Here is a 72089-nt window from a genome sequence, read left to right on the forward strand (position 1 = left end):
CATTAGTGGCACAATATTCAAATTTGCTTTTTCCACTTCAATAGTATTCTGTCACTTTCTTCCAAAAAGTAAGTGGAGCCTCAACAATATGTACAGTGACTATACACTTGTTGCTGTCATGCTTCATTGTAATGGCCAAATGGCATTTCAATACACATGTTTGTACAATGCTAATGCCAGTGTCCACAATCTTGGGTGCATAGTCAAGCATAATACGGCCATGCACCAAAGTATCTGGCCTGTGCCCACAACCATCACACATAAACCAGCCACCAAAGGGCCTTTCCACATCTGTACACATACTATTACACTACTGGCAGCCAGTGTGCAGATTCTTGAGTCCATGTCCACTTTTGTACAAATACTATTACACTACTTGCACCCAGTGCGCCAACTCTTCGTTCCATGGCCTCCAGCCATGCACCCAGGAATCTAGCCAGTAAACACAACCTACACACATATAACACCCACCCAAAGCCCTGTGCAATTCTGCAAACATACTATGCATACTTGCAGCCAGTGCACGGCCTCTTGGGTCCATAGCCTCCATCCATGCACCCAAATGTCTAGGAGCAGGCCACAATTATCACAGCACAATACAGCTATGCACCCAAAAATCTAGCCACACAACAATGTGTCGTTAACTTCCCAATTCAAACACCATCTAGAAATATCAAAGTACATTGCCAACCGTATTCTTTACTAATGGCAATATCACCATATCATCCAGACTCCATTCCCCTACTCTAAGAAGCCCTCTTGCAGTCACCAATTAAGCCCAAACATATTTCTCCAACTGCCCACCAAACACTGCCTACTCTATGGCAATATGGCACTGCAGTAGTTCTGCCAGTGCCTAGATTCTTGGGTGCATAGCCTATCTGTAACCTATGCAAACATCCTCATATCATTTACATTCTACTCCCCTACCCTAATGAAGGCTGCCTACAGACACCAGACAAGGTGCTTGTCTGAGAAGTGTGGACACCGCAGACACAAACAGTCTTCTTCCACCAAAACAAATGCATCATATCAACCATCATTCACTCCACCACCCTTCCCATCCCCTCTTCCCATCACCAAATACCCCAAAACATGTTTTTCTGCACTGTTCCCCGCTGCGCTGTCCGCGGATATTCACAGATAAAATATGGGGGGCGTTTTTGAAAAATATGACGCACATTACATTTCCCTCCACCCAATCAGTGGGCGTGTTGTGTGTCTGTGGACTTCACATTAACCCCTGGACCAATCAGAGTCCTTTCCGTGGAGTGAACAGGGAAATGGGCCCACAGAGCGGACCCCGATATCACTAATTTGTTGAGACCTACATTTTGACTGTTTTAAAAAGAATCTACTGGATGGATTTCCATCAAATTTACAAAAGCACACTTTCGGGACCAAGCTGCCGTTCCTGCTGCAAATTTGGTGAAAATCCATCCAGTGGTTTGGGCTGTAGGCGTGAGCAAAGTCTTTTTCCATTATGTCTATGGCAGAAAACATTGTTTTGGATTCAGAGCGGGCCATATCCTTTTTTTGCAAAGTTTGGTGAGGATTCATCCAGGGGGAGTGAAGTTATAAGCCGCCCAAAAAGTGCTCTTCCTATGGGTTTAGCAATTGAATCATAACTACACGCCAGATACCGCAGGCTGTGTAATTACAGGGCGGCGTAGCCGCCGTATAGTTAAGGTGAGTCAGAGACTCAGAAGGAACCCTGCAACATTCTATTGTTAATAACATGTGATTCGAGTAACGGATTTGGCTGAAAATCCAAACGTGATTAAAAGTCTGCGCCCCCCCGACTGCAAAGTTCCATTAAGATTTGTTAAAAAATAAAAAAGTTATTAAGCGTCAAAACATCTTTTTTCTCCAAAAGTGCAGCCTACTTCACTTTTCATTTTCCCATAGAAAATAAATGTCAATTTTTGCCACAGCGAACAGCCTAAAAAGTTGGATGGATTTGGACCAGGTCTGCAACAACTTGGGCCCGGAAAGTGTTATTCCGTCCTGTAGTTATTTTAAAATTTGATGGAGAAGGGGGTGCCTGTTCACCAAAAATTATAGTTATATCTTCCATGGTGCATTGCAGGATCATAGTTTTCAGAAATGAAATGAGCTCCATCTTGTTTTTCTCACGATGCAAGAGATATTCACGGCTATCGCTGAGGTTATGGGAAAATTAATCACAGTAAAAAGCTACTTGCAGGTCAGAAAACATACAAATGCCATCAGGGTAGAGGTGGGGGGATGGCTAGAAAGCACTGAGTGAAATTTTGGAGTTTGAGGGGGTCCAGCGACCAAGTTTCCAACACAAAGCTTTCTGTAGCCTTGGCTATAGCCGCAAGTAGCCAACATCTGAAAGCAAACTGTGTCACAGAAGCAGCGTGTGCTCTTGGGTGAAAGGGAGAGGGCAGGGGAGGTGAGGAGGCCATCTGGGGAGTGGGGGTAGCTGGCACAGAGGAGGGGGGAACTTGGTGATGGCCTCGGGGTGGCAGGGAAGCACTATTTTTTCCTGTTGTTTTGCTGATATTCACAGATATATCCAAGGTTACAAAAGACTACAGATAATCGCAGGTATGTGTAGTTCTGTACCTGTGGTTACATTTAAAAATATATATTTTTATAACTCTAGTGACATTGGGGGTGACAAATCACTAGTCATGACAGAAGGCCATGGCCAGTGACTCAATTGCCATCCATGTCTCCCATTCATTCAGTAACCAGGACAAACTCTGCTCAGCTTCAAACTTATTACAGGGCCAGTCCCCTCAGGTCATGTTGCCAGGTAAATAAGCCCAATTTATAAGACACCTTAGAGAAATGGGCCGGCTCTGAATGGACCAGCCCTTTTATTCTTGCTTTGAAGCTAAGCAGGGACAGTCCCGGTTACTGCATGGATGGGCATCTGAATTATTAACTTTTTTAAACAGTGCTATTGTCAGTCCTTCATGGTTTTGCACTCAGAGAACATTTTTTGCCTATTTGTGAATTGCATTCTGGTATTTGTAGTCTCCCAGTATAAAAGAAAATAGGTATGTTTATAGCAACAGTGGGTTTCCCACCTCTGCAGTAATTTGGGAAAACCTTGCTTAGCTTCAAAGTGAGGAAGAGGTCAGCTCACTAAGGCCATTTTTCCTAATATATGTAGCCTACCTTAGAAGAACACTTAGAGAAACGTGGCCTAAGGGGGCTGGATCCTTCCTTGCATTGAAACTAAGCGGGTTGTTCCCGGTTACTGCATGGATGGCAGACAGTCCACAGTCCTGAATGGGATCCTGAATGCTGTGTCTTTTCTTAGTTTTAAATATCTCATAACACACGGCATCTGCATTTCTATAAAACAGAAAAAAAGAAATTAAAAAAACACATTTATGCTGAACACTGCTATCAGAGAACCCTGGCCTTATAGACTTCCAAAAACAAAAATGGCACCTGTCTAAACCGTGATATGCCCAGTTGGGTACATCATAATATTTTACAAATAATCAGGGTGAGAGATCACACATGTAGTCCTTTGATGTATTATTGCACACACATAAATCAAATAACAGATTGCTAGACCTGTTGGGGCAGCCAAATCTTGGACCTTTAATTATTTACTACGTAACACAATTTCTTCATACTTTACACATTTTACAAGACAGACCCAAAAACTGACATTCCTTTCAATTTAACAATGTGGTAGTACCACTGTGTCCATCCAATTAAATCGAAAGGATTAAGCTCAAAACAATGCACATGTTCTGTCATTCGTGATACAGTATTTACAGATAAACATGTGCCCTCCACAGCATGATGCAAATCTGGACTACCAAACAATGCACAATGTCACATAAAATACAGAACATTATAACAGGGAGGTCGACACTATAATGTTTCGGTCAAGTGAAGCTATTTCTTGAAGCTTTTAGTGAGGGTGGCCTTTTTCAGGATGGGGGAGAAGTGTTCTCGATGTCCGTGGGATATCTGTCAAAGAACAATGACAGGTGGGAGTGCGTATTAGAAAGGTGTGTGATCTCAGAGATAAACTATTTTCACAACTTAAAATTCTTGTTAGATGCTCTGGTGAGTCAAAAAACACCAACGTCCCTATTTGGAACACTGGTCAACAGCTTACCGTCACTCACATATGCTGTGGTCAGTGTTCGTAAAGGAGTCCCTCTGTAATTAGTGGGTGCTGTTTTCTAAATCAAGCTGCATGCCCAAATTGTGGGTATTGACAAATCCTGTTTCTATCTGTAGGATCAGAAAATTGGGAAAAAAAGAGAGTGGGGGCCCATGTAAGTATTGACATTGGAAGTGCCGGGCAACCACTCTGACTATGATCAGAACGGTATCTTACCTCATGTTCACGTCACTGTACATGTCTTAGGAGGGATCCAGCTGACTGTACGGGCGTGTATATGTTGCAGTCATAATGTGTTGATCTGTAGACAAACATATGGGAGAATGGTACCCCCAATTGCTCTCCATTATAGTCTTGACCATTTGCAATGAGTGATAATTACTCATGGTGAATCAGGTTGGTTCAGGCTAAAATGTCGGCAGTGAGAAGCATATATGGCCAGGACATGCATATAGTACATGCTCAGTGGAGTACTGGAGGCTTAAGGCATAAAGCGGACTACTGCTCTCATGCACTATAACGTAGAAGGGCATGCCTGGGCAAGAGTGCGAGCGGATTGACACACATATGGCTTCTGAAAGGATATCTGTGTCAGGACATCGAGAACACTTCTTCTCCGTCCTGAAGGCCACTCTCACTAAAAGCCACAAGAAATAGCTTCATTTGGCCGAAACATTATACAAAGAAGAGACCACCTACCCATACCTGGTGCCAGGGTTTTTCCAATCTATGAATGCTAACCAAGGCCCCTCACGAGGCCCCAATTGGCCAAAACCGCATACAAAATTTGTCTAATTTTCAAACTCAAGCAACAGCAGTGACTCAGGTTCGGGTAATAATGTTCCCAACAACAGAGGAGGCAACTCCTCACGAGGCCAGTTTTTTCAAGGGCGGGGCAAAAGAGGCAGAATGCGACAGCCAGGCAATCACGGGATGCGTACCCGTCATTGGCAACCACCTCCCCAAATTTGGTAACTCCAGCATCAGGGATTCCAATCTTCAATTTGAGCCAACACACTTTGACCCCAATTGAAATCAGCCTTTTAAGCAAAGGCTTGTCTTTCGTGCCAACTAACAATGCCAACTTGTTCCAAACTGAAGTCGAGATGCGTAACTTCTTTCGCATTGTAAGATTAAAATATTTCTTTCGGGATAAGGATCCTATAGGTCTAGAATCAAAAAGTGCCACAGGCCTTAAGTCCCCTTCCATTTTTACACCATTGACATCGATGGTTTCGCCTGAAATCGTCAGTTTGGAAGACAAAGTGCTTTGAAAGATGAAAACTCTTATCAAAACAAAAAACAGATGCACCAACAATCTCTCGAAGGAAGAAATCCTTGCTCTCACTGGTCTAGAAACAAACAACCTTTTTGTGATTAAACCTGCAGACAAGGGTGGTGGAGTGGAGTTATGGGACCCTCAAAAATACAAAGCTGAAGTCAATAAACAACTAGAAAATAGAAAGTTCTACAGACAGCTCACGGGCAATCCAACAAACACTATACGGGATGAAATCAGCAGTCTTCTGCTACACGCATCCAATGAAGGCTGGATTGATGATGATGAAAAGGCGTTTCTTACAACAAGTCACCCCACAATTCCAGCCTTATACTGTCTTCCAAAAATCCACAAAGATGCTCTCAATCCCTCAGGGCGCCCCATTGTAGCTGCAATTGGCTCTCTGCTAGAACCTTTGTCTATTTACACAGACTCTTTTCTCAGACCTTTTGTATTAAAAATGAGGTCATATGTCCAAGACACCACTAGTATGATAAAAATTGTTAACAACCTTGTGATGGATCCGAGTGATATTTTAGTCACGCTAGATGTTGAATCGCTATATACTAGTATCCCCCAATTACAATGCATCGAGATTATACACACATATCTCGAAAAAAGAGAAGACCTGTCTGTCCCATCCAACTTCATTTGTGAATGCATAAAAATAGCTTTGATCAATAACTTTTTCATGGTGGAAGACCCATTTTACCAACAGCTACACGGGACAAGCATGGGTGCGACCTTTGCCCCCGATCTAGCAAATCTATTTATGGACATAGATCAGTGTACTATGAAAACAATCCCTTCAAGATGCAAATAACAGCTTGGCACCGTTATATAGACGACGTGTTCTTCCTGTGGCACGGCAGTGTGACAACTCTAACAGAATTTCTTGTTTGGTTAAATTCACAAGATCCATGCATCAAATTCACTATGAATTTTGATCACCAAAAGATAGCCTTTTTAGACTTAGAGATCTACAAGACATCTTCTGGTAATTTAAACACTACTCTATACAAGAAACCAACAGATAGGAACACTTTGCTGTCATTCAAAAGTTTCCATCCGCTATCATTGCGAGAAAACCTTCCCTTTGGGCAATTTTTGCGCATCAGTCGCAACTGTTCAACAAAGGAAGAGTTTGATAGCTACAGCCAAAATTTGTCTCTTAGATTAAAAGAATGGGGATATCCTCCACACATCAAACGACGATCAATGAAAAGGGCACGAAACACTGACAGATCCCACTGTTTGGAAAAACAAGAAAGGGTTCAGGTGGACAAGATCACATGTGTCTCCACTTATTCCCCGATCAGCAACGACTTACGTTGTTGTATCTTGAAACACTGGCCTCTGATTCAAACTGAAGATTTTTCCATCCAAAAACCACGCTTTGCATTCAAACGTATGCCCAATCTACGCGATAAATTGGTGCACACGTACAAAAGCTCAAAAACACCTCCCACTCCGCAACAAACAACATTATGGAACTTGCCACCAGTCAGCGGCCATTTCAAATGTGAGAACAGCCCAGTGTGTGATTTGACTGAAAATCTCAAATCCGTCAATCTAAATGGTCAGATCTGGCACTTACGCACCTTCACGAATTGCAATACACCATGGGCAATTTATGCCATCACCTGCCCTTGCGGGCTTATATGATATGATATGATATGGTATTTGTAACGCGCCTATACACAAGTGTTTCATATATACATCGGCAAAACGAAGAGACCCATTAAGCAGAGGATCTGCGAACATCCCTCATGCGTAAAAAATCAAGTGCCCGACAAACCATTAGTAGCCCACTTTGTAAAATTCAAACATACTGCTAAAGATATAAAGTGGTTCATAATTCAAACCGTGCCAGCCCACCCCCGTGGAGGAGACAGAGATCGAAAACTAAGACAACTGGAGCAAAAATGGATTTAAAATCTCAACACTGTACAGGCCGGCCTCAACATTGGGATAGAGTGGAGTCTTTTTTTGTGTAAATGACCATTTGTTTTGCATTGAGCACAGTTCAGGTCCAATATATATTGTCCTGATCCCTCCAACAGATAGAACTAAAATCCAGTTGAACAAAAGATGCCTTCAACCGGGCCTTTCTAAGTACAGCCGCCATTTTTTATTTCAAGATGGCGCACATTTTGCACCATTCTGATTCCCCCTCCAGTCACGGTCCAGCTCCATCTCACATCCGCAGAGTTATATCCGGTTGTTCCAAACAGGAAACCCTGCAAACACGGACGGTGTGGCAACCTAACTAACAAAGACACAAAAAGCAGGTTAGCATCCGTATGCCCCAGCTACAAAATAACTTTTAAATTGAATGCAATGCTTCGAGTCACTGACTCAAAACATTTTCTTGCAGAAATCGTATCCACGGCACTTTCTTTTTACTGCCGGGCATAACACGGGCTTCCTGCGGTCAGCGAAGTCATCGGAGGAACCATCCCCATGTGCTGAATGTAAATCTACGCCTTCACATTGCTGTACACCTATTACATAACTTGCTCCCAAGCTATGCATAAAGTAACTAAAAGTAGAAGCATTATCGCAAGATTGAGTTTACAAGGTCCATCTCATTCTTGCTTTTCAGTTTCAACGACTGTGAGAATCCACAGCCTCTAGGTTCGAATTTGGTCTCCATTTTTACCCAATTTGATGCCACACACGCCAATGAAGTAATCAGAAGGTTAGTGTCAATAGTTGCTTGTGCACACGTATAGAGAGAAGATACCCCAGTTTGGGTTTTTAACCATGTCACCAACACACTTTTTCTGTTTTGGTTTTTAGATTGCAATAATGCCAAGGGTCAACCAATGCACCTTCCTTGACATCCAAAATCCTGATGTCACCATTTAACGTCCTGAAGACGGGTTCAGCACACTTCTAAAAGCGGTTTAAGTTGGCTATAAAGTGTTCCACAAAAAATTGTTGCTAGTTCCCAGAAACACATTTCTCTGTGTCGACAGTCAAGGACAATTTAAATGAATGAGAGACAACCGAAATGTCCACCACACACCCTTACTAACCTCACAAATCTGTCAGAATTTGGGAATTGTGGCAGTTTTGATTCACTGCAATCAGTGACCTTCACAAAATGTTGTTTTATGTGACATCATGTGTAAACAAAATGTCTTTTTGTCTTTTTTATACGGAAATTGCTCTGAGTGTTTTTTAGACTTACTGATTAAAAAATGTTCATCTCTATTGTTCCTGTCTTGATCCATCGACCAACATGATCGATAGCACTTTTTGCAACTAGACACACCTAGTGCGTGTGTAGGTGGGAAGCTGTCCAGTGGCACTTCTGTTGTATAGATTTGTTTTTGGTCCTCAGCCACACAGCCCCCTAAAAAAGAGGACCCCCAGCTCTAATCGTTTGTATTTCTCTCTTTTTTTTATTTATTACATTTGTTACTCGCCCAAACCCACAGGTATCACGGCCAGGTTTCAGACAGATTTCTTATACAATGTTACATAGCAATCAAATACAGTGATAGCAGTTCAATTTATAACTCTTGTTACAGGCATGTTGGGCCACTGGGATATACATAAAGGAAATAGGACCCTCATTTAAAGTTACAGTTAGATAAGTCGAGGACACTCTGATGCCCTGGTTGATTGGGAATTGCAGGGGTCAGTATTTGTTGAACAACCAGGTTTTCAGTGCTTTTTTAAAACCTAATAAGGTGTCCTCATTTTTAATACTAAGTGGTTATGCATTCCAATATGTTGTGTCTAGAACTCTGAAGCTACTTCCTCCTGTTCTATTATATTTGTATTATAGTATTTCCAAAAGAGACAAGTTATTGGATCTGAGGGTCCTGCAAGAGATTAGCTAGGGGCTTTGTTTGTGATGCATTTATGATCGACACATAGTGTTTTGAAAATTATTCTAGCTTCGATAGGCAGCCAGTGATTTTCTCGCCTAATGTTGGAAATGTGCTTGGATTTCTTTATACCTAGAGCCGCTCTAAGGGCTTTGTTCTGCAGTAGTTGTACCTTACTGATATTTGTTTTGGAGGTTCCTAAAAGCAGGGGGTTGCAGTACTCAAGTTTAGTTAGAATCAACGCTCTAGCTAGAGTGATGCAGTTTGTAGGAGTGAGGAATTGGCGACTGAGTGCTATGAGTTTAGCTGTGTATGCTGTAGCGGAGGAGAGGGCTGATATATGTTTATACATGGTGAGGTTGGCGTCTATATATACCCCAAGAGTTTTCACTTGTTTGAGTACTGGGATCAGTGCATTGTTTGGTACTCCAGAGTTGCATCATGCTCTGGAGAGCACACGCTTATTTGTAAATACTGTATCACAAATGACAGAACATGTGCATTGTTTTGAGTTTAATCCATTTGATTTAATTGGATGGTACACAGTGGTACTACCACATTGTTAAATTGAAAGAAATTTCAGTTTTTGGGTCTGTCTTGTAAAATGTGTAAAGTATGAAGAAATTGTGTTACGTAATACACAATAATATATGTGTTGACTCCTGGACAATGATGCAGTTATTTTCTCCCAATTGTGGCTGCTTTCCAGGTTACAATTAAAGGACACGTGGGTGAAGAGCGTAACTTCTCTTCAGAGGGCACGCACAACCCCTTGGCTTTTTTAAGCTGGCAAGCTTGCTCAAGTATTTGGCTAGCAGGATTTTTCTCAGATTGTCATGTTCCGAGTGCAGATGCTTACTCACAAGACCACAAGCACTTGTTTCATATTGGAATTTAGTTTTCCAGGAAATGTTTCATGACAGTTTGCTGGGTTTTAAACGTGAACACCTTTTATACTTTCCCAGCATATTTTTGAGAAAATGTCCTCTCTCGGGTTATTTTTCTGGAGTTCATTACTTTTTTTAAAAGTCCAATGCCATTTTGTCTTGCTCACTTTCGTCTAAGGAGTAGGTCTGTATTATTAATGTTAATTATGTATGGAATAGCAAAACCCGTGAAATTCAAGGAAAAAACTTTAGTTGCAGGGATGTTAAGGTGAGCAATACATTGTAACAAAACCTTTGAAATTCAAGGAAAAAACGATATTTGCTGGGACGTTAGGGCAAGCAATACATCGTAACAAAACCTTTGAAATTCAAGGAATCAATTTTAGTTGCAAGGACGTTAAGGTGAGAAACTAATGCAACAATACCCTGGAAATTCAGCGAAAGCCACCTTAACTTTCCGCCCTCTGTTGCACAGACCATGACCACAATCATTACATCATAGATCACATCACTATTCATATTACAACAGCAACTGGCATTAAGAATGGCCTTCGGCCATGGTCAGTGTACATGGCCAACTATATTTTAACACATGAATGGGTACTTGTCATGGCCTTCAGTTATGGACAGTGGTCACAACTTTCACCCATGAGCACTGAATATTTTAAAACACTAACAGGCTACCATCCATAGATGTTGGCCTTTACCAGTAGGTGCAGCCTTCAACAGTGTACACTGTATATTATATACACTGAACAGGCACTAGACATGGACTTTAGCACAATCCTGGCCAGTGGCCACAATCTTTCACTGTGCCCACTATATATCCAAACATGTAAATGGGCTACTAGCCATGGCCTTTGACCTTGATCAGTTTGTGCTTCTTTTGGCCATGTCCACTGTACATTTTAAAATAATAAAATACAATAAGAGATGGCCTTCGGCCATTCCACTGTGTATTAGATAACACAAACCAGCCACTAGCTATGGCCTTTGACCGTGCCCACTGTATATTATATACACTAACCAGCCACTAGCCAAGGTTTTCAAAACAATACTAGCCAGTTGTCATGACCTTTGGCTGTGCCAACTGTATAGTCTAACATATTAAAGGGTACTAGCTATGGCCTTTAGCCATGCTCACTAACTACAGATTTCAACGTTGCTCACTGTATATTTTAAAACAGTGACAGGCTAATAGGCATGGCTTTTAACCATGCACACTGGTATTTTTTAGCACTAACCGACCACTATCTATGGCCTTTGGTGCTGGCCAGTGACTCCTGCCTTTGTCATGGCCATGTCTATGGCATACATTTTTATTAAGGTAATCCAGGTTTTCATGAGTTAACTTATAAATGATGTTATATCTAAATCCTTTATTGATGTAATTAATTATATACAATGCAATTAGTGTTGTCACCAGTGATGTGATTTGTAATGTCATCTGTGTTCCGATACAACATGTAATAAGTGCTGTTATCAGTGATGTGATCTGTGATGTCATCATTGTGGTCATAGTCTGCACAACAGCGGGTGTGAAGTTAAGGTGGCTTTTGCTGAATTTCCAGGGTTTTGTTGCATTAAGTTCTCACCTTAACGTCCCTGCAACTAACGTTTTTTTCGTGAATATACATATAAACACTCTTAATATAATAATACAATATAATCTACTGTTTTATTGGCACATATAACATTACTAAAAAAAGTACTTTCTCTGATCAGAAAATAAATACAGGAAATTCCACCTTCTTTCCACATGTAATCTTCTTCCATTCCTAATTTGAATATCTGAGGTAACAAGCAGTATATTTTTTCTATCACAGTACAATGGAAAACTATATGGAATGGCTGGAGAACCATTAATCTACAGAAGAAGAAAAAAAAAACAAAGATGCTCAAGAAATGGAGCCAGAAGAAAATACATTACATTCAGGATGTTGTCCATTATTTGTATTTATGTAAAACTACAATAACAAGAATATGTTATTGAACACATTTCAGTAACTAATCCGATATAGTTTATCTAACTACATTTAAATATCTATGCAAACAACACAAATATTTTTAAGTGTACTATATCTTCCATTTTTTAAAATATTTCAAATATTTTCAAACAGATGAAGAAGTCATTCAAGTATCACTAGGAATCAAACAAGAAGCACCACAAGAATTACCCACGAAACATATCATGTATTCCTTAACAGAGTAAAATCAACTGTTAATTAATGTTCAAAAAGGGGTATAATCAATGAAAAAAATGTCAGACAAATCATGGGCAGTAAGAATCCAGATAATTGGGCGTGGGAAGAAGAAGTATCATGTGTTCAAACTAAAAAAAAAGAAAAATCACAACCACACCCACACCCAAGTAAACCTGCTTTTAGGAACCTTTGTTTGCATATGTATTTACCTTTTTAAAGTATGTACACTTGCATGTATTATTAATGAATAAAAAAGTATTAAAAATGTTACAACAACTGTTTAGAAATACTACACTCATTACATCTTAAAAGAACTTTCCAAGGCAACTACACACACATGTATACATTTTTTTAAATACATTTTTATAGCCACGGGTACACAACACACAATGCTCCAGTGGCTGCTTCCTAGCGGTCAAAATTGCAGTCAAATCCTTTACTTGACTCAAAAGTTATTAACAATAGAATTCTAAGGGGTTGCTATGGGAATCTGACTCACCTTAACTACGGGGGCTAAAGCTGCCTTATAATTCAAGGAGCTAAACTTTAGTTGCAGGAACGTTAAGGTGAGAACTTAATGTAACAAAACTCCTGCAATTCAGCTAAAGCCACCTTAATGTCGCACCCCCTGTTGTGCAGCCTATGACCATAATGATGACATCACAGATCACATCACTGATGACATCACTAATTACATTACAACATTAACTGGCATTAAGCATGGCCTTCAGCCATGGTCAGTGTGCATGGCCAAATATATTTTAACACATAAATGGGTACTAGTCAAGGCCTTCAGCTTTGGACAGTGATCACAAGCTTCACTCATGTGCACTGAATATTTTAAAACACAAACAGTCTTCCAACCATAGATTTTGGCCTTTACCAGTGGATACAGCTTTCAACTGTGTCCACTATATTATATGCAATGATCAGGCACTAGCCATGTACATTTGCACAATACTGGCCAGTGACCACTATCTTGGCTGTGCCCACTATATATTCTAACATATAAAAGGGCCACAAGCTATGGCCTTTGACCTTGAGCAGTTTGTACAACTTTTGGTCATGTCCACTGTATTGTTTTAAATAATAAAATGCAATAAGTGATAGCCTTCGGCCATACCTAATGTGTATCATACAACACCAACAAGCCCCCTGTATATTATATACAACTTTGGTGTTCACTGCAATACTATCCAGTGGACACAGCCTTTGGCTTGCCGACTATATATTTTAACATATTCAAGAGCACTAGCTATAGCCTTTGGCCATGGCCATTGACTACAGCTTTCAACGTTGCCCACTGTATATTTTAAAACAGTGATGGATAACTAGGCTTGGCATTTAACCATGGAAATTGGTATTTTCTAACACTAACCGGCTACCTATGGCCTTTGGTGCTGGCCAGTGATCCCAGTCTTTGTCATGGCCAAGCTCACAGCCTAAATTGTTATTAAGGTAATCCACGTTTTCATGAGCTAACTTATAAATGATATTATGTCTAAGTCCATTATTGATGGAATCAGTTATATACAATGGCCCTCATTAGGACCTTGGCGGAGGACCATGGCGCTATCAGCACCATGGTCCATGGCGCTAAGCTGCCAACTCCGCCATGGTGGTTGGCGGACTTACCGCCCCATTCCGACCTTGGCGGGGCGGTAAGTCCCCAATCCCCATTTACCCTTCCCCATTCCCATTTTTGCCCCATAGGGCATAATGGGAGTGGGGAAGGCGTTAATTACGCCACCGTAAATTACGGTGGCGTAATTAACAACAAGGTCCCTTAGCGCCATGGATTTTAACGCCTGCTAAAAGCAGGTGTTAGATCCGCCATGGCGCTAAGGGAACTCGTACTCAGGCGGTAAGGGTCGGCAAGGTTTACGCCGGCGTAAACCCCTTACCGCCTGGGTCCTAATGAGGCCCAATGTAATTAGTGTTGTCACCAGTGATGGCATCAGTGATGTGATTTGTAATGTCATCAGTGTTCTCATAAAACATGTAATTAGTGATGTCATCAGTGATTTGATCTATGATGTCATCTTTGTGGTCATAGGGGCGTGGCGTTAAGGTGGCTTTAGCTGAATTTCAGGGGTTTTCTTGTGTTAAGTTCTCACCTTAATGTCCTTGCAACTAAAGTTGTTTCCTTGAATTTCAAGGGTTTTAATCATCCATAGATTTGTGGAATTCTTCCAGACCACTAGCATAGTCTTCGAACTCTGTCCATTTTAAAATGCTACCAGACCAGTAGCCATGGCTTTTGGCCATGGCTGCTGGGCAAGAAGGCATGGCTACTCTATATTTTAAAACACTTGCAACCCATTGCTAAACAACGTTCATCAACCACAAACTGATTTTGTACTGTTTTGATAGTGGTAGTGGTATTGTTATGTATAAATGATTGCAGGCTTTGAGAACTCACATTGTTTTTAGGCAATGCGCAGTGAGATTCAATTATTTGCCATGGACCACATACTTTGGTTAAACAGAGTGGTCCAAGCCCTTTGTTTTATGGTAATCTCTAGGTGACTGTTGTGATACATCGCACAACCCCATCTAGCGACATTTAAGCAGCACAGAAATGGGAAAAAATGACCGGCTGTAAGAATATCATATGCCCTGGCTTTGAGAACCCACACATGTTTTTATTCAATGTGCAGTGAGATTAAACTATTTGCAGAGGATTACACACTTTGGTTAAGCAGCGTGCTAAAAGCCCCTTGTTTTATGGCTGGTCTCTTTGTGACTGTTGCGATACATCACACAACCCCAACTAACTGCATTTAAGCAGCACGGAAAAGGTAAAAAATTATCTGCTGCAAGAATAACATATTCTCAGGTAATTTTGCACCATAGCGAAAATCAAAAGCTTGCACCCATGAATGTATGCACACTAAGTGACCATATATTTTAAAGAGAAATACACAAATGTAGTTCAATTAACCTTATCCATTAAATAAAGTGCGAAGACAAAATAGCATTGGACTTTAAAAAAAAGTAATGAGCACCAGAAAAATAACCTGAGAGAGGAAATCTTACACAAAATATGCTGGCACACTATAAAAGGTGCTCTCCTTTTAAACCCAGCACACTGTAGTGAAATATTCCATGGAAAACAAAATTCCAATACGAAACAAGTGCTTGTGGATTAGTGGGTAAGCGTCTGCACTGGAACATGACAACCCGAGATTAATCCTGGTATCCAGATACTTGAGCAAGCTCACCAACCTCAATAAAAACAATGAGTTGCATCCGCCCTCTGAAAAAAAGTTATGCTGTCCGCCCATGTGTCCTTTACTGGTGCCCTAAAAGGCAGCTACAATCAGGGGGAAATATCTGCACCAGTGTCCAGGATTGCAAACTCTCTTGCCATATTGTCAGCAATTAATCATGACTTACTCTCAACATTTCCCCTCCTCACCCCTATGTCTGGTTTTCAACAATACTCTACTTTTTAAAGCTAACTTGAAAAGTACTCATATCATAACATTACTCAAATATATAACTCCTTATAGAACTATGTTAGGCAAAAAGTGTACAATTGTGGCATTATTCCCCCATCTTGACTGCGAGACTACAAATACCAATTTTCAATTCAGCAAAAGGCTATAGGATTAGAGTAGCATGGTTTAACATAATATAATATGGATGTCATGCATTAAGTGATATTCAAAACTAAGAAAACACACAGCATTTAGGACTGTGGACTGCCTACCATTCATGCAGTAACCAGGAAAGACGCTGCTTAGTTTCAAAACGGGGAAGGGCCCAGACCATGTTTCTCTAATTGTCCCAATTACTACATTGATTGGAAACTCACTGTTGCTGTAAAAATATCCTTTTTTTTTATTATTGACTGGGAGACTACAAATACCAAAATACAATTCAGCAAAAGGCACAAAAATGGTCTCTGAGTGCAGAACTTTCAAGAACTGAAAGTAGCACAGTAATAAAAAAGGAAAATTGTATGCCCATTCGGTCACCCATCCAGGAAGTAACTGAGACTGGCCCTGCTTAGCTTCAAAGCAAGGAAAGGACCCACCCCTTTTTCTAAGTGGTCTTGTAACTTTGGATCATTTATCAGGCAGCATATCCTGAGGAGGCTGGCTCTTTCCTCCCTTTGAAGCTGAGCAAGCTCTGTCCTGGTTACTGCATGTATGGGACACCTGGATGGCTAGCAAGTCACTGGCCATTGCTTTCCACCATGGCCAGTGATGTTTCGACTCTGGCATCACTATAGCTGTAAACATTGTTTTAAAAAAAAAACTGTAACTGTGGGTACTGAATGCCACATACCCTTGGCTATCCCGTAGTCCTATATAGTTGTGATTATCAGAAAAATAGCACCAAAAAAAGGAAAATGGTTTCCTGCCACCCCAGGCCCTCACCAAGTGCCCCCTCATCTGTGCCAGCTCCCCCCACTCAATCACATGTGTGATGTCATCTTTAATGTCCTGTCCTGGGTGTTAGTCTTAGCAGTGCACAGTGGCGGTGTGAGTTATGGTGGCTTGGCTTACCATAACATGAGAATTGATCATTGCAACTGATCAAGTATGCAATGTAACTATCTGTACACTAAGAATGTAATGTAACAGACTAAGTATGTAACACAACCGTCTTCTTAAGCATAAGCGCCCAGGTGCCTAAGGGTTAGGTGCGCTCTATAAATGTAAAAATAAATAAATAAATACATTTCTGAGGTTTTTTGGTTTTACTTGTAACTCTAACATCCCATTAAAAATGTTATTTCACTGAATTTCGAAGGTCTTTTCTAGTGCAACCTAACCATAAAGTCCCTTTAACAAGGTTTTTTCACTGAATATATATATATTCACTCGAATAAACTTTGTTAAGGGAACATTATGATTAAGTTGCCCTACCAAAAACCTGTGAACTTTACTAACAAAACTTTTCAAATGTGGCGTTATGGTTCAAAGTAAAACCGAAAAAAACCCTGAAATTTCCCAGTTATGGTAGGATAAGCAACCATAACTGCCCGCATCACTGTGCGCTGCTAACACTAACACTAACACCCAGGACATCAAAGATGACATCACAAATCTCATTGATGACATCACTGATGACATCACATGTGTGGCCCTTTCGTTTTTGCTCACTGCCACATCTAGGCCAGGTGGTTTTATTTACTCACAGTCGGAAACTTAACTCGCAAAAGGTATTACATTTATACATATTGCTATCCTCACATTTTTAGAAAATATGTTCCGTACATTTTAATCGCATCGTATGAAGTACACATATAGGGGAAGAAGCAGGCCTGAAACACAGCTATCATTTTTGTACGTGCATACAATCATGTAGATTATACACAGTTGCTAATGATACTGCCTCTTGTTTGCTTACTGTACTCTACATATATTAGCCCCATATTTGTATGCATTAAAGTCTATTTATGTTTTGTGTGTATTACCACAAATATGTAGTATGTGATGCATTATTAGCAACTTAGTACATGTTTCACAGACCAGAAAAGTCTGATACAGAAGCATTCATGGATTTACTATACAAATTTGCAAAGTGCAAATTTAGATCCTCTATGGGGTATGCTGCAACCGATATCTACATTTCTGTATGCGTAGGTTCCTGTACTAGAAAGAACAGTGCAATAGAATTTTCTTTACAACAATTCATTGCGTGATGAAGTATGTAGTTTATTAGATATATCCTCGTAACCCTGATATATTTTTGCCAAAATGATATTCACAACCTCTTGTCTGTAAAGTAATTACACATGTGATGTCATCAGTGATGTCATCAATGACATTTGTGATGCCATCTTTGATGTCCTGGGTGTTAGTGTTAGCAGCGCACAGTGATGCGGGCAGTTATGGTTGCTTAGCCTACCATAACTGGCGCATTTCAGGGGGTTTTCGGTTTTAGATTGAACCATAATGGCAAGTTTGAAAAGTTTTGTTAGTAAAGTGCACAGGTTTTTGGTAGGGCAACTTAACCATAACGTTCCCTTAACAAAGTTTTTTCGAGTGAATTTTACAGGTTTTTAGTACGTCATTTTATGTATAGCGACTTGTGAATAAAAAAAATGTTGTGCTGAATGCTACTGTTGTAATGAAGAAGCACAAGAAACAGTGCCGCTGCCTTGCAAGTAAGAAACGCACAAAATGTGTCGCCGAACATCTACCGACCCATATTACCGTTGGTTGGCTCTTTGGTTATTGCCGTTCACAAATTGCCTTATTATCTGGCGTTTCAAAAAGCAAAGCCACCCGTACTCAAAGTAAACATTGCATTAATAGAGCCCTTTCACAGTGCAAATAAATTTATTTAAAAAAAAATTACATACACTCCAAGTACTGCATATTTGTCAATAAAATACATAGACGCAATAATCTTTGCCAGTAATAGTGCAAATTTTCAACGCAGTAACAAGTGCTACTAAAAAGGGGGATTACTTGTTGGAATACGAGGCCGCTTTGTGGGGTCGGATTACAAAACAAAATCCTTTTTCAAGATGGCCACCATAGAAGTAGAAGGTGGTTATTTCATACATTGTCCCTCTTCCCTTTCCATGGTAGTCGGCAAAAAACACAAATACGTGACGTGACGCAGAATCTGTAAATAAACATACAGCGACGGACAACCTAATATCTTACATTTTCAAATAATAGAGTGGTTTGTTAAAGAAAACGTAAACATTTTAGAGTTTGTAAACTAGGTTTATTTAACAACAAACTGTCAGAGATGTTCGGAGTAATCCCATTGTGAATACAATGATAACAATGGTTGAAAGCGGGGCATTGCAAAAGGTAAAGATGAAGAACACGTTTTTTTTTTGCATACAAAGATTATGAGTTCTTTGATGAAGCAGGCGCTTTGTTTCCACAGTGATTTTCAAGAAGGTGTCATAACCTTGAGCCTACAGCACCATAAATGATGTTATGTTGCTCCGAGTAGCGAGTTCATCGTACGGACAAAGCGGGCTTAGGGTATCGTCCCACATAATTGTTATGCACAGGAAACTATTCACAAGCAGTTGTATTTGACGGCCGAAAAAAACTTCACTCAGCATCTGAAAGCCATGGCACGGGCAATACGGCAATATGTACCTGGGGGGCAAATGTTACAAAAATTACGTGTCAGTAACCAACCTGTACCAAAAATATTTTACAAGAAGACAAAGTAATACAGAAATGTAAGCGTTCAAACATGACATTTTAGTGAAATGTTTCTAATGACCATGTGTTACTATGGCAATAGTGTTGAAATGGCGAGAATCTGCATGCGGCCTAAGAGAAAAAAAAATTGCAACTACACAGAAAGAAGATAGTGTAGTTAGGAAAGCAAAATGAATGGACAGTGTAAGTAAAAGTACGGCTCGTGATTTCAAAGAAGACCACAAGAACATGCAAACTGATGCCCAAACCTATGTGCACAAACATAACGTTGCAACTAATAAATAGCAATGCTAAAGAAGGAGCAGTGTGCACATACCCTACAAATGGGAAACCTGTGCACTTGGCAATACTCGAGGAGAAATGTAACACCGTAGAAACATAAAATGTCACTTATATTGGCACAATTATAGTTTTGGTAATGTAAAAATAAAGGGCGGTCCGCTGGAGAGTGGGCAAAAGTAAACTTACATAATATGTACTGCCTCCATTCTGTAACTGCAAGTCAGAAACCAATGTATTCGCATCAGCGAATCCTTGTGGACTGATATTGCATGTCCCTAACAAACATTTTAAAACATAACCTTATCAAGTGCTATTTTTTTGGACCCTTTCATTCCTTGATTTTCTTGTAAGGTTTCAGTTTCGCTCAAGGTCAAAAAACAAAAGCCCCTTATACAATCACTCAGATGCGCGGGTGTATTGAGCGTCTAACCAAAAAAACCAACTCATGTGACCTTCATGCAGAAGGCACAAAAATTCCTAGTTTGCAACAACATATTGCAATTCAATTATGAGAACTGCTACTCGCATACACCTCCAGAGTCGCTGTTTCCAGCAAACAGTGCAGATGGTGGCCTTAGTTTTCAAAACTGAGAATGGCAGTCTGACGGCAATATTGTTCAAAAAACATTTCAACCTATGTGCAATAATTGATAGTGGTACAGTGAACACAAAGTTGCAATTAAACGTATAAGTTTGGAGACAAGAAAACTTCACTTTTTCATTTTGTGCTCCCACATCCCATTCCAACCCCCTCAATGGTGACCTTCTGAAGTATTATTACATAAGTGTGATCAGTGCAATGCTGTCTAGTTTTGTATGTGGGTCTGGCGATGTCCGCGTACACCAAAACATTATTTAAAGATTGCAGGGCGACCGTACAAAGTTGACGTACTTGACCCTGTTGCACAACCAATCATAGAAAGTGGCACATGTTCGTGGGAACACATTTTTTCCCCCATTCAGTGTAAGGGGAAAGAGACATCTTGAGAAACTCCCTGCCCTTATAATTTCCCCTAACCCTGAACTAAACATCACCAAACGTTCCAAAGAAATGTAAAGGGTCTGAAATTTTTTGTTTTGAAAATTTGGTGAGGAATCGTCCAAGGGGAGCGCAGTTGTAAAGCACCCAAAAAGTGCTCCTCCTATGGAAACAGCAACTTCACCATAACAACACAGCCACTATAACTTAGTGCTTGGGTGCATGGCCTTCGTTCATGCACCCAAGAATGTACAGACTCCCCACAATCATCTAATCGACAATCAATAGAACAGGTGTAATGCTTGGGTGTCACATGCTGTGGTGGTTGTGGCCTGGGCCTACAGTCTTGGAAGTATGGCCTTCGGCCTACGGCCTACAGCCATGCATCCAAGACTCTAGTCCCGGGCCACAACCTCCACAGCGTGTCACCCCCATGGTGGTGTCCTATTCAGTGGCACACCCATAGGCAAAAATAATATAATAACGACATTAACTCAATTGCAATGGTCGCTAACACCACGCGTGTCCTTACAACAGTCTCAAGGTGCCTGTACACACCACAGACAGAAATACTACCCTTTCTGCACGTACAAACATCACGAACAAGGCGGGCATAGACAATACATCATTGACACCTGCCGCCCAAACAAGTACACTGTTGCAGACATCTCATACTCGCTGAACCTTCCCAAGTAATGTAGGACATCAAAGTAGTTTCCGAACCAGCATTTCAGGTGGCAAATACATCATTAACAACTGCTGCCCAAACAAGAACACTATTTAACCCATCTCTTACTCTGTAAACCTCCCCAAGCACTGTAGGAGAGCAAAACAATGTCTGGTGGTGACTGCGCTGTGTTTGGATTCAAGATGTCGGGTGCAGCCACACATTCTGACGCACATCACAGGTCTCTACAGCCAATCGTTGAAGACGTTGCAAGTCCGCGGTCACAGCGCCATCCTCCTGTCCAATCGGTATGTTGTCCGCGGAGTGAACAGGGAAGTGTGACTGCGGAGCGGACATAGATATCACTCATTTTTTGAGACATTTTCTTTAGTTGTTTTAAAGGAAACTAGTGGACGGATTGGCACCAAATTTACAGAAGCATGCTTTCGGGACCAAGCCCCCGCTCCTGCCGCAAATTTGGTCAAAATCCGTCCAACGGTTTGACCTGAAGGCGTGCGCAAAGTTTTTCCCCGATTCAGTTTATGGGAAAAAAAGATGTTTTGGGACCCCCCTATAACTTTTCTCCCCCTGCACGAAACATCACCAAACTGCACAAAACAAAAGAGTGGCCCGTATACTTTTTTTTGCAAAGTTTGGTGAGGATTCGTCCAGGGAGAGCGGAGTTATAAGCCGCCCAAAAAGTGCTCTTCCTATGGAAACAGCAACTTAACCATAACTACACGGCCACTACTGTGGCCGTGTAATACACATGTGTGATATTGCAAAAGAAATAAGTCTTCAAGCAGTTAAGTCCCAGCGTGTAAGGTCAGAGATAGATCTGATGAGCTCATGAGAACAGAAAGGACATGCAAGTAGTTTTTCCAACAATGGGTGTGCAAAACTAACTGATAGTAAAGTGTTTGCAATGATGGGAGCAGTTTGATGGTGCCAATCGATTAGGCAAATAGGAGGTTGTGTGAAGAGTTATATTGTATGTGTCACACTGTCACATCTCATGAAGATGATTGGTCAACATTTATGTAATCATTTCACTCCACTTTTGCTCCTTCTGTCTAATGTGTCTAATGCTTCTGTCCAGTCGGAGCACGTGAGAAGAGAGAGACCGACGAATGTACAAAAAATATAGAAGTACCTATATTGTTAATCACACCAGCCAATGCACATCGAAGATGTTCAAAACATGTGTTGTCTTTTCCTTTCTGTAATTGCTATTTAATCTGTCTTCTTGGCTGACTTTTTTTTGACGTCTGTTATAATAATTTTAGTTTTTCTCATATCTTGTGCATCACATTTTTTGGCTCTTTGGATTATTTTTATTGGCACAAAAGGGATCTGCTTAAAGCAGTGTATGCATTTAATTCAAGCACGTTTTAAAATGTATACATGAAGGTCAGATATGTATGTTTTCCACACATCTTACCACCCCAATCTGCATACGTTTATTATACATCTTCTCAAGGTTATGTGATGTAAATGTGCAAGGCTCAAATCTGGATGTGAATTGAGCATGGTGTAAAATCACCTAAAGTTAGAATCTTGCAAGGATGCCAAAGTTGTTGGCAGACCTGCACATGTGTGTAAAATACACATTATATCCTGGGAGAGTGGCATGACATTCCCCATCCACCAATTTCCCAGCCATATGAGCAGACATGTCTATGAAATTCTGTATGGCCAAACTGACCAATGAGAGGCAAGCCAAACCATTTCCCCAGTGTCACTGTGCTGTTGGCAGGTCACTTGACACGGCGCTCCCTATCATCATGGGAGCAATGTGCTGGGAACCCTGCCATCAGCGTCATTCCCCAGCTCACCCGGGCTACACCAGATGGATGTTGCCTGGCACACTGAACCCCCTGATCCCTTTCCTTACCTTATTGAGGTGGCAGGCAGATGATTCCACCTCTGCATTGGAGACAATGTTCCCTGGGCCTCACCTAGCAGACGCAGCCCAACCTCTCCACCATGACCACCCCTGTCTGTAACTCACTTGCCTTTCAGGGCCGCACCCCGCAGATAAGTCCCAGCTGGATATAAGGGCCACCCCTCCCTCCTGATCAGGTTGTAAGAGGATGTTGGAAACTAGCCAGTTCTCAACAATGACTCCAGGCAGATTACCTTTTTCATTGTTTCTGTTTTAACCCCACCCCCAACCCCTTCCCAGGGCCATAACATCATGCCGTACCTGGAGTTATGGGCCTTTAAACCCAGTTAAATGACCGTGTTGTACTCGTAGCCCTTGCGCTAGGTCTATGATGCTTAATTAATTCCCTGGATGTTTTGATTGGAACATGACACACATGTTTTTGCTGATTTTAAATACAGGATAAATGACAAGATGTCCTAAATGAGAACACATGCCAGAGCAACTTGTGGCAAAACTAGTGATGGGCCAACAACCGCACAGTTTGTGGAAATAGTGGCTGCAGGAATTCTCACTGCAGCAGTGGCAATGACTGACAAATGGACAACACTGCACTGTAGCCTGGAGTGTTCATTGCTAGTGGGGCTTTGATGTTGTGTGGAATGGAGGTGGGTATGAAGGAAGAAATGGAATGAACAAGCGGAAAAGAGAATTAAGGGGGTATTAAGGATGGGAGGTAGGAAGGTATGTAGGTAGGAAGTTAGATGTAGGTGCAATGGAGGTGAGGACGTTAATCCTTGAAGCGAACAATCTTTTCACATCACAGCGTCATCATCAATTTCTTCCTTCTACATACATGATTGTAGTCTGCCTCACCACTCGGAAGTGTTTACGTGTGTTTTCTTCAACCACATTTTCAACTATCTTGAGGCAAATGCTTAATCAAATCCCCTGAAATCTGAATTCTGCAACAGACTCTCCTGGTAAACTACTCATGTTTCTAACTATCCTAGTACTCCACATCACTTGCACCTCTTATATTCCATCCTAGTCAATGGGCCTCATTACGAGTGTGGAGGTCCGGAAACAAGGGGGCTGGTAAGCTTACCGGCACCCTTGTTTCTGGGTCGTCACACTCCAAGTCTTCTTGTGCAAATCTCCAAGTGCAGGTAGGCCGAGTTGTCAGGTAAGCACTGACACTGTTAGTAATGTCCCGGTTGCACGGGGAAGTCAAGTGCTGGAAACAGTGTCTCAGGGTTGGCGGCAACCATCCGGAGGCAGTGGCTGGTTACCGCCGACCTTGTAATGAGGCACAATGTTTACAAAACTTTTCACACTTTGGTTCATGCCTTTGTTTCAAATACACAGCACTCAAATCGGTGGCTCTTTTCTCACCAGCTGTCCATCTCCTTCTCCAAAAGCTCTCAATACCTCCTCCTGTACAAACCTTCATATGAGTGACTGGCAAGGATCATTGTTGGGCTTATTCCTTTTCACTCTTCACTCTGGGAGAATCCATCGTCCGTGTCATTTGTAGGTTGTTCTGCCAGTAATATGCAAATGTTTTTTTTTAGAAATACTGACTGCTAGGCATAGTAATGGAATTTGAAGGGCATTGTAAACACTGTTTATTTGTTTTCATGAAGGAGGGGGGCGTGCGTCTCAACAGAAACACTTACAGAGTATCATCAGTAAGCCTGGCAGTTCATCAGTGAGGTGCCTTACAAATAGAAAAACACGCATTGGTTAGTAATTGTGTGGGTTGGTGGTGATGAGGGAGACAATGTAGTAGGACATCTACTCAAACATTCAGGGAGAGATGGATAGGAAATTGGTAACAGTGAGTGTATGTTGGTAGGTGGTGGTGATTGGGGCATTTTGTACAATAACGAGTTGGGCACTCCTTCACAGAGCAGCAGGCAGAGCTTGACTGCAGATTTGAATGAGTGAATGTTGATTTGGCTTTTAATGTCTTCAGGGAGATAGTTCCAGAGAAGGTGAGCAAGAATAGAGAAGGGCAAAAGCGAGAGAGGGAACTGGAAAACCAAGGAATGGACATGTTCAGTAGGGTGTCAGAAACATAGTTTGGGGGTGTAATGAGAGAGAGGATGCTACGTTGGGGGTCAAAGCTGTACATAGATTTGAAAACAGGGAGATAGTTGATAGAGGAAAAGGTTTCACACTGAGAGCCAATTAGAATGTAGCTGGTGGGGAAGGTTGGGGAAGAATTTTGAAGACTTTGGGCCTCATTACGAGTCCGCCGACCCGGACTTAACGCCACCGGTAAAACCATACCGGCGTTGTTTCCGTGACCGTGCAATCACGACCCACAGACCCGGAAAAACCACCACCACAAACTGCCGCCGCAGAGTTAAGGGATCCGTAGAATGCGACGGCAGCGAAACCACCCAGTTACCGGCAACACGAAACACCATGGGCATCACGAGTACCACAGACATGGAAACGCCGCCACAAAAATGGCAGAAAAACCGTGGCTACGGAGGCGGTATCGACGCCACCGGGAACATGACATTAAACAGTACCAGGTGAGGTGAAATCAGGCCACAGGTGCCCCAAATGAGGCCAGCCGGACCCAGCAGGTCACTGGGAGGCTACAAAAGGGCCACACACAGGCCAACTCCAAACACAACAATGCAGGCATCAGCAGCATTGGGACTGGGACTATTGAACCTACAGGCAGCAGTGCACATGGTGGCAGGGTGCAGAGAAGGATGAGGCGGAGGCGGAGGAGGCGCAGGCATCAGTTAGTAAACCCTGCATCCATGCCAAATCCAATTGCGCAGCCGGCACGACCCCGCAGGCTGCCTGCAATACCCCGCATCAGGGCCTCCCCCTGGAACATGACCCCAGGACAGATCCACACATTATACCGGCTGGACCGTCCAACAATCATGTACATCACCGCCATGATTGAGGACGACATCAGCAGCCACATTGCCACCTCGACCGCAATCCCCCCTCCTGAAGGTGGTGTCAGTACTGCATTTCCAAGGCACCGGAACTTATCAGCACACAGTTGGTGAGCTGCACGGGCTCTCACAACCCTGTTTTTCAAAAATATTGGGACAGGTACTGGATGCTCTGCTGCGCCATGTGTCGGAATACATCGCCCTACCCCGTACACTTGCAGAAGTCATTGCAACCAAGTTGGCATTCCATGCTATTGCAGCCATGCCAAATTGCATAGGTGCATTAGACTGCACCCACATAGAGCTGACAGTACCACGTGCAATGGTGATGGTGTTCCGCAATAGGAAACAGTACCACTCACTGAATGTACAGATGGTATGTGATGCCGGATTGCTGATTACACATTGCTGCGCATGTTTTCCGGGGTCAACACATGACTCAATGGTCCTGCGGAATTCCACTTTGCCACGCTACATGGAACGCTACGCTGGACAAAGCACATGGCTATTGGGTGAGTACAACTGCCAATGCAAGGCCCTGTGGAAGTGTGTTGAGTGCCCAGGCCAATGACTTGTGTAAGTGGGCTGCTACAACTGCACATGCATCACCCCCTGGCCCATGTAATGGACAGTCAGTACAACCCACACATCACATATCTACACATGACAGGTTGCCACAGTACACACCCTGCCTAAGGAGACATACGACCAAAGCTACCAACAGGCCATACAAGTTGATCCACCCAATCCAGCCACCCACACTTAGGACCACTCCCCCCCCAAAGCACATGACGGCTGCACATGAGACATCCTGCAACAGCCAAATCATCACAGGCCATGGAATGACCCCCCATGTGTGCTTGTCATTGCACAGTGCCTTACTTACCAACCACTATCGTGTATAAGGTCCACTTCATATGCACAGCAAGTAATAGTGCAATGTCCAAATGCCACCATCTACAACAATTACCCCTGGATGGCAATCACCCACCCTTCCGACCACGGCTAGTCCCATATGGATGAATGTATGATGACACAATATTGCATTGCATCAGATCGTGAGATGAACCACAAACACTGACATGTCCCACACATTTACATCACATGTAGGTGATGCTGGATATGCACTCACGCCATGGCTGATGACACCTGTACGGAGGCCAAGGAACAGGCATGAGGAGGCGTACAACAGGGCACACGTCCGCACACGTGGCATGATTGAGAGGACATTTGGCCTATTGAAGGCCAGGTTCCGCTGCTTGAGCAGGTCTGGATGATCACTGCTCTACAACCCAGTGAAGACGGGTAAGAATGTGCTTGTGTGTGCCATGCTGCACAATCTATGCTTCCGCAGGAACATTCCGCTGCCCCCAGACACAGAAGATGAAGATGGGGATGGGGATGGGGTGGCACCACAACTTCCCAGGGGTGCGCAAGATGGCCAACAAGCACGGGAAGCAATAATTCGCATTTACTTTTGAGAGACTACACATTGACAGCAAAGCATGGATATGACGATGCCAGTGAATGATTTTTGTCTGCTAATGAAATGACAAATGTCCACTCATTATGGTCGTTTTCAAAGGTTTTGTATTATCAATTAAACAGGGAAGAAAGTGCATTGGGTAGGGAAGCTGTACACCCATGCCCACCCACCACCCAAACCCCCCAAACGTTCCCATCCCCAACCAGGCCCCTAACAACTAACCACCTAATGGGCAACCCCCACCACTCCCACCACCCAAACGTTCCCACCCCTCCAACACCCATGGTGTCCCCAAATGTCATGTTGACTGGCATCCCCACATGCCACTATTTGCGGGGGTGCTTGTGCGCAGGTGTGTCCTTGCTGGCGGATCCAGTCAACTGACTTGAACGCCTCTGTGTGCTGCCAGTGGCAGAGCTGGATGGGGTGGTGCTGGCTGAGGTGACTGTCGGTGTAACTATGGGCAAGCGTCCTTGAAATGCCTGCTGGCCTACCAACATTGACTCGGCAATGCTGGACTGCACATTGTTCCCTTCCCTGACATGGCGTGCAAGGGTGAGAATTGTGGCCGCAAATAGTCCAATCGACCTGGTTAGCGACGCACCGATGTGGCATTGCTCTCCCGCTGCAGCCTGGCCTCCTCCCGCTGCAGCCTGGCCTCCTCCCGCTGCAGCCTGGCCTCCTCCCGCTGTTGCATGGCCTCCTCACGCTGCAGCCTGGTCTCCTCCAGCTGTCTTTCCACCAACTGCGTCAGGGTGGCCTGTTGTTGCTCGATGTGCTGCAATCGTGTACAGAGCTCGGCCATGGATGGAGTTGGGGAGTGCATGGGGCTGTGCAGTTCTGGGGGGCTGAACTGTAGGCCATGGATGGGTGACAGGCCATCCATGTTGTCCCCCTCACCCTGTTGTACTGCTTCGGCCTGCATGGCCGGGGCACTGCCATCACTTGATACAGCTGTGAAGATGGGTTGCGAATCATCATCCGGGGCCAGGGTGGGTGGCTGCATGGGGATGGTGTCGTCTGCTGGAGTGCCTGCTGCAGCCGGTGTGCCTGATGTTGCCGGTGTGCCTGCTGCAGCCGGTGTGCCTGATGTTGCCAGTGTGCCTGCTGCAGCCGGTGTGCCTGATGTTGCCGGTGCGCCTGGGCCAGAGCAGCTTGCATCATCCTCCTGGACATGAGTGCTGCGTTGTGCGCCTGCAGGTGGCCGCTGCGTAGCCTCTTGTCCGTCGTCGCTGTCACTTGTCACGACTGTGGGGATACAGAGGGCATGTGGTTAGTTGTGTGGTGTTACGTAATGTGTCCATCACATGCATCAAACATCACAATCCATGTCCACTTGCAATTCAACACTTTTGACTATTGATACACACAGGTGTGTGTCTCTGCTTCCAGTCAGGCACGCACTGTGTGAATTTCGAGGGGTCGTGCTTTGGGGATATGATACTCATAATTTGGCCAGTCAGTGGGTCCATTGGGTCACTCCTGCCATGTTTGGGGGAGGGGGGCAATGGGAGTGGGTCCATTGGGTCACTCCTGCCCTGTTTGGGCGGGGGCATTGGGAGTGGGTCCAATGGGTCACTCCTGCCCTGTTTGGGGGGGGGCATTTCGAGTGGGTCCATTGGGTCACTCCTGCCCTGTTTGGGGGGGGGGGCATTGGGAGTGGGTCCATTGGGTCACTCCTGCCCTGTTTGGGGGGGCATTGGGAGTGGGTCCATTGGGTCACTCCTGCTCTGTTTGGGGGGGGGGACATTGGAAGTGGGTCCATTGGGTCACTCCCAATCACACGTATGGCTTTGTACTCTGTTCACTTATCAGCATCTGCAGGTGGGCTCACTCCTGCCTCTGCCTCTCCTATGCCGAGGATGCTTTCGAGGTCCATGACACTGCTGCAGTGCTCCTCCCACGATTGCAGCTTCAGAGGAGATGCAGGGCTTCCACCAGTACCAGTGCGGTGTTGGCGGTGTGCTGTGATGAGGTTGCGCACCCAGAGCCTGAGGTCATCCCACCTCTTGTGGCACTCCTTCACTGAGCGTGTGGTCACGCCAACCGCTGTGCACCTGCGTGCTGCCTCTGCCCACACCTCCTTGCGGCGTTGCTGAGTAGCGCACCGCTGATCTGCACTAAAGAGCATTTCAGCATGCTCAACAATGTGCTCCACCAGAACTGTGAATTCAGCCTCACTGAAGCGCTGCTTTCTCTGTCTGCGTGCTGGTATCCTGGATGCCATGATGGTGTTGGATGGTTTGTCAGTCTCAGGGAGGTGATCTGACCTGTGGTGTCTGAGGATGGCAGTGGACTGTGCTTTATATAATGGCTGCCTCTCTGTTTCCGTTTTTTCCCTGCGGTCATGGTATTTCCGCTTCTGGTGTTTCCATGTCGGCGGGGGCGGACACGGTTCTAGCGCCGTTTTCTGTGGCGCTAAGTCCTCCCGCGTAGGTGCTAACATGACGACGGTGACTACGTTTCCACCTCGGTGTGTTGCGCGCGACCCACGTGCCGTAATCGGCCCTTCTTTCCGCAACCTTTAGGTCACAGAAGCGGAGAATTCCGTCGACACGGAATCACTGCATTCCAGCAAACCGGACTCGTAATGAGGCCCTTTGTCAGGAGGGCAAGAAGTAGAAGGGGAGGCTCCTGGTGAGACTTTAACAGTAATTCAGGTAGCTGAGAACCTGGGTGTAAAGTAATGGGTGAGGAGGGGGTAGTTCTTATTGATGCTGATAAAATGTGTCCTGACAGAAGTGGTTGTGGAAGTGTAAAACCATTACCAAGGACGACCTTGAGTTTGTGTGACTTGAGGGCCGGTGAAAGGAGGTCAGGGGTATGAGAGACAGGGGAAGGCAGAAGTGGACTAGTATTAGTTGCTTTTTGAAGAGTTCAGCATTAGGCACACATGTTATATTATGTGTAAAGTGAATAACAAATGCATCCTGCTTTAAAATCGTGTATTTTTAAATCTTACATTTCAACTATCCATTTTAAGGCTCTTTGCACCAACTGTAACCTTGAGAAAACTAAGGCCTTATTAAGAGTTTGGCGCTGTGTTAATTAACTAGCAGTAATTCTGTTACCACCACACTCGTAATAAAGCCCATATGTGCAGTGGTGGTATTTGAGAGTAACTTGTCCCTTCTTGGCATGCCATGCCCAGCACGCTATCCATGTTCTCAGTCAATTCCATAATGTAGCTTTCATGGTGTCAGGTGTAGTGCTCTGAAAAAAACGTGTCTATATCAACCCTTCATGCCTTGCATACTATTCCTGCACCCATATTAGTTTAAAGTGCACATTCTCTTTTGGCTGTGAAAGAAATATCCACCACAATATAGTGTTGCTGCTTTCATTCTGTGGATACCATTGAATAAAGAATTTTATGGAACTGCGAAAGTTAATGCATTGTACCATCTCAGAATATTCTTTCCAGTTAGTCCAATACAAGATCTTGGTGACATGTAAACAGATGAACCCTAACTAATTGGCAATTAAGTTTTGTAACGTGTTCAGCCTGGTGAAACAGCATGACAAAAAGTTTTCAGCCTGAGTTCAGCAGGATAATAATAATAATAATAATAATAATAATAATAATAATCATCATCATCATCTTCATCTTCATCTTCATCTTCATCTTCATCTTCATCATAATAATAAAATCATATTGTTCTATTCATGCCAGAATTCTCCTAGTGGCCTGCTGGGATTCGAATATTTGACAGCAAGTTGCACAGATCTCTAAATAAAGATTATGACTGGTGCTATGTTACCTCTTGACATGGTTTATAGTGATAAAATCGAAAAATAAAATCTCGAAAAAAAGGTCGGAAAAAAAGGTCGGAAAAAAAGTCGAATTTTTTGATGCCGTTTTTTATTCGAAATGGGGGGGTTCCCCCAACCTTCCCTTCCCCCCAACCCCCCCTTTTTTTACCCATTTTTTTAATCCCAGACCCCAAAATAAATATATAATTAAAAAAAGAGTAATTCGACTTTTTTTTCGAGATTTTTTTTGTTGACCTTATTGTCATTCGAGATTTTTTTTTCGAGATTTTGACTGAATACCTCTTGACATAATTGCTACACTCTAATTCAGAAGGCTAAGCATTCTAGCTCAAGGTTAAAGTTGGGGTCAGACCCGCACCCACCAATGCAATCATAGAGAGAATTCGAATTGTATGAACATTATTAGAAAATACACTGAACTAAAGAGAACTATGTCTTCATCAGTGTGAGGAATTCGAACATCCACATGGTGGGTGTGCGCTCATCTGGGCTTTTTTGAAATTTTATATGAAATTGAATGATGTTAGATCAACCTCTGGAAAATGTGTGGTGCAAATCCGCACACATTTTGCCATGCTCACTGCAGGAGATACACATAGACCTGTGTACTCTGTGTGGACACAGCCTACAGGCGCCATCCCCCCTGTCATATTTAGTTGGTATACGACAGCCAGGATTACACCTGTCATCTCAGAAGGGGAGGGCCAATCCTGCCTCCTGCCATGGCCAGACTACTTAACTAACACAGACTCCATGGATCTGCCCTTTCCCTTTGTTTAAGCTCTGCTGCTGGTGTCAGCTATGCATGCTAATGAGAGTTTAATTGAAATAGGCTTAACAAAGGAGGCAGGAAACCCCAGCAACCTTTGATATGCCCTGTGTCAACCTGAAGCCAGCTCCCGCCTCTCAGTATCAAGGGGAGTGGCCTGTCATGTCTGGGACTATGTGTTTAGAACAGGCAACCTCCACATGGGAACCCATTCAGAAGGTACGAGAATGTCATTTGCAGGAGACAGAAAATCTGTTCTCTCTACAGCTTCAAGGGGGACCTACCGCTTTAACCAGGAACCAAAGACAGCTCCATTAACAAAAGACAAGAAGAAGAGTTGGACTTAGTATTACATGTTTTCACCCCTTTACCTTTTCTGTTGCAAAACACTCTGGCTATGACATCATGCATACAGGAGATTCTTGGTGGGCACCCAGGATTGGTTCCTTAAGGTAGGCTTAGCCTACACCAATCACTGTGGCCCATTTGGCTTTAGAAGAGGGCTGAGCCCCTCTTTTGGGCAGATCATCTGAAGACTTCACAAGGAGTATCAAAAAGAACTCAGCATTGGAACCTTGCTGAAAGTACAGTCTGCCTTTCAGCGAAGAAAGGCCAGGATTTCCAAGAGGGGAGCAAGATCCCTCCAATAAACATCTCACAAGGAACAGAGGGAGACACTGAATCCAGAAGACCCTCCAACAATTAGGCTATGCAGCAAGCTTCCTAGATGGGCAGTCCCAGAGAGTCTCCGAACCAAACTATGGACAAGGCAGCTGCCTGCAACACTCTTCTCAGCTTTGGCCTGTCTGCCTTAAAGGACAACACAAGCCCAGTAAAGAAGCTAGGAGAAGTGTATCAACAAGTATCCACTGACGTTCGTCTAAAAGGACATTTTCAAACCAGCTGAGTCCCTCGAGCTGCAACCCACTGCACCGCTGACTGTTGTTATGCCACAGTCTCTAACGCCATCTGAGACACCTCAACCAGTGCTTCAGACCCACCGACCAGCACTGAGACAATGATTCCTGACCTCGAGATACTGTGTAGGCCAGCCTGCAGCCGCCCACCCAGTCCTGCTCGCTGTACTGCCTGCCACCTGCTACTCCAGCTGTCTCCAGTCTTGAACTTTGTCGCAGAAGCTGCAAAGCACCCTGAAACGGACTCTACAGTGTTGAGCACCAAGAACCTCTACAAGCAGAAGGTACATTGTGGTTCTGTCCGCCTGGTCCTTCTCAGAAGGCCCCTAGTAACATCTTACAACCCATTGCTCCCCTTGTGTTGAAACCAAGTATCTCTTAGCTATTGAGATTAATTACTTTATTAATTACTTTTCCGACTTCCCTCCTGTCAATATCCAGAGCACATCCCTTGTCCTTCTTCAAACTCTCTGTCCTCTGCAGTCCTTTACCGGGCGGGTTGTATTTTGTAGTGTGCTAGAACTGTCTGTTTTGATAACAATAAAGTAGATATTTGTATACAACCTTGACTGGACAGTCCCTTTTTTAATTGGGTAATAATTGTATGTTTGCCGTGTTTCAGGGATAGGCCTGCCCTTCCGTCCACATTACCAAAATTGGACATGAAGGTTTGTGTTTCCAATCAGTTTGGATCCCTTCTGATATACTAGAGGTGTAGGGCTGATTGATTCTTTAGGAAACAATATTCACCCCTGGACCACTGGTTCCCCCGAAGTTGATTAGTCACAATCAGAAAAACTGGAGAGAGGCAACTGAGGACTCATGACTGAGGAATGACCAACTATCCGAAGAACAAACAGTCTGACTCCAAAGCTGACTGAACAGTGGAATACTTGGCACTTGGGAAAACGCTGTTATACCATGCCAACAAGTATACCAAGGACATGTCGCTGTCATTATTTTAAGTAGTGGGTCCGGTGCACTATGTTCCTTTTCTCTGACCCCTCTAGCTCTACGTCCAGGAAGCTGCTGCTTCAGTCTTGAACTGTCCAATACAATATAAGGTTGGATGACGCAGTGGCTTGGTTCTCTCAGGGTGTGCACACAACCAAATGCATTCCAATTATGGAAAGAGAAATCAAACCCATTGATTTCTGGTAGCTATATGAAGCTAAATAAATGTGATGCTAAATGGTGACAGGTGTGACGTCCAGTCCTGAAAAAGCGGTTTTGTCTCCAAACAGCCCATGCTTAAAACCCTTAACTGCTAACGGTGAATATGCACGTCGTATTTTCAAAGGAATGCATACAAGTTCAGCAGGTAAGACAGTGTTTTAGTGTGAATAAGAACGCGTGAAGCTGTTTCAGAAGATGCGGATACAAACTGGCGATGTTGAAAACAAGAAATCGCCGATATGTGTTTTTTTAAATTAACACAATAATACAGTTTAGCAAATGAGCCATGAGAACTTGAATTATATTGTTTTGTAACAAGAAAATATAGTTTTGAAAACACTGTTGTAAGGTTTGTTAAAAAAAAACACATGCGGGGAAAATGTGTACAATAGTTAGCTTGATAGTTTACAGTTAAATTGAATACGAGAGGTAGCCATCATCTCGAGGTTCCCTTCCATAGCATGTTTTTAACAATGCAGTGAGCCATTACCTTTGTGTTCAATTCAACTTTATTTCAGTAATAAAAACACAAAAGCAGGCAAAACACTATTTTGAAGTCTCCTTCATTACACATGCAGAGCCAAATGCTAAAAAAAGCATGTGCATCGAAATGAGATGCGCAAAGGCGTAAAGATGTGCCTCTACTAATGCGCCACTCATTGGAGGTGTCAAAGTCACACAACAGGGATAAATGGCAATATAAAGTGGAGAAGAGCAGGACATGCCCAAACACACTATCGCAGCACCATCCAGGTTACCAGATTCCACCTGATCTAAAGATCGGACCAATGGAGGGGAGGAAGAGGGCTGAACCCTACACTTCACTGATGAAGAGAATGAGTTAATAGTCAACTTCATGACAGACCATAAAGAAACCCGCTTCTGCAAAGACAAACGAAGGGCCAGCTTTGCAGTCAGAAATGCTCTGTGGACAGAGCTCACTACAAAGGTTAAACGCTTGAAAAATAATGTACTCCTGAAATGTGAAAATAGAATAAGCAATGTTAGCTAAGGCACACATGCCACAGCGCAACCCAGTAACCATCACTCGAAGCTCACCTCCAGTTCAGAGCCACATGCGCAACTCATTGAAGGGAAGCCAATTAGCTCAAATGCTAGCCTTTTACTCAAGAAAAAAGTCTTTGACTTACAGAGTAGTGTTACCTAATATTTGCAGTACTAGGATAATAAATACTCATTATTTCCTAAATCAACGAGATGCTAATTATGAAGATGCAGATATGCCAAATAACATTAACGTTTTTTTTTACCAACAATTAGGAGGGTGGGAACTTGCCATATGGGGATGTAGCCTTAAATGTACAGGGACCATGGAGCATTCTATGATATTCGCACTTGGTGAGTAGAGATTAGAAACCAGCCCCTGATCACCATATGGGTGTACATAGAATCCATATGTGTACAGAAAGTTCTGTGTTCTTTGTAATTAATTCACATGGGGTGAGGGCCACTCAAAGGAGCAGTTTTTACTCAGCGCAGGCTTCCCTGTCCTACATCTTCTCCCTATTTATGGAACCTATCTCTGTTCCACAACACACCACCTTCCATACCTCCCCAATGAGCTGGGACTATCTAAGTTCTAAGGAGGACCCATTTCCCCTCCTATATATTCCCATCTGGTCTGCCCTATCACCTCCTCGGCACTCCACCACACACTTTTTCCTCTTCCGCATTTCCTTTTCCTACTTTCAAGCATGACTCATGCCTACTGCTCCCACTGTGTCTTTCTCCTTGCAGGGTGCTTCTCTTCCTTTCATCCAGAGGGAACTCTCACCAATTCCTCCACCAACTCACACCACTTTCACAACTCTTGCATCTTCTTCTCCACCTCCTAATATTTTCTTCCTTGCTCCTTTCTCTTCTACATCTTCTCCATGTTATCTGTTAAGTCTCATTTGCTCCTTCCATCCTCCTTTATCTCCTTCTTTCTCCAACTTCCTCCTCTCACTGCATCTTTACCTCCTCCACCTTCTGCTTCTTTACCCAATCTCCTTCTCTCTATCCCGTCTATCAGGCCTCATGCACTGCACCTATGCTGCCTCCAATCACCCGCCAATTTCTGGAAACACTTGAGGGCCCGATACATGGAAATATTGGCACAGAAAATAAGGGGATTTATGCACCAAACTGCGTGCGTAATCTCGTTCGTCAATACATGGAATCGAATGTGCAGGATATTCCGTGGACATGTGTGGATTTTGCGCAACCTAAGCACAGCTCTGCGAGCGGCCGAGTGCATTGTGTGAGACTCCATGCAGAGTGTAAGAGAGGACTACGCCGAGTGTAGAGCATTGGGTGGAACACTATAAATGAGGAAGAACAAGGGAAACAGTGGGCGTTACTAGGGACGTGCCATAGGCAGCCCATAACACGCCCACAAATGTTCATGTCAAAGCATATTCATGGGTGTAACTGCACCATCTCTCGCTTGCAAAATGCCTACGTAAATCCTTCGATCTCCCAGCCACCTGAAGGCAGGTGTAAGCACACTTGTGCATAGGAGTCAATGCGTGGAGGTGAGTTTGCAAGTCGGATTTAGGGGTGAATGTACAAAGATGGGGTTCCGATCAGACTTAGAGGTGTGTGTATGCGTATGCTGCATAGTGGGGTGCTGGACCTATTTAAGGGGGTTCGCATGCAGATTTTCAGAGTTGTGCCTTTTTTACAAAGTATCATATGCATGTTGTCAGGGTGTCAGCAACAGTTACAGGGCACCCTTCACAAGATACATGCCTTATTGCGGGGAACCCCATACACTGTTTGAAGGGTGCGTGTATTCGCGCCAGGGTGTGTGCACGACTGTAGCTGTTCTGGCTGTTTATGCTTTGCGTGGGGGCGTTCGGAAGCGACTTGCAAATATACTTAATTTCCGCAGTAAATTCCATGAATATGTGGGGAGTGCATTTTTTATTCTGTACGAAAGCTCATGCAGTGTCGTTCTCGGCACGTCATAATTGCCAGACAATTGCACACTTTTCCATGGTCCCTATATAGAGGTCAACCAGAGGCTCTGCCCCCTCCACCACTTAATAAACTTGGACCCTGAATAAGAATGCGATTGGTTGTAATCTATTCAGCCGTGGCTCTCCCTTAGATTTCTTGACCCAGCTTATTTTGTACACAAACATATAGAGCGAGACTTTAATTTGGCTTTCTACCATTTTGAATCACGTGCGTGAAAGATCAAGTATGTCAGAGTACCAAGCTCCAGAGTCGTGCCTTGATTTACCCACTGTGGGGATAACACTGTAAATTGATGGCTCTTGGAGTGCACCGAGAAGCGCACACACATTTGTTTCTCTTCATTAGTTATGTGCATTTCTGATACCCTCGCCATCTTTTTTTCCCTATTTGAGGTTCTTATTCTACAGGGATTACCACCTGGAGATCAGGCATGAGATGGTGTTCAGTAGCCACACAGCGAGTGATGTGGTAAACAGGTGTCAACAATGGACAGGACCAGAAGTTGGGCACATGGGGCAGATTCCCAAAAAGAAGTGCAAATGAAATTAGTGCAAAAAATGCACTCGTTTCATTTGTGCTACTTTCATAAATTCGCAAATCACCTCGTTCTCAGAGGTGATATGAGCATTAATAGAGGGGTGGACAGTGGTGCAAAGATGTGCTGTTCAGCCGCCTTGCATACATTAGTGCCACGAGTGCCAAACGTCAGACCCTTAAAGAGCTCATCTCTGTGAAATGATTATAAAAAAAGAAGCATTTCCATCCCTGTTTGGGAGAAGGAAATGCAAGTGTGACAGCCGCGGTTTAAACCGTGGCTGTCACACTTAAAGAAAAAAAATGTAACATGTCAGAAAGAACCTTGCCATGATATGCACCTCTGTCTGCACCTGTTCATGTGCAGGGGCGGGGAGGTGAACCTCATTTCTGGGCATCTAAAAAAGCATCCTGTTTGTGAATTTAGGTTGTGCTTTTAAATGCACAGAATGCCCACTGATATGTGCAAATGCGCAGAGGGATGAAAAAGGGCATCTGATATAGAGCATCTAAAATGTGTTCATGCAGATGACCTTTGAGAACTGCCCTGATCCTTTTATTGGCGTTAAGTGATGAAATGTGCTACTGCATCTCATCTCTCTTGCACCAAAGATGTTTTGAGAATCTGTGCACATGAACATATTTTTAAAATAATCCAAATACTTAGAACAGGTTCTGTGCTAGTGCTTACTAAATAGATTCGTCTTTCCTTTGCAGCTATTGGGATGCAATATGCACTGCACTTATGACTAATGCTGAGTTACTTGAGTAAATCAAATTGCATACCAATGCACTTTGCTTGTATAAATCAAATACATTTCAATTTCAAAATAATGTTTGCAACAGTGTTCTATATAATATTAGAAGGATGCATATCACATTTAGATAACCATTCCAAACATAGTAACTGAATACCAAATTACACAAATCTTGTGATTAACCAGTATTTTTAAATACAAATGATATGATGATGAATATATCAGCACAATACTTATCTGTCACGACCCTCGCCCAAAACCCCCTGTGGCAAACCCATTGGCCAGGTGGAGTCAGGACTCTGGCCTCTAGAGCCTGGCATCCTCTTCAAAAGCCCTCATGGGGCGCTCATACGCCATGAAAAACAATGTGCTTGGGAACTACTTTATTGTATTGTCAGCCAACATGGAGGCATCCACATAGCTTGGTTCCTAAGAACCAAGCTATGCGGTGTAATGTTTTGGGTGTGGTAGCCTAGGGACTACTTTACCTGGACTATTTTGTTGGGGCTATTTAAACCACATCCGAGCAAGACAACATGCTTTGCGTTACTTTGCAGCTTGCAACGTGACGCTCACTGTGTCCAGCAATTCCCTCGAACCTCGGAGAAGCAGAACCTGCAAGGAGACAAAAGGAACATCATTAGCAGCAGCATCTTACCTGTAGTCTTCATCTTTAAACACTTCCTCGAATCTGCACACCTCCCGGACAGAACAACCTGAAAGAGGAAGATAGAGGCCACATTAAAGAAAGCAGTAGAGACATTTACAAATTACGAACTGCTAAAAAGGCTTACCTGGCTGGTTGCCTCTCGGCTGGCACCACTCCGGACATGCCACTCACGCTGAAGACTTTGCAGCGCTGCGCATAGCGCTTACTTACCGCATCATAGCGCTCTTAATGTGCCATCATTTACCAGCGGGGCTCAACCAAATCAGTTCGCCGTGCTGAAGCTCTGCATACCTAAGGGAGAAAAAAAGAGACATTTTAAACAAAGAAAGGCATGCAGGATAGCAACAAAACTAAAGAACAGCAATAAGACCTACCTGAACAATATCAAATGGGCCGGCGTCACTGAAGTAACCGGAACGCACTCGCCCACGAAAGACAACGCGCCCCTGCAAAGAAGGCAAGACAGAGAGCACGCCTAATTCTATCACAAGGTGAGGAGAGGGCGCCAGAGGTACTGAAACCATACGGGGGTTGAGGGAGGATACTTGCCCCAGTCGGTCAGTCTTGAACACAGTCCCCCTGTATTTTCAGGCAGAACCTTCCCCGCAGACCACATCAGGGCAAAGCTGAGAAGCATACCAGTAACCCGGCTGGGTGGCGTCCCTGTGGATACCAGGTGAGCATGACAGAACGCAAAGCCTACCATAACAAATACACCTGGGGGCCATGAAGACATCAGAAATGGACCAATTGGCCCAATTACTAGGAGAGCTTTGTGCTGAGGTTCATTCTGCCCGACAAGAGACTAATGCCCTCCGGAGAGACCTAATAGTGACCAAAGAACACACTGAAGAGATTAGCAGGCAATACTTGCAATCACAGGCAGGACAGACACCTCTACCTGGAAGCAATCCAACGATGCAAAACCCTGCCATACCACCCACCCCGGTACAGATCACGTTACCTGGAACAGTGCCCCTGGCACCACCAGAAAGGTTCTCAGGCGACCCACAGAAGTATGCGGCATTCATCATTCAGTGCTGCCTTCATTTTCTTTGTAGGCCTGGAGCATTTCCAAATGACCAAGCTCGGGTAGCTTTTGTCTTATCATACAAAAAAAACTAGCACTCACACCTAACCAAACAGCCACCATGCACCTAATCTATAGACCTCCAGGACCCGCACCAACCTTTGCCAGTGAAATCTCCTCTCTCCTCCTCAACAATACAAAGAACAATTCGCAAACAATCATCCTAGGCGACCTTAACTTAGGTCTTGGTGACTCAAAAGATCCTGTGGCCTCTGACCTGGAGATCGCACTATCTGACCTCGGCCTTACCTTATACATCCAAGAGCCTACCCATATTAAAGGTAGAACACTTGACTGGGTAGCTGGCTCCAATTGCAATATCAAGGTCCTTAACAATACCCCCTGTCTATGGTCCGACCATCACATTATAACTTTCAACATTGAAGCCACACCACGAATCCTGTCACCATTAGCCCCAGCACTCCCACTCGAAGCAAAAAAGATATAACCAAGGAGAAACTCCTCCCATTGTTACTCCCTTCCCTTAACACAGCCACCATTTCATACTCTGATCCAACCTCACTAGCACACACCTACAACCAAACAATGCGAACTGCCATTGATTGTATAGCACCTCTCAAACTTAGAAAGGCTAAACCTCAAGCTTATCTCAATTCATGGTTCACACCTCAGTTAAGATTGCTCCGCAAAGCCAAACGCTGTGCCGAAAATCGATGGAAAAGCCACCCCTCAGACGAGCATAAAGACAGTTTCCTCCTAGCCTCACTCTCCTACAAAGATGCCATCATCACGGCAAAAAAGGAATCTTTCAACAACCGCATTATACAAGCCGACTCGAACACCAAGGAACTCTTTAAAATCCTAAGAGAGCTTGAAACTCCAGTCGCCCCCCCTGACACATGCGTGAAAGATAGTAAATGGTGTGCCAACATCCAAGCAGCCTTACTAAATAAAATCTCCACACTACAAGACAAAATCAAAGATAAACAGGACAGCCTGAACCGCGACAACCACGCTCTTTCCCTCACTAAGGCCCCCTTGCCAGACTCTACCAATATCACACCATTCGCATTCTCTCCGCTTACCGTGGCAGAGGTAGAAAATATAATTCTTAGAATTAAACCAACTAACTGCCAAGGTGACCCGTGCCCAGCCCCTACTATCAAGGACTCAGCGCATGAGTTGGCCCCATTCATCACGGCCTTCATCAACTCTTCCTTTCAAACAGGAATTGTCCCGGACAATCTGAAGGACGCTTGGGTTATCCCACTGCTTAAAAAACCTTCCCTAGACCCTAACATTCCCACCAACTTCCGACCTATCACCACTGTACCATTTCTGCTCAAGATCCTAGACCGTGCCGCATACTTTCAGATCCAAAATTACTTGGAAACTAATAACTTGCTAGGTCTACGACAATCTGGTTTCCGCCCCAGACACGGGACAGAGACCGCATTATTAGACCTTAAAACTCAAATCGAGGTTCTAAAGGATCAAGGCAAACTAGCAATGCTACTACTTCTCGACCTCTCAGCCGCATTCGATCTGGTCAACCATCAGATCCTGTGCGAGCACCTCCATTAAGCTGCCAACTTCTCTTCCTCGGCTGCGGCTTGGATCAAATCTTTCCTGAGCAACAGATCCATGAGAGTCTTTGCCCCATCCGCAGCCGCGGACCCTTTCCCGATTCACTGCGGCGTTCCTCAGGGATCTTGTGTGTCACCTACACTTTATAACATTTTCACGAAACCACTCTTTGATGTGCTTGACTATCTGGGTGTCTCCTATACTAACTATGCGGATGACACCCAGATACTCATCCCCATCACTGGTGATTATCTAGGTGACACCAAGGCCCTTAACGACGTCTACTTGGTCATCCAAGCCTGGATGGCCCAACATCAGTTGTGCTTGACGGAGCTCCTGATCTTGGGCACTGCACAACGCCTGAGCAGACTAGAGCCATCCTATCAGTCATTCAACATAGATGGTAATATCATTCGTGTCTCAAAAGACACCAAAACGTTAGGTTTCTACCTTGATGCCACACTCTCATTAACCCGACAAACTAATGCTGTCAGATCTGCGTCTGCATACACATGCAAACTTATCGCAGCTTGCAGACCATTCCTCACTACGTCTAACAGCGTTACGCTAGCGAGAACCCTTATTATGGCTAAAATTGATTACTGCAGTGCTCTCTATCTTGGCACCAGCCAAGAGAACCTGAACAGACTTCAAACGACACAAAACAACGCCATTCGTGCCGCTTTAAACATTCCCCGACACCACCACATCACAGAAACCAGAAGTAAGTTAAATTGGCTACCTGTCAAACAAAGAATTTCACTCAAAACACTCGCCCTTACGCACAAATGCCTAGCCAACAAAGCCCCGATCTACCTTGGTAGTCGACTGTCGCGCCACTCTACCTCCCGACCTCTAAGAACAGCCCAATCCCACTGTCTAGCGATCCCCAGATTTAAATTGCAAAAAGCAGGGGGCTCAAGTTTCCCCGTCTTAGCTTCCAAGTTATGGAACTCCCTCCCTGTTTCAATTAGAGCGGAAGACTCTTTCAATACCTTCAAAGCCAATACTAGATCTTGGCTTTTCAACCAGCTTTAAGGCCGGCTTCGCGCTTCTTCCTGACCTACCCTGACTTGCCGACCGCTATTATCACCTATCGGCACTGAAACTACTGTACATATGTATATAAGATCCTCTTGTAAATGTATATAATGATTTTATGTTATACCTGCACCCATGTGTAAATGTTTAATGATTCTCTGTTATGCCTGCATATCTGTAACCTTGTACAAATTGCGCCCTGATGCCTCCGGGCCTGTTGGTTTGCGCGTTATAAATAAATAAATACAAATACAAATACAAATACCTGGGTGGTAGTGCAGCAGATTGGTCGGTGTCATTAGTAACCCATGACGATCCTCTATTACATGACTTTGGGGGGTTCCAGAGAGAAATGGAAAAATGTTTTTATCGCCATACCCAGGAACAAGCAGTAGACAATTAACTCTTGTCCCTCTGACAGGGGATTCAGGACTTGTTAACATACATTGCTACCTTCAACAGACTGGTTGCTGAAGCTAGGTGGCCAGAAAACAAAAGAACCATGTTATTCCATCGAGGCTTACGAGGCAAATTAAAGGACGTCTTAACCCAGGTGGTTGAGCCACCCAGAGACTGTGCAGAATTAATAAATCTGGTCGTGCAGCTAGACCATCGGTTGCAGGACCGAAAGGCAGACCGGTCTAAGATGGACCCTCGGACCGTGTATGTTCGACAAAGGAAAAACACACCCCATGTACCTGAAAATGCTGTATAACCCATGCAGATTGGAGGGATACGGCAACCATTAACAAAACAAGATCAGGACAAAAGAAGACAACAACAGCTTTGTTTGTATTGTGGGAAACCAGGACATTTCCTGAAGGACTGTCCAGTAAAACCCCCAAGAAGAACAGTCGGGGCCACAGAGAAGGATGAAGCTAAGGAATCAGAAAACTACCAAGCTCGACAAACGTAGAGGTCAGTTTGTCGAGTGAGAAGAAAGAGTTGCTGACCTCGCACTTTGCAATACCAGTGATCTTAATTAACCACCAACAGTCGTCAAGAATGCATGCCGTTGAAGCATACATCGATAGCGGAGCAGTTGGAAATGATATTGATCAAGAGCTGGCAGCAGAGATGGGGCTTCCTTTGTGTTCTAAGCCAACTATGGACAAGGTAACTACCGTGGATGGAACAGAAATCGCTTCCAGACCAGTCACCCAGTGCAGAGCCAGGGTAACCTTGCTGTACCAGGATGGACATCGGGAGTCTATTTCATTCGATCTCATCAAGGCACCTCAGTTCAGGCTAATACTAGGGATGCCATGGTTGGTTGCTCACAACCCTTTGATGGACTGGCGGGCACGAAAATTAACCTTCCCCGGTGACTGCTCCCCTACCCGCTATTACCAAGAGGAGAAACCCGACGACTGTATCCCCATGACTCCCGGAGTGACAGTATCAACCCTGGGAGCAACTAATACCTTGCCAAGTGAATACCATGATTTCCAGGATGTTTTCCGAAAGGACCAAGCCAACACATTACCGCCGCACAAGCCCTATGACTGTCAGATCGACCTTGTTCCTGGTGCACAAATCCCTTGCGGCAGGATCTACGCTCTCACAGAACCAGAAAACCTTCATTTGAAATCCTATTTAGACCAGTACCTTGCAAACGGATTTCTCCGTCCTTCGAAATCCTCCGCAGCCAGTCCTTTGTTCTTCGTACCGAAAAAGGAAGGAGACTTGAGAACCTGTATTGACTACCGCGCATTGAACCAGATCACCGTTAAGAACCACTACCCCTTGCCACTTATCCCTGAGATGCTAGACCAAGTTAAAGATGCCCAGATTTATACCAAATTGGACCTTCGAGGAGCGTACCACCTGGTCCGAGTCAGAAAAGGAGATTAATGAAAAACCACCTTCCGTACTAAGTACGGCTTGTTTGAATATCAAGTCATGCCCTTCGGGTTATGCAACGCTCCTGCGGCATTCCAATATTTCATGAATGAGGTCTTAAGGGAGTTAATTGATGTGTGCGCCTTAGTGTACAGAGACAACATCTTAGTATACTCTGCCTCGGAACAAGATCATGTCAGGCACGTTCGTTCAGTCCTCACCAAGCTCCGTAAACATCACTTTTTGCAAAGCTTGAAAAACACTTTTTTCATGTCACCGAAGTAGAATGTATTGGTTTTATCCTTACTCCAGAAGGCATCAGAATGGACGTGCACAAGGTAGATGCCATTCTGAAATGGCCTTCACCGACATCTCTGAAAGGGGTACAAAGCATGCTGGGCTTTGAGAACTTCTACCGTCGGTTCATTCCAGACTTCTCTGAGGTTGTGCACCCAATCACAGTACTAGTACGAAAAAACAATAAAAAGTTTGCTTGGACCAAAGAAGCAGAAGAAGCTTTTCAGGAACTTAAAGGAAGGTTTACCTCCGCTCCAATCCTGTGACATCCTCGTCCAGACCTCCCTTATGTTGTTGAAACTAATGCGTCCAGTCTCGCAATGGGGGCTGTCCTTTCACAGAGAGACCCAGACACCGGCCAGCTACATCCTGTGGCCTTCTGGTCGAAAAAGTTCTCCTCACCTCCAGAGATTAATTATGCCATCACGGACAAGGAACTCCTGGTTATCAAATCCGCCTTTAAAGCTTGGAGGTACCACCTTCTGGGGGCCAGACACACCATTACAGTCATCACAGACCACCAAAACCTGCAATATCTCAAAACAGCCAAGGCCCAGTCCACGCGCCAATTACGGTGGGCCCTTTTCTTCGCCGAATATGATTATGTAATCACATTTCGACCAGGAGTCAGAAACGGAAAGGCGGATGCCTTATCTCGCATGGGCAATGATGAAATAGTATATACAACTCCAGACCCAGTACCTATTATACCTGAAGACAAACTCTTGGGTATCATGACAGCCTTAACACAAGCAGAACTACGAAAAGAAATCCAATGGACAATGAATCCTGATGCCTACCTCTCATGGCAAACTCAAGGAGAACAATATACCATCAAGGACCATCTACCCTTTTTTAGGGATCACCTATATGTACCCAAGAAGGAATTACAACAGCATATTATTTCAAAATATCATGATTCACTGATCGAAGGGCATCCTGGGATCGCCAAAACCCTAGCTAAGGTGAAAGAGAACTTTTGGTGGCCTACCTGGCGTAAGGACATCATTCAGTATATTCATTCCTGCGGTGTCTGCAAACAAAATAAATCACAGTAACAAAAACCATCTGGTCTCTTACAACCATTGGACATTCCTCCAGTTCCATGGCACACTCTTTCCCTTGACTTCATCACTGATCTACCTCCAAGCCAAGGGTTCAACACCATCCTTGTAGTTGTGGACTTATTCTCGAAGATGGCCCATTTTATTCCTCTCAAAGGCCTCCCAGACACAGCCACTTTAGCAAAAGGGTTCCTGGAGGGCGTGGTTAAGCTACATGGTTTCCCTTTGATTCTGGTCTCTAATCGAGGCAGCCAGTTTGTTTCAAACTTCTGCAAAAAATGTTGTGCAATGGCGCAGATCAATGTTCGGCTATCTACCAGTCACCATCCCCAAACGGACGGCCAAACCAAGAGAATCAATCAGTCACTCGACCAATATTTACGGTGCATGCTGCACCATGAACAAAGGAATTGGAAAGACCTACTATGGATGGCCGAATATGCATATAACAATTCTTTGCATTCAAGCACGGGACAAACACCCTTCTAAATCCTTTATGGCAGACATCCACGTACCTCTGAACTAGACCTTCCTGCCAGCTTGGAAATGCCAGCGGTAAAGACTCTACACACAACCATTACTCAGGCTTTCAAAAGGGCAAAGGAACACCTTATTCATGCCAAAGAAAAACAAAAGAGATTCGCCGACCAACACCGGAAAAAAGCCCCTGATTATCAAGTAGGAGACAAAGTTTGGTTAGCCGCTGAATTCGTACCCATCAAGGGAACCCGGACCTTTCATCCCAGATTCTTAGGACCCTATACCATTAAGGCAATTATCAACCCAGCAGCCGTGAAACTGGATTTACCACCTAATCTACACATCCACCCGGTATTCCATGTGTCCCTCCTGAAACCAATGCAAGCCGGCACACGGATTGGGACACCACCTAAACCCATACTTGTTGAAGGAGAACCAGAATTCATTGTCAAAGATATCTTGGACTCTAAATACTCTAGGACCAAGCTATATTATCTCATTGATTGGAAAGGATTTGGACCACAAGATAGATCCTGGGAGCCCAGTGAGAATATCCACGCACCACACCTAATCAGGAAATTCCATCGGAACTTCCCAATCAAACCTGGGCCAGACAGAAGGAACACCATGGGAGGGGCCTTAGGGGGGAGTGCTGTCACGACCCTCGCCCAAAACCCCCTCTGGCAAACCCATTGGCCAGGTGGAGTCAGGACTCGGGCCTCTAGAGCCTGGCATCCTCTTCAAAAGCCCTCATGGCGCCAGACCTGGCGCCTATGGTGCCAGGCTCATACACCATGAAAAACAATGTGCTTGGGAACTACTTTATTGTATTGTCAGCCAACATGGAGGCATCCACATAGCTTGGTTCCTAAGAATCAAGCTATGCGGTCTAGTGTTTTGGGTGTGGTAGCCTAGTGACTACTTTACCTGGACTATTTTGTTGGGGCTATTTAAACCACACCCGAGCAAGACAACACGCTTTGTGTTACTTTGCAGCTTGCAACGTGACGCTCACTGTGTCCAGCTATTCCCTCAAACCACGGAGAAGCAGAACCTGCAAGGAGACAAAGGGAACATCATTAGCAGCAGCATTTTACCTGCGGTCTTCATCTTTAAACACTCGCAGCTACTGAGAACAACTTCCTCGAATCTGCACGCCTCCCGGACAGAACAACCTGGAAGAGGAAGATAGAGGCAACATTAAAGAAAGCAGTAGAGACATTTACAAATTACGAACTGCTCAAAAGGCTTACCTGGCTGGTCGCCTCTTGGCTGGCACCACTCCGGACATTCCACTCGCGCTGAAGAACACCGCGACCTACAAGGAAGGAAAACACAGGTTAGCAAAGGCAAGACTTTGTAGCGCTGCGCATACCGCTTACTTACCGCATCATAGCGCTCTTAATGCGCCATCATTTACCAGCGGGGCTCAACCAAGCCAGTTCGCTGCGCTGAAGCTCCGCATACCTAAGGGAGAAAAAAAGAGACATTTTAAACAAAGAAAGGCATGCAGGATAGCAACAAAACTAAAGAACAGCAATAAGACCTACCTGAACAATATCAAACGGACCAGCATCAGTGAAGTAACTGGACTGCACTCCCCCATGAAAGACAACGCGCCCCTGCAAAGAAGGCAGGACGCAGAGCACGCCTAATTCTACCACAAGGTGAGGAGAGGGCGCCAGAGAGACTGAAATCATATGGGGGGTGGAGAGAGGATACTTACCCAAGTCAGTCAGTCTTGAACACAGTCCTCCTGTATTTTCACTTATACAAAACAATGAGCACGCTTTTATAGCATGAGTCCTCTTTTTTTTTTAAAATAGGGGCTTGTTGGTAAAGGACTAAATACAAAGAGAAACAAAGAGAGGGTAACAACAAGCTACCATTCGATATCCTCACCGGAGGTAACACAACTGGGTCTCACACCAGAACCATGTATTCACAGACCATCAATCTTTTAGCAAATATAAAGAGATGGCAGGCTCAATTTTAACAAATATATCTCATATATTTATTATATTTTGTGATAAAACAGACCATTTGGTCACACTTGCAAAACTCATTATACATAAAAAACACAAATAAAAGAGACAGTTGATCTGCAATTTGGATCTTGTGTTCATTCACATAATGTTTTGTAACATAAAATTGTGATGTTAGTAACACATGGATGACTTTGAATTAGCCTGTTCGTATTTTGCTAAACAATCCCCATTATCCTTGTGTCGATGTGCATAAATCCGTTTCCAGCCTTAATTTTTACTCCCATACCGACTTGTCCCTATTTTTGTATTGGTTGGTCGTGTATGTAAGGCTTTCTTCAGGACACAGTATTTAAGAGTACAGAATGTCACACAATCATATGTGCAATGTCTCGAGGTTTCTATAAAAAACAGAGGAAAACTATATCAGTGTATAGCTAATCTCAAACAACACAACGAGAGCCTGATTTGTATACATGCATTGGTGGTAGAGAACCTATGTTTCACCTCTCTATCTCTTTAGGTGGGTATCCTTGGGTCAAAAAACACACATGCTGCCCTAGTGTTAGCTACTTAGTGCAAACAAAAACAAGTCATTTTACTCTTCATTTCACATTAGAGTTATTCTATTTATTCTAGCTAGCATTGTTCAGGCTGTCTTTAAATGACATAGAAAGAGCCATTAGGTTTGGCATACCTATCTACACTCTTTTTTCGCAAACTACTGAGTTGCAACTTCAAAAACACCAGACCATCAATGGGCCATTGTGCTTTGTCAGTATTTAATTTGACTAAAAAGAGAGAGAGAAAAGACACGAAACGGTCTTTCCAAAAAGGGCTGTGAGGAGTCTGTACTTTGAATCTACCATCTAGCAGAAAAACGAGTTTCAACATATTCAAACCTACCACAACTGGTTAACTTTGTTGGTCTCCAAGCTGCCGCAGCAACATATCTCATACGATCTGGGATCCAGGTTGAATGGTCGCCCGACCCTAGTGTACCGAAATAGAAAAAGAGAAAAAAACGTATTGATTAGTAATCCAAGTCCGTTTTTAGAAAAGCGGATCCTCAATTAATCCTACAAGTGTTTCCGAATTACCTTGTAATTTTAGTGGCAGTATGCAGCTTGTTTCAGCCGCGGCGTCGCTTTCGTTCAGACTAGGAATTGTCTCGGCTATTGGTTCATTGCTCGAACCTTTGTCGGTCTATGTCGATGTTTTTCTCAGGCCATTTGTCAATAAAATGAAATCATTTGTACAGGACTCCACGTCGATGATAAAAATTCTAGATAAGCTTAAATTGGAATCAAAAGATATTTTGGTCACACTAGATGTGACGTCTCTCTACACTAATATATAACAGAAGAAATGTGTGGAAGTGATGAAAAACCTGTTGGAAACACGCAAGGACAAACATCCCCGTCAGCATTCCTTGCTGAGTGCATTCATCTGGCACTTACTAGGAATTTCTTCATATGTAAGGGAGTTTTCTTTCAACAGTTATATGGCACGAGTACGGGGGCGACCTTTGCCCCTGACTTGGCCAATCTGTATATGAACAACTTTGAAATTACACATATCTATGTGAATGACAACCCATATCATGAAAATATAAAGGCCTGGTATCATTACATAGATGACATTTTTATGATCTGGCGAGGCACCAAGGATGAACTTTTGTTGTTCACTACATGGCTGAATACAAGAGAAGCTTCTATATAATTCACATGTGAATCCAATGACAATGAAATTCCATTTCTAGATTTGTCCATTCATCGAATGGTTGATAATAAGGTGGGTACAAGTCTGTATACGAAACCAACTCAAAAAAATACCTTATTAGAATTCCACAGTTACCACCCGCAATCAATGAGGGAAAATTTACCCTTTGGCCAGTTTCTCCGCATTAGGCGGAACTGCTCTAACAAAGCTGACTTTAAAAATCATAGTCAGGTTTTGAAAACTAATTTAAAAGAGAGTGGATATCCATCGCATATTATTAGAAGGGCCTATAAAAAGGCCGCTAATATATCAAAGACAGACTGTCTATCGAAACAAAATAAAATCACACTAGACAAAATCACCTGTGTGTACTCATTTACACAGATTAGCAATGACTTAAGAAAAACCATTTTAGCTAAATGGAAAATGATTAACACAGAAGATTTCAGTATTCCTCCTCCTCGTTTTGCATTTAAGCGCCTCACCAACATCAGAAATAAACTGGTTCATACTTATCCAGTGTCCAAAATTATTCCAAATGCCCAACCTACATTGTGGCAATTACCACCGGTAATGGGACATTACAAATGCGGGAAGTGTAACATGTGCCAATTCACAAAGAACATAAAAACCATTGATTTGAAAGGAAAAAGGTGGAAATTCGATACTTTTAGCAATTGCGCTACCAAATGGGTTGTATATTGTATTATATGCCCATGCAGACTTATATATATTGGCAAAACCAAACGCCTGGTGCGCACCAGAATTGGAGAACACTGTGGCTGTATCAAAAACAACACGGTGGACAAGCCACTGGCAGAACACTACAAAAAGATGAAACACACACATAATGACATCTTCTGGTGTGTGCTGCAAAAAATGGATAATCACCCTTGTGGTGGGAATCGTGATAAGAAATTACGCAAACTCGAACAGAAATGGATATATAATTTGGACTCGGTTAAACATGGTCTGAATTTATATATCGAATGGGGCTTATTTTTGCATAAATAAGATACACAAAGTCTTGGGTGTATGTATTGGGAGATGCTCATAATAATGTCACCATCTTTGCACAAATACGTTATGTTGACTGAATTCAGCTATATATGTGTGTGAAAGCTGGGCCTGCTGTATAATGCAGCACAGCCCGTTCTATTTTTGCCTCTTTTAAAATGTCCGCAACGAGAGTTGACAGTTCCTGGCCCCCTTTGTAACTGGGCATATGTTGTCAGAAGCCGTGTCACAGGACCTGTCTCAGCACGTATAGGCCGTGATGATGGAGAAACGAAGCATTGCTTCCTGCTTCATTGCCGGTATGTGATCGGAAAGTCCTAGTCTGAACGAAAGCGATGCCGCGGCTGAAACAAGCTGCATACTGCCACTAAAATTACAAGGTAATTCAGAAACACTTGCAGGATTAATTGAGGATCCGCTTTTCTAAAAACGGACTTGGATTACTAATCACGGCCGCGTACGTGTTTTTCTTTTTTTCTATTTCGGTACACTAGGGTCGGGCGACCATTCAACCTGGATCCCAGATCGTATGAGATATGTTGCTGCGGCAGCGCAGAGACCAACAAACTTAACCAGTTGTGGTAGGTTTGAATATGTTGAAACTCGGTTTTCTGCTAGGTGGTAGATTCAAAGTACAGACTCCTCACAGCCCTTTTTGTAAAGACCGTTTCAAGTCTTTTCTCTCTCTCTTTTTCGTCAAATTAATTACTGACAAAGCACAACAGCCCATTGAAGGTCTGGTGTTTTTGAAGTCACAACTCAGTAGTTCGCGAAAAAAGAGTGTAAATAGGTATGCCGAACCTAATGGCTCTTTCTATGTCATTTAAAGACAGGCTGAACAATGCTAACTAGAATAAATAGAATAACTCTAATGTGAAATGAAGAGTAAAATGACTTGTTTTTGTTTGCACTAAGTAGCTAACACTAGTGCAGCATATGTGTTTTTTGACCCAAGAATACCCACCTAAAGAGATAGAGAGGTGAAACATAGGTTCTCTACCACCATTGCATGTATAAAAATTAATGACAGGCTCTCTTTGTGTTGTTTGAGATTAGCTATACACTGATATAGTTTTCCTCTGTTTTTTTTTATAGAAACCTCGAGACATTGCACATTTGATTGTGTGACAGTCTGCACTTTTGAATACTGTGTCATGAAGAAAGCCTTACATACACGACCAATCAATACAAAAATAGGGACAAGTCGGTATGGGAGTAAAAATTAAGGCTGGAAATTGATTTATGCACGGCGACACGAGGATAATGGGGATTGTTTAGCAAAATATAAACAGGCTAATTCAAAGTCGCCCATGTGTTACTAACATCACCATTTTTTGTTATAAAACATTACGTGAATGAACACAAGATCAAAATTGCAGATCAATTGTCTCTTTTATTTGTGTTTTTTATGTATAATGAGTTTTGCAAATGTGACCAAACGGTCTGTTTTATTACAAAATATAATAAATATATGAGATATTTTTGTTAAAATTGAGCCTGCCATCTGTTTATATTTGCTAAAAGATTGATGGTCTGTGAATACATGGTTCTGGTGTGAAACCCAGTTGTGTTACCTCCGGTGAGGATATCGAAAGGTAGCTTTTTGGTACCCTCTCTTTGTTTCTCCTGTATTTTCAGGCAGAACCTTCCCTGCAGACCACATCAGGGCAAAGCTGAGAAACATACCAGAGAGTAACCCGGCTGTGTGGCTTCCCTGTGGATACCAGGTGAGCGTAACATTATCACAGTTTACAAACCGCAAAATTGACATAAAAATACTGGCCACTCTTAACATATACATTCTTGTCAATATAGAAATGCATATGTCCTCTATGAATACATCCACTTTTCACATACTCTGAAGTGCAGTTGTGAAATAAATACAATCCAAATATCCCCCACTTATTTACATAAAAACATTTCATATACAGTAAATGGAAAAACATCCTTAATGATTAACTGTTAGTACATTTGTAGGAATCAGAGGGAAATCTTTCATTAGCCTGCCAGGTTTCGGCAGTAATGGTCTGCCTGATTTTCTTGACTGAGCCTTCTTCAGGGCTGCTAGCACATTCAGTGGAGGTTATCTGTTTCTTTATGTTAATAGCTATAATAGCAAATCAAAATATTATTAGCTCTGTCATCTTTCGATTCTGATTAGTGTATTTGAAATTGATTTTAAATATCAGAGATTAATATAACCAGTAACATATGTCACCTCCAGTACGCTGAAAAGGTATAGTTTATGGTCAAAATGAACAAGCATCAAATATTTTAAAATTATTCAGCATACATTTTAATTGCATGTGAAGGTTTGTCCATATTTCAGGAAAGAGAACAAAGGGAACAGAAGTTTGACGTTCATTAAAGTGCTTAACCATCTACCACCCCCACTCTGATATGCCTGACTTCCAAGGAAGCCTTATGACCATGAAAGATCATGCCAGGGCACACCGTTGTGCTCTTGAACCCTGCACAGCCTTGCACCACCAATTGCCCCTTTCCAGCCCAACCACCAGCATCCCTGTGACATGGATGTGGTCTAAAGAACCAACAGGTTACACAAATCCAGGCCAGCTCATATGACTGTGCGGGACCATGCCAGCCATAACCCTGTACCTTATGAACTCTGCACAGCATTGCATCAACTTGTGGCTCAATTTCATTTTTATTTAGAGACTACTATTCTAATCCAGGCTGTTTGTACGACCACTAAGGGTGATACCGCAATCGTACTTGTGTGCTCACACACAACCTAGCATCCAAGTGATGCACCACGTTGAGGGTTTAATACACTAGTCACTCCGAAACAAGAAAATACAGAGGCGCACACATGCACCACATTTTCACTGCCCTGACTGGCAGTAATGACACTTGCTCATGCACCAGTAGGAGTAGTGTCTCCCACTGCGCATGCGCAAACGTACTGATATGGCCTCAAATAGAGCTGCCGGCAGGACAACCAAGTAGAGCCAACCAGGCCAAGGACCCCTGAGACACTTGAAGCAAAGCCAACAGGTGAGGTAAGTAAAACCAAACTTTTTTTAACCCAAACTGCTTCCCATCCATTAAACCCTGGCAATATCCAAGCAGACATCCATACTCTAAACATCCCCACGTGTACATCAGGTAACTGATGTATTCTTTAACCAGGGATCTCCCACTCTGCCATGTAACCCGCCCTCCTGCACAAAGCAACTATTGCATAGGCACCCATTAAACATAATTATATAGCCATTCTGTTACATTTGCTCCTCATGGCTTAACGGCAAGCCCATTCTAATACGTGAAACCTCATGCACCGTCCCATCACGCTTGCACCCAATATACCACTGCCCAGCCAGAAACCCACAGCCACAACGAAGTAGACACAAACTTAACTCCCAAACCACATGACCCCCACAGGAATGACTGCATCAGGCCAACCACTGCCAACCCAGACACGATCAGCCTGAAACCACTTGGACAAACTGGCCCACCCAGTCTGACCAGCACCTCACCTTGCTATTTCAGACATTCTGAGCCCAACTGCGCCCCAGTCTACAGCCTGACAGCAGGGTCACAATTGGAACTCCCTCACAAACCCAACAAGCGTAATTAAAAAACCTCCTCCTCCCTCCTTCTATCAGGGAACTGCATCACACAAGGGACCACCCCACCAGGCACTCCCCAGCTGTCCCAGCCCACTTGGCTCACTCACCCATATTATCACTCTCAATCCCATATACAGATGGATGAGAACCAATTCTGATCCACCCAACATGGCAACCAGCATATAACCACCATACGTAAGGCTCTCAATGTCTAGTCAACAATTCTCCTGCCTAAAATGGCCCACACGTAATAAGAATGCAATGAATAACATATATTACCTTTAAGCATGTCTTATCTCCCCCCTCCCTCTCTTCTTTTTCCACCCGATTCATGACATGAAAACTATGTATGTGATCAGTTTGAAAATGTATTTGGATTCAATTGGAAAACTCTATGTTATAAAAATCCTACATATATGGTCCATGCTCACCAATTAATCTTTTTTAAAAAAATACATGCCACATGACATGGCAAATTGTTTATGAATATGTATGACTTAAATTTGTTGAAATAGCAACCACCAACATGCTTACCAAAACTCTGCACCAATTGACAACACATGTATAAACTCAGCCTTGATGAAGATGAAACACGTGTCGGCTGACCACTTTCACTGCTACTTAAACAAAATAAACCCTACTGAAAAAAAAATCAGAATCTGTTTTGTTTTGAGCGTGAGATATCCGGGATTTAACTACGAATTCGACAATACAAGAGGTGTGGGCAACGACCCCTAGCCAGCCATGACCTTACTGCAGACCCAAAACTCCCCCATATACAGTGCATAAGAAACAACCCAGTGCTGTGCAAGTTGATACAGCACCTAGTGCCCAACCCTTATTCTACCTGCTTAACCATCTAACCTTTTCTCACCTCCCTCGATAGCCCTGGTTCTCCCTAGGCTGGACTATTGCAACAGCGTCTTTCTCAATCTTCCTATTTCTACTCTCCGTCCTCTACACCTCACCCAGAACAGAACCACAAGACTTGTCCTTGGGTCAAGCCCAAGGACCGCATTTCTCCGGCGCTGAAATCTCTCCACTGGCTTCTCTTGGCTGCAAGGATCAAGTTCAAGACCCTCTGCATAATCCACAAGGCTTTCTGGGGGCAGAGCCCGCACTATCTACAATGCTCTCTTCCTAAATACTCTCCCTCTAGAGTCATCCGCTCATCCTCCTCCAACTCTCTGAGGGTACGCTGTTTTCACCAACAGAGATTTGGGGTAGATTTATATCCTCTGCAAGTGCCTCGCACTGGAACAGTCTCCCTGCCTCTCTCTGTCTTGCGCTAGAGCACCTTAAGTACTGGAAACCCCTCAAGACCTTCCTCTTCTCTTCCTCCTTCTCTCTCCCTTTCCCCTGCTAACCTCTGTTCTTTTTTCTCTCCACCCTCCTTCCTCCTTCTCATCCTTACCTCCATTCAGTTTTGCTGACTAATTGTATGGTTCACCTGCAGAGCCTTACAGGTCCCAAGCTCCCTCTCCAGTTTTTCTGCACTTGCCTCCTCACCGATGCACTGTTCAGCATTACTGCACTTTCAGTTTACACTCCATGAGCGGGCCAACCTCTTTGCACTTAACCCACTCAGAGCCCTGTTGGACTGGACGCGTTTGTTTCCCCCTAACCCCCACTTCCTTTCACCTCCATCTGTATGCACCCATGACCTAAATGTACTAGGACTAGTAAGTTTGTCTGTCCTGTCCCCCGTTTTTCCCCCCTTCCCTACCTTGGTCGCAACTGTATCACTTCATGCACTGGCACTAGGATAAATGCTGTTAGGCCTAGTATGCTTGTTTTTTCTGTTTAGATCATTTGGAAACTTCAAGGCCTAAGAATGATTACTGTATTCCCTTGTTCCTTTCCCACGTTGAAGCACTTTGAAGCACTCCACCTGTGTATAAGTGCTGTATAAATAAACAATTACAGTTACGTAAGGTCATTGCCACTGTGATTCCTTCTCTCTAATGCTCCCTTTTTCGCTCTCTCTTTTTCTCTCTCCACCTTTCTCTCTCTCTCCCTCTCTCTTTCTCACTCTCTCTCACGCTCTCTCTCTCTCCCTCCCTCTCTTTCTCTCTATCACTCAAATAGATATTGTATCCCATTTGTATAACATTTCTGGGTATTTGGAAACGAGCAAAGGGGGCAGTTAGGAGACTCCAATAATGACCATAACATATATTTTAAGGGTTAAGGGAGAGTAGATCTTTTGGTTCAGAGCTAGGGCTGTTTAAGGCTATCAGGACCACAGACAACCATTTCACCACCATTAGCAGATTCATTGGCATGCTGAGAGTCACCTCAAAACACTCTATTTTGCTCAGGTGTGCGCAATGGCCAGCCAGGACTTTTGCCCATAAGAGCAATGCTTGTCATAGCAGCAAGCAGTGTCTCAGGTCTTCATCAAACAGTCAGAGCAGGGGCCAGGTTGTTCCTCCAAGAGGTACATTCCAGTGTTTACCACATTCCTCAAACTCCTCACACACAGTTCACACAGCTACAGGCTAAAGCTAGATGACACCTGCTAGTCACAAGTTGGAATTACAGAGGAATTACATTTGGAAATGGAAACACATTTTTAGAGAAAGACAGTGGCAGGCAGCACACTATAAAATGCCAGCTTGTTTTAAATTCAGTACTATCAAAAAGTACCCGTAATCTGCACGGGTTCTGTAGACACACATGATAACACTATAATCAATTGGTGAATATCAATGATCCTGTAGGTTGCTGCTCAGAGTCGCGTATCACTTTATGCACTGAGAATGGGCATGTGTGGCTGGTTTACATATCCCATACCCCAGAGCAGATGTGGAGGGGAGGCCAGAGATGGCGTGCTGCAGCATAGTCGGACCTTTTGTGTGCTCTCCCCACCTGTTTCCTCTCCCTGGCGCAGTGCAGTACGCTGCAGTGCCTTGTGGTGCACATTCTTCAGAAACAATGTGTCCTAAGGCCTTGAAACATGGTTTTCGAGGTCACATTTTGTTTCTTGCATCGAGACGCATAGAATTAGCTGTGTCCTGTTCTTCTACGACCACATTTATGTGTTTTCGACGATTTGAGGAAACCATCTCATGTGCAAAGGGGCTGAAATCCGGTGAAAGGGGTGAAGTATCCAAATGTCATGTAGCCATTAATGTCCGGAGGTTCCTAACAGGTAACTATGCACAATTTGGTGTAGATTGGTGGAACAGTGTGGAATTGCAAAAGTAACAAACTAACAGATTTTCTGCTTATATTGAGATTTTCAGTCAATCATGTGCACAGTAAATACCCTGTGATACGTGGTAAACTACATACTGTTGCAACATGCATACTATGTATTTGTGTTGTACAGATAAATGCATCTTTTTGCATTCTTGGCTTCTTTTACCAACAAAGAAAGTAAATGACTCTCACACTCCTCTATGCTATGCTTTCAGCAATGCTTATTTTCAATTATATTCTGAATAGCAACTAAAGACCGCAGCCATTTAAGGTGTACTCCATATATCACGCAGTGTCACTATTACATCATCGGCCCAAAGATCTAACTGCTGTTGGCACTGGTGCCAGAGGTGTTGTCATTCCTCAACAGGCAAGAGGCTGCAAATGGACAGAGATGTTGTCACTGCACAGTTTGGTATTTGGCAGACTAAGATCTGTTGAAGTCTTGGCTATTTAGCAAGGAGAGGCTAGAGTACTCCCAGCAATTTCTGGAATTTAGTAGTTCATCTTTAAATACCCTGAGAGAGTCAAGAGCCCATAACCGAGTGCAGTGACACCAGAATAGCCTTCAGAAAGAGGGTATAATGACAACTAATCAGCCTGTACATCTTAAAGGGGGGGCCACTTCTCAGCATAGAGAACCGTCCAGAGGCCGCCTGAGCCAGTGTCACGGGCACACAGAGCCTTTAACCAGCTGGTCCCTACACTGGGTCCATGTTCCTTCCCAGAAGTGTGCAATAGCCCCAAGAGTGAAGCCATGTGGTTTTATGCGCATAGTAATGGCCACATTTCGGTAAATTTAAATGTCTAGTATGATCATCAAAAAAGCAGGATCACTGATGAGGGAGACCTATGTAATGTCAGAGAGTCACCGGGCAAAGAGCAACATTGTTGAAGCCTGCCATCAAAAGGCTGTCCTCTGTAACATCACTCCCTGCTGATCGACATGCCCTTTGCCTCTTTTAGGTGGTCTCCACCCAAAATCCCTGTTTTGCCTCTCTCCCCACCCACACATCTCGTGCCTCCGTCCGGTGCTCCTCCTCTTCCACCTCTCTGACTGGCCCTAACTACATTTTTTCCCATTAGTGCTCTGAACCCCGCTAGGAAGTAGCCCAACACTCTATTGAACAACATTGGCCCACACACGCCACTCATTTGTGCATCACACTTCCATCTAGTGGGATCTAGACAGCTAATATATGAGACCAGCTGAGGCTGTGGGATGTTGTCCCAGATAGGGTGTGGGGACAGCTATAGCAATGGATACTGAGTGTGACAAAGCCATCCCATCTTTGAAGATAGTGAATGGGACTGGGGAATCTCAGAGCTGTGGATCACCAGTTACTCTGTGATGCATTCCCTGAAGGAGGTGAAAAGAGAACCCCCCCCCCCACAGAAACCCCAGTTTATTCATACTGTTAGGCAGAAACCTGTGCAGTTCCCTCTGGGACCACTGCAAAAGATTTAGGACTACAGGTGTTTGTCGGTGAACCCACTTGGTAGCAGTCTGTACCACACAGATTCACTTGGTAGCTGTGGCTGAGCAGTCAGACTTCCCTCAAGAAGAGTTGAGCAGTATGTGGAGTATACAAGATAGGGCAATTCTTCACAGCAAGACAAGCAAACACGCAACGAGGCTTAGTGTAAAGATATTAAGGTATTTATTTATAACGAAACATCTATGAAAAACACTATGGCAAGTTCACGGCAAAACAAATCAAACACAATTACTCTACGAAGAAGAAACGATCAATCCCCCTAGCAATATTTCGACAAGTCTAGGTTCTACCGGTACCATTTATTTTCAGACAGAGGTGTATACCTCAACCTAGATGACACTCTAATATTTGTTAGGACGGGAGAGAAAAAGATAGGCAGGTTATGAAAGCAACACAGTTCAATCCTTTGCGGATAAAATGCAAGGCAGGAAGGCAAGAATCACAATAGATCGTAAAGTTCAGAGGCCAGGCCCACTCGGAGAGAGGCAAGGCGCGATGTCCCAAAAAGTCTCTAGTGGAGGTGCATTCAAGTCTTTGTAGCAAATTGTTATCGGCAGATTGACCCAGTTCATAACAATAAATGAGAAAAGCTTGGAGGCGACCCAACGGAACGGAGAGGATTAAGACACCTCACTCGAACCGATCGAAAGGGAAGCCAGGCGGACACGGTACCTTGTTGTGGAGGGCAGCTCTGGCGGGGGCAGTTGTTCCTTGTGGTGGATGCATATCGGGTCTTTGCCAAGAGTAGAGATGATCTCGTCGTCGAAGGAAAAGTGAAGTCCGGTGCACCACCAGGGAAGAGACCAGCCGCGGAGTGGTCCGTCACAAGGCACCACCTTTTGGTCGTGGTACAGGGGTAGTGGCTATCCGGTTGCCGAGGTGCTCTGCATGGGCAATTCGACCACTGCGTCCTGAGGCGAATAAAAAGCAAAGGGGACTGGTTGTTCCCAGTCAGAGGAAGAGACTCTCCGGCAGGGAGATCTCCTCTGTCGTCGGGAAGTGGTGAGTCGGTTCCACAGGGCTCCACCGGAGCTGTCGTCGTGCAGGTCGGCTCAGCGTTACCCTCGTCGGATCCTTAGGTCCTGTGGCGACTTCTGAAGATCCAGTCCCAAAAGCCCTGCTTTTATGCAGAAAACCCCCTTCATTCAGCCTAGCTGTCAATCAACACATGCTTAAGTGGTGAGCGGGGAGGCTCACCACTTGGGCCAATCACTCCAGAGTGCGACCGGAGTTGGCAAGGCAACTCGGTCCAGGGTGCCTAAACCCCCTCCCACACCCTTGTGGTAACCCAGACAGAATGGCACCATTTTGGAGGGTCTCTGTACAGAGCCCGCCAAAAGAGGAACAAAGGGCTCGACCTTTGGTTTTTGGAGTCACAGAGACGAACACAGACGCCATTTTAAAAACCGAGTTCTGGCAGAAAATACCATCCGATAAACTTATTTAAGATAAGTAGACCGGTGGTACGTTAGAGATTAACGAGGAAAAGACGAATCCCATAGGGTTAGGTTCGGGGTCGAACATAACAAGTAGTTTCCACTGCCACCAGCCAAAACTCGACGAGGGGGGATGGGCAGTGCCCCCTCGAGTAACAGATCCAGGAGTAATCGAATTACCCCTACTAGTACGTCCACAATAAGATGGTTGGTACTAGTTCTGTTAGTAAATTTAGGTCTAGTAAAGCCAATGGTGACTTTACATGCCCGGGGAGACAGTAGTCAGTCCCCGGGTATGAAGTCTATGGTGGGGGTCCGCTAGGACGCCCCAGTGCTACGGCACATAGGGTGCGGTGTAACACACATAGAAAAACACATGAGACCCTATGGAGTAAAAGACCCCATAGCCCATAGAACACATTGACATTCAAAGGAATTACACACATACATGTCCAAGAGTGGGAGAAAAAGAGTCTCACTCTTGGCAGGATGGAAAAAACAAACTCCAGAAATCCAGCAAAGCTGCTGGGGGACTCACTAGGTTAGGAAATTCAGCCTAAACAGAGAATTCTCTCTAACACATACTTCTTCCAAACAGGCGTATCCTTGCCCCTCCAAAACTATCAAGGACAACATTGACTCAATAGCCCCAGCCTTGGCAGACCTCTGCCTTGAGCCTGATCTTCTTAAGTTCCCGGAAACTCCTCAAGACATTCCTCTTCTCCTCTTCCTTCTCTCTCCCACTACCCTGCTAACCTAGCTTCTGCTCATTCTCTCTATCCCTCCTCTTCCTTACAGCTTGCTGACTGGCTGCCTGGTGTACCTCAAAGTCTCATAGGTCCCTGGCACCACCACCAGTCCTCTCTCGTACTTGCCTCCGGCCCTGCACCCCACCCATCCTCACTGCACTTAGGAAATAACCCATGAGAGTGCCTCTCTCTTCACTTACCCCAGCCTCCACTGCGTGCACATGGACCACCCCCTCCCTGTGACCGTCTGTGCAATTGCATGATCTGAATGCACGTTGCGCGAAGATCATTGTCTGTCTGCTTCCGCCTTGTCCACACCCCTTATTTGCACTTGGTAAAACTGCAAAATCGTCGTCAGGCCTATTTGCTCTACCCCAACTGTTAAATGTATTATATGCACTTACTCTGCCTGTGCAGACTATTATCGTCTCTGAATTTCAAGAGATCTGAGCGACTGCAGTTTTTCCCCCCATGTTCTCCACCCTCCTTGAGCGCTTTGAAACACTTGCCTGTGTATAGGCACTATATAAATAAACATTACCATACCAATTACAATAGCCTTATAGGTGTTCCACGTTTTACCAAGCACAACCACTCCTTTGGAAGCGCAAGGTTAGATCACAATCATAGCATTCAAATTGAACAGATTACAAGATTAGAAATACAATAAGCCTCATCCTAAGTGTGCCGGTCTGAAAACAACGGTGCCGGTAAGCTTACCGGCACCATTGTTTCCAGACTGGCACACTACAACTCTGCGGGCGGATGCCCTCCTGCCCGCAGAGTTTTGATGGGGGCATTCTTAACAACTAAATTAACTGGTTCTCTCTAAACTGGACTATTGTAACAGCCTCTATCTTAATCTGCCTGCCTCTACCCTCCGCCCTCTTCAACTTATCCAGAACAGGACTGCAAGACTTATCCTTGGCCTCAAGCCAAGGGATCGTATCTCTCCAGGACTGAAATCTCTGCACTGGCTCCCAGTGGCTGCGAGGATTAAGTTCAAAACCCTCTGCATTGTCCACAAGGCTTTCTGGGGCCTGGGGCCGCTTTACCTTCAACTCTCTCTTCCCAAATATCTTCCTTCTCGAGCACTTCGCTCATCTGCCTCCAACTCCCTCAGGGTCAGTCATTTCTCCAAGCAACGAGTTGGTGGTAGATCTCTCTCTTCAGCAGGGGCCTCCCTCTGGAACAGCCTTCCTGCCTCTCTTAAACTTGAGGAGAACCATCTCCGGTTCCGGAAGCACCTCAAAACCCTCCTCTTTGCCTCCGCTTTCTCTCCTTCTCTCCCCTGCTGAACTCCTGGCTGAAACTGCACTGGTTTACCTGGCCACCCCTTCTGTTCTTGGGCCCAGGCCCTACCAGCTGCACACCTGCACTGCCTCCCTGGCAACCCCTTGGACTGTTTTCTGCATCCCTACAGTCCTCCTACCAGCACTTATGTCTGCACTTACCCCGCACTTGCCACCAGCTGGCTGTTTTATTATCTTATTTATTCTACTATCCTTGTACGGCACTTTCCCCTCTGCCCTCCCCAAGCACTTTCCCTCTCCCTCCATCCCTGCACTTGCGCGATTTTAATGACACCTGGCCTAGTAAGATCGCTGTCTGTCCTCCCTTGTTCCCCCTCCCTTGCCTCGTCGCGCCTTGAAACACTTGTGTATAGGCGTGTTATAAATGCCATATCATATCATAACAGTGCTGCTGCTCCTGTGTCCAAATTCCCATAGAGCCCTATTGGACTCTATGGGAATGGGGACTAACAAAATAACCAGCGCCTGACTTCCTGGCCGGCAGACTTGGAATAGCCCAGTGGCAACGGGTAGACAGACGGTGGTCATTTTTTACGGGAAACCCTTATGTCAGCAGATCAGCAGAATAACAGGAGTGTTCAGTTCCTGGAGCCATCATGGCTGCCATTCACAGATTATGTACAGTCAAGACCTGGTTTGTTTAAAGAAAGCAGCATGTGAGTGTGGCTCACCGACATAGCTAAGCACCTTTCATATCAACAGCAAGACTAAAGATTCAGCAGAAATAAGAACTGTACAGACGTAGAACAAGGCACCAGCATGGATAAAAAGGGGTTTGGCTCACATACACGCATTAGAGTTAGGAGTATTTATTTTTATTTTATTTATTTGCATTTTTAAAGCGCTCACACAGCCTGGGGCATGGAGGTGCTGTTATAGGAATATGTCTTAGTTGCATATTTATAACATGCTTAATACCCAGAGGTTTCTAAGTGCGACCCGGGGATCGAACCTGTGTTGCTTCATGTCGTCTTGTTTTCAAGGCAAGCACGTTGCCACTGAGCTCTCCACCCATGACAGCTAACCTTCTGAGTAAGGGATAAAGAGAGGAAGAGAGGAATTTGGAGCTTCACAGGAAGGGACATAGTAGCTATAGAGGAAAGCAGAGGAGAGAGAAAGAGGAGCGAGGGAGAAAGAGGAGCAGATGAAGTATATAGAGGTGGTAGGGAGAAAAAGGTGCATAGATCGAGGTGAGATTGGGGTAGGGAGTAAGAATAGCAGAGGTAGGTGAAGGGAAGCAGGTAGAAGAAAGAAGAGCAGATGTGGAAAAACAAGGAGGGCAGGCACAGGAAAGGACTGCTGTGAATGTTGCAGAAGTGCATGAAGTACCTGTTCATTTAGTCGATCACAACAACATTCTACGTATATCAAAGATTGTTAAAGAAGCAGCAGTTTTGTGGCAACCATACATGTCTCAAATGAAGAAGATGTAACTCAGAGATGGAAAGCATGGGAGCCCAAGAACATCTCACCTCTCCCATAATAAATGATTCATGTCCAATGCCCTACCATAAACTCAAACACCAATCACATGTTCGGGCACCAATATCAGATTGATGAGCTACTCACGAGGCACCAGGGAATCCATGGTATCCAGTCTATTCTCCCACAACCTGAATCCTGTTTGCCTACCACCACCAACAGGGCTGGTATTTAGGATAGTCCAACTGCATTTTATCCAGAACTAGCACCTCCATGGACGGTATCAGGAAAAATAGAAATGTTGCTGTTTACCTAAGGCAGACAAGGGAGAACATGGTAAACATGAAGTGACTGCCTGTGGCAAGAATGCAGCAAATGGCAAAGCATTAAAAGGAATGCACATGGCCAACACAAATGTCATTTAGTAGCTTTTGCAACTAACTTCAAATTACAGAAATACAATTTTGACATTCAACTTGGAAATCATACCAAATTGTGCAAAAATTTACTTTTTTAGTACAATTTACTCCCACCCACCATACTCCTCACAATCGTCCTCCCAGTTAGTAGTTCAAATAGCTGTTCATGGTTGAGGCAGTTTCTTCCTGTCTTAAACATAATCCCTGTGGGGTCAATTCACAAGTCGGCATATGACAAGCCATGGCAGATCATCCTTGTCTCTGAAGGGGCTGCTCCAAAATTAGAGAAATTCTGCATTCTTGCTTTTGCCATGATTCACTCTACCGCTCTTGCATTACACTCCCAATGCGCTCTGGCACTGATCGGTAACTAGTCATGAGGAGGAGAATCTTTAAATACAACAATAACGTTGTGTAGGATTGTTAATCCTACCGCTGCCTCAAACCTCATTGCTTCAATGTCAGATTATCTTTAACTTTCTGAAGCTGTGGCATCGCAGTTGAGTTAAGGTCTGGTGCACCCGGCTTCATGGGACACTTCCAGGTTTCCGGGCTCAATCATTTTTATTTCCTGCTTCTCATCTCATCTGTTGTGGCTGGCAGGCAGTGGAATGCATTCCCCAAAGCCCTAAAATGTACTTCGAACCATCTGGAATTCAGACGTCTCATGAAGACTCTGCTCTTCTAAGCCGGATCTATGAGCTCGTAGCTCCAACGTGCCTTTGGGTGAATGAGCACTTTTCAAAATTAGGTAACATAACAAAATTAGTTAACATCTTAAGTAGTTCACTTCAAGATTTCAGTATCATTTTGAAAATGAAGTTATGGAGCTGCTTAACAAGGGGCAGGGTATACTTTCAATTTGGACTGCATTTAGTGTGCTCAGTGAGAGGAGTTTGTGGCTCGTGGGAGACCCTGACATAGGCATCTGGGAAAAGCAGACAGGTATTGTGGCCCGAGCCCTAATCATTTGACCAATACCTAAAAATATCTGATTTATGTCGACCCACTGCTCATCTCCAAAGTCTGCGGATGAGTCTGAAATCACAGATTGTGTGAGACCCTTCTGCTGCTATAATCACAAATGGAAGAGATTTATTGGAAATTGTTTGTTAATTTCTAGTCTATAGGGAAAATTATCACCTCCAATACATTTTCGATTGTGAGTGTATAGGGGTGTAACTCCTAATATTCTTTAAGGGCGTTCGTTTTTTTAAATGTCTTTCTTGGCACAAGACCTCAGGGCTCTGCATTGACTGGTCAATCTGGGTATCTTCTTCAGGTACATTTCTTCACAAAATTTAGAATAGCAGCAGGTCAGTGTGGAACCATGAACGGAACCCACAAGTAGGCGCTATGGCGTTGGTGCTTCTAAGCACTGGCCTCCTTGGCTCATATTCCAGTCTGGATTGGACCTTCAAAATTGTCTTCTGTACCCCTTCTGCAGATCGGCTTCATGTTCTCCCTCTGTATTCCTTGCTACATCCCTGCCTCATACGCCAATTCCCATTGGATCTGAGCTCATCAGCCTTTGTGATGTTTGTCTGAATGACTACTAAGACACATTTCCAGCCTGATAAAATCATATCATACCTATTATTTGTCTGAATGGTTAATGGAATAGGTCTAAGAGGGATATAACTCACAGGCCAATATGCATCCATGATTATTGATGAAGTTCTATTAGACCGGAGCAGATAAGAATATGTTTCCATGTCCCCATGTAGTAAGACAGACTCCTTTTTCGGTAATACATCATAGGGGATGGTCCAAGTTTGATTCCAGTCAAGCTGGACATCACAACCTCAATACTTTTCTGGTATTCAAGTCCAATGCATTGCAAAACATGGTGACCTGATTAATTTGGGCACCTAAATACTGGCCTCTTCTTGAACTTTTCTTTGTGAAAACGAAACCGATGAAGCTACAATGATGTGTCACACAATACGAATAGTGTGCCATGGGTTAATTTTGTCTTAGTTTCCCTGTGGTCTGCTACGTTGCAACGCTTTCAGGAATGTCTATGAAACTAAGAAGTAATCAAGCTGACTGTGATGGGAACAACTTGCTCTCAGCTGCTCTGCAAATGCAGGAGAAAACACAGATTTATAGCATTTTGTGAAATCCAAAGTTGAATTGTGTGAAATCTTTCATTTCAATGTAAACAAAATGTACATGCAAGTTAGTAAATAGTGCGTACAGAAATATATTTTAAACAATATTAACAACATTAGAGTGTTTGGTAATGTAGTGGAATAGGGGAAACCAGTAAGGTTTTAGTCAGAAATAGACTTATTTTCTGCAATATTTTGTCATTTTTAAAAATCTTTTTTCAGCAGTTGCTAAAACGTACAAAATGTTGGTTTGTAGTTCACCGTATCGTATAAATTAACATTTTCAATTGAGTATGATTTTGATACCAAGGTGTACACAAAAAGTAATATTCTATATGTGTCCCACTCTACAGCAAAGGCATTTGGCCCTGTTGCATTTCTTGCCCAGTGTAAATGTCAGTTTCACTAGCGCTAATGCAACTTCCACAAACATAGGAAATCCTTTTAGTTGCAAACGCAGTTATAGTGGCCTGATTGTCTTTTTTTACTGGCCCTGTATCAGACATACTTTGCACTGGTGCAAGAGCAATTATAAATGCCATTAGCACTAGGACAAAGTGTGTGCTTCTGTACTGGCACGTTATAAATGCAATATCTATATCAAATGTATTTATTGAACATGGTTTTTGCACGAGGGCAATGTTTTCCATGGTGCAAGCACGATGCAAAATGCAGGGGTCCTCTTGCAACATTTTAATAATGAGGACCCGGGATATGAATGCAAATGCAAAGCACGTATTTTCCCTTGAGGGTCAGAATATGGATTTAAACAGTAAAATGTGTTGCAGAACACAGAGTTCAATTCAACCTCCTCTCCACTGCTGCACGGGCTGCACAAACGGACTAGTGCCGCTCGGTACGCAATGTGATCTAGAGAACTCACGAGCACTACTCTGACCTGGGTTCAACCTAACCGCATGCTCATCAGAAAAAGAAAGTCACAATGCAAATGAATGGGCTAGCATTAGTCACTTTGACCACAGATCATTTGAGGCAAATTGACTGTGAATTACCTAACTATAGAGCTCACATCATCATCTTTTCATCAGCAAAACGTATTATGTGGGAAGCAGTACCAGGGAGGTGGTTCTTACACACAAACTTGAAATGTGCACATTGCAAATGACAATTGATATACCTCTGCACTGTGTTTTTACAATACAATGGACAAGTAAATACATAGAGGGCTAATGACTATTGGCAATGGTATGCTTTTAAACGTCGACAGGTTCTATAGTTGTCTGGTAGAGTGACCAACACTTCCATTTATATTCTCTTACTTCTTGTTTTGTTAGAGCTGTACATTGTGAAATACTTCTTTGGTAACATTTTTAAAAAAGCATGTTCTCTATCGAACTCTCCAGTATGCACTTAGTTGTTCAATGTTGCCTGTTTCTTTACTAGTTGCATCCTGTCAATACATGCATTGCTGTTGCTGGTGCAGATCACATAAAAGTAGTCCAGGATTATCATGGCCACAGATACATAGATCTACTGCAAGTGCTTAGTTTACATGAATGATAATATAATTTTGAACATGGTTAGTTTGATGTGGAGGTCCTCACGCAATGCAATGTTTGGGGAGGGAATATTGCCCATGTGTTTTACATCCTCATTCAAAACCGCTCAGATGGCTGTGAACCGGAAAAGCAATTTTAAAAAAATTCCATCGTTAAGGCAGATTTATCCTTCATCCTGCAATACATCTGGGGTAGTAGCTGAACACTCATTCTACTCTGTTGGATCAGGGGGTCATTGCATATTTTGAACTGCAGGTGGTGCAATCTGATAGCCTGCACCAGTTGGCACATGAAGATTTTGAATGAGAAAAGTTATGAGAAACAAAACAAGTGGCACAACTCTTTCAACCCTTTATCTAAAGGATTCAACAGAACCAATTCTGACAATTTGCTAATTGTTTTTGCTAATTGTTGAGGCATTCTAAGAGGTATCCATCCTCATTTTGAGGGAATCATTTGTGCAGGATAGCCTAGTCTACGGTGTCTTCAGCTGCACAGATTCCATTGAGGATCAGTGTTGCACGAAGACCAATGGAGGGCAGGAGAACCTCTATGAAGTTTGGTTGTACACCTCCTCTCCCTCCCATTAGTCTGAAATCAGACTGTTTATCATTAGATAGGTTGTATCTTTCCTCATGCTCCTTCAGTTGTGAATTTAATACCCTGCTTATGCCTTTAACAGTGTGATTAACAAGGCTGATACTCATTTGGTACATTGAGATTGGCATTGATTTGAAAAAGGAGAAGTGTGGGATAGCATCTTCAGCGAGCTTGGGACCATGCAGTCAAGAACCGACATGCCGGTAGGTTCTGTGTTGCACATTAGGATGGATTCCTTAATCCATGATGCTGAGCATGGCTGCCTTGTCAGATTGTAGACGTTCTCCTCTTGTTTATCGACTTCACAGTCTTTTCCCATTTTCGAGTTTTATAATAGAAAAATATGGGTCAGGAAGGGTATGTGTTCAGGGAGGGAATGGGACGGTCAGGCTGAATCACCATGGCCGGGCAGAATTCTGTATTTCACAGTTGAATTGGACCCTAAGCTTATCGTTTGCTTATGTTCTGTTTTGTTATGTTACTGGGTTTGGAATTATGCACATCAGTAATCACGCCACTCAGACCTATTTCTAGCCCTCTGGAGTTCCTCCACGCGCTCCTCCAATCCATATAGCTGCTCTGGTACCCCTGCACCCTACTTTTAACCATCAGCGTGTGTCTACTTTGTACAATACATTGTTGCTTCCCAGATAAGTTTGTGCTTTATGGATAATGTGCATACATCCTTCACTTCTGTTTGCATGCTCTCCAGGCACTTTGGTGAAACGGAAAGAGAGGTTTTGGTTTGGGTTAGTGAGGAGAGAGTGAACATTCAAGGTAGCCTTTCTGTTGCATTGGAGTGAGCAGAATCTAGGTGTTCTCACTCAAGGGCAAAGAGACTTATGAGCCTGATGGGGAGTCTTGTGTTCCAGTGGAGCTAGGATGTATTGGACAGGGCTGGTGTAGGTAAGTTAGCTGTAGACGTCACATGTTTTGATGACCGATGTCAATTGTGAGATGTGTTCCATTTACATACATGGCTAGGTTGGTATAGGTGTTGTGTGTTGAAATGTAGAATTTGTAATAAAATGAGTGCAGAGAGCAGTCAAGCATCTCTATCAGCAGATTGCTCGTGGCCACATACCATTTTGAAGCCTCATTTAGAATATGACAATGTGGCAAAGCAAGGCATGTAAGAGGAATGAAAGGCATAACAAAACAGTAGTAGTCATAGCAGTGCATATATAAGGTCCAACAGGAAAAAACAACCTGCTTTCCTCCCCATACACTGATCACTGGCCTTTACGTTTGCGTTCTTACGTTGCTACTGTCAAAACCTGCCTCCCTCATGCTCTCCCTCTCGGTCTCTCCTTTCTCCTTTTCTCTCTCTCCTTCTCTGTCTCTCCCTCTCTCTCTCTCCCTCTCAATCGCTCACTCTCTTCTCATATGGATACATTGTACCAGTGTACAACATGGATCTAGGGATTGGCCGATGAAGGGAATAAGCAGTCTGGAGACACCACTGATTACGGTAACAGATGCGCTAAGGGCTATCAGAGGCTTGATCATTGGATTCAGAGAAAGGGCGCCTGAGCTATGAAAAGCTCAGTGACCCATGTCACCTTCCTTAATATGTTGGTTGGTAGCCTGTGAGCCATCCATAACCTTACTCCAACTTGCAAAGGGGATGTTTTCAGTAAACCAGATGGAATGTTTGCCCTGAAAAAGCCTTAGTTTATATAAAAGGCTTGATGAGCATAATGTGTCTGGGCTATAGAAGAGCAGAAAAGAGGATGAAAAAGCAGGAAATGCATTAAAAGAACATCCGAGAGTGAGTCAGAGTCTCCCTTTCATGTGTCCCAGATAAATTAAGTGTCGTTTCAAGGGTACTCTTTTAAGTTGTTTTGAAATTTCAAGCATGTCAGATATTTGTGAGAAAGTTAACATAATGATGGCTGTTGTGTTTTTGTCTGAAACTTGGATTCCTCAATAGTGTTTCTGGTGTGTTCTTCTTCCTTGGGTTGGGACTCACCTGTAATTTATAAGATTCATCACAGAAATGTCAAAATCCTTCGATTTTAGCAATTATTGTTACATAACAAAATGTTGTTACTGAACCCCAGTTTGGGGGAATGATTTATTTATCCTCAGAGACCATTACACTGAGAACTTGATGTAGATCACTGTACATACTGGGATTGTGAAATTGCTCAAAATAAGTGACACTCAATGAAATTGTCATTATCTAGGGCTCTGCAATTTGTGTCAATCTGCCACAGATGAAGCAATATGATCACATTATTGCCCAGCCAGCATATGAAAAATGCATGTTTTATATTCGCGTTGTTTTAAAATCAAGTTCTTACAAATGAAATCATTTCAGGTGTTAGCAATGAAATCGCTGGCTAAATTTTAAAAAAGTAATACAGATTGGAAACAGATTACATTTCCATATACTTTAAGTTACATTGGAATATTCAAGGATACGTATTAGCAAGTCTTTACTTATACTCTACAGCATTAAGAAACTCCAATCCTAGCAAGAAATGCATGCAGACTATGTTTATTCCTTTTGCCTAATTAGACATAGCCGTGAAATTCCTCTTTGAAAATTAAATTATTTTCTGCTCCTAATGAGTGACAAGTAGCCTATTTGTGTAACACTTATACATAGTTGAAAAAAAATCATACAATTTCTGTTTGTGTAGATGGTAGCATAGCTCAGCAAGTTAGATGCTTGCATTGGATTTTGGTTAGCAGATTTAAATCCTAGTGGGGACAACTCAGCCCTTCATATTTTAGAGGGTGATGGGTTCAGTAATTAGAATGGGGCATGAACCACTATATATAAAACTGAAGGTATCATCATTCATCCATGAAAGGTACCCTG

This window comes from Ambystoma mexicanum, chromosome 7q, assembly GCF_040938575.1.
Source record: "Ambystoma mexicanum isolate Mex_15411 chromosome 7q, UKY_AmexF1_1, whole genome shotgun sequence".
NCBI lineage: Eukaryota > Metazoa > Chordata > Amphibia > Caudata > Ambystomatidae > Ambystoma > Ambystoma mexicanum.